This window comes from Populus trichocarpa, chromosome 17 (genome assembly GCF_000002775.5).
Source record: "Populus trichocarpa isolate Nisqually-1 chromosome 17, P.trichocarpa_v4.1, whole genome shotgun sequence".
NCBI classification, from domain to species: Eukaryota; Viridiplantae; Streptophyta; class Magnoliopsida; order Malpighiales; family Salicaceae; genus Populus; species Populus trichocarpa.
The window spans coordinates 5479578-5551666 of record NC_037301.2 but is presented as its reverse complement, the minus strand read 5'-3'; the positions used below and the strand labels follow the sequence as shown (position 1 = coordinate 5551666).

Sequence of the window (72089 nt, the reverse complement as noted above, 5' to 3'; positions counted from 1 at the left end):
CTTTTCTTTATAAAAGGAAGCATTTATTCTCATAAGTTAAGGTATAAGGGATACTTAAAACTAATATGTAGGTGATTGCCGTAAGACATATACACTGAACTAACCTGCATGAAAATTCTATATGTAGATATCACATATGTCTATGGAAAGGCTCACGTGATGGTTGTGTAAGTGATCATTAGACTTAAAATCACTAAGTTATCTTATATAGAGAATGTTATGTTTTGATCCTGTTATATATTATCTTAATCGAGGTAATGAAATGACATATATCAGGTATAACATGAACTATATGAAAGTATTTGAGTGATCAAGAAAGGATTCATCACCCTAGGTGAATTAGGTAAAAATCTTCCAACTATTCTCAAATAGTATTAAATGAGAAATCCTTGGCTAAGGTGGAATGAGATTTTAAAAGGGTTTCAAATCTTATTCAAACGATCAATAACTATTATGTAGAGAGGAAATATGATTTAACATTGTAGACATACTCCATGCTTTAATGTTAAATCAGAACATATTGATGAAATTATATTAATTAAACTAAGAAACCGATCAATGAAATGTTAAGTCAAATCACTAATGACTTTTCTAATATTTAGGGGATCATGACACGTTGCTAGACAATACACCTGATCTTTAAATATAAATTAATCAATTGTTGAATTAATAATAAATTAAATTATTTAATTTATTTAATTCTATTTAATTAGAATTAGAATTTATATTTGGGCCAACATATTAGGAACCTAATGGGTTACACACATGAAGAACCATTAGTCAAAAATTAAACCGGAATGATTTAATTAAGTATGACTTGATTAAAATATATTTTAGAAATTAAGAACTAGATTATAATTAATACATGGATTATATTTCTAGATCGAGAAAAATCAAGGATTTAATTGATTTAATTTTTAAATTTTTTCTAAATTAATATATGAATATTATTCAAGGGGCAAATTTGATATTTTATCAATTTATATGGTTTTTAAATTTTTCTTATAAATAATAAGTTGTGCCTTTTATTTTTTAAGTAAAGAGGGGTTAACTCTTAGACAGAAAAGTTATGCAAACACAATATTATAGCTAGCACTCTAGGCATTGAAATCTCTCTCTTCTAAATAGGAATTTAGAAGATTTCTCACGAGTGGTTCGTGTGGATTATTGTTGGAGGCCAAACAATTGGACGACTTGTGGTTTGCAACAACCCAGCTTTTAATGAATTATTCAAAACCAAAGAAGATCAAATATTCAAGTAATAAATCTTTAAACAATTCTAGATCTATCTAACAAAATCTTAGAGATTTCTGAATAATTTTGTTTCATAGTTTTCACTACGTGTATAATATTTGTATAATATTCAGGAATCCAATATAGAGAGTTCGAAAAACAATGAGGAACAACAATTAGTTTGGGCTGTTGTGATCAGCATTTCTTCGAATATTATTGAGAAGAGATTAATTAATAAATCGTTAATTAAAATGGTTAAATATTTATGATCGATAGACTTGGTAGTTAAGTATCTATGACGATCTAGTCGCCATTTTCATGCATATGTATAATTCAAAAGGTTCCACTTGTGATAGTGGTTGAACGAGGCACTTGACAATTTGGTGGATTATCTTATCCTTGGTGGCTGTTCAAAAACGATATTGAAACTTTATCCTTGTCTCTCTAGTAGCAGCACATGTCCCAGTAAAGCAAACCAAGCCACCTTGCGTACAGGACTGCATACTATACGCTATTTCAAGTCAGCTTAATTCCTCACTCTTTTTTTTATGATTATGTTTTAAATAGGTTGTCCACACTCATCAAGTTCCATTTACGATAAGTTTCCTTTTAAATATACAGAAAGCATTGCCATTGATTATAAATCCATAACAGAAGAACTGTGCATCCATTTACTATTTATTGGGTTAAAATGAAGAATGTTTGAGCGTCCAATAATTTTAAATTAATGCGGGGTGGAACTTATCTCAACATGCAGCGAGTATTATTTTTCATTACTTGAGTTCCAAAGAGCATGTAAGTTTGCAATATGGCTATCGGCATCAGTTTTCTGTTGTTTCTGTAAGCAGCAGCGTTTGATGAAGATTGAAGACCGCCAAAAGGCAAAGAGTAGAGCTGCAGAAAAGCAGAAAAAGAAAAACTTCTTGCATAAAACTTGTTAGTTTGTTCACAACATGCTTGTATCTATTGCTAATTTTGAGATTTATTTCGTCTTTCTACCCGCAATTCTTTTTCGTACAATACGTAATCTGTAATCCAAATCAGAGGGAAAGTGCTGAAAAAGACATACCTCGATCACTCGTAGAGAATATATAGTTTAATTAATTCTAACCGTACAACAATTTGGAATTTCTAATGTACATGTTTACAAGACAATGAAATTAAGAAAAGGAAAATGAACACTTACATACTCATGTTGTCCGAATATGCCTTGTGAATAAACAAAATGAGAAACATAATTGACTCAATAGATAGGTGCAATAATCTTAGCCATTAACACTTCAAACAAAGCCACTTTAAATGTACAAGTTGATCATGGAGATGCAGTATCAAATCTTTACCTTATTCTCGATGACTAAGAATTTATTTTTAAAAATTAAAAGACGGATTTTTCTTTTATCCTATTTTCTTGAAGAGACAATTATGGAATTGTTAGCTAGCTAGGATTTGATTCTGCTGAGCTTTATCCCATCAAGGGAACCCCTTTGAACTCTCCGAAAGTGCTTCTTGCGATTGATGGTACACCACCTTGGGCCAAAAGCTGAAGTACACCTAAGCCTCACCAAAGTAAAGCATTATTCTTGTTTATTCTCCAAAATGGACATTTTATGAGGGATATATGCGGCCTGGTGCCGAGGTGCTTACTGCTAGATCAGGGAATGACTTAATTTGAATTCTAAACAAGGGCAAACAACGTAGAAAGAAAACATGCAGATTTTTCTACCTTATGTGATGATCCACTACATATGCTGCCTAATTGATAAGGGCACTTAGTCTCCCGGAGACAAATTCCCTTAACGTGTGTGTAGGGTAGGAATTCCCAACCCCTATAAAATATATGATAGAACTCCAATCTTTCGGCAGTGGTAAATAAAAATTACGTGTTTTTTTGCTTCTGGAGAGCATAAAGATTAATGAATTCTCCATATCTTGGAAAGCAGTTTAACTAATAATTGGAATATATCTTACCCATAATTTAGTACCCTATGAGTTCTAGATTTAAAGGAGATTATGCTTCCAAGATATTTACCCGAGGGACCATGCACATTCCGGACTTTTCATGTCTAGCTATCTGTAACCCTCCAACACAAGAAAAAAGTAGCCAATGCCACTATTATATATACACCCTCTCTTCCCACTGAAATAATCAGACAATTTGGATTTACTACTAGCTTAAGCTGAAATTCAAGTAACATGGAGTCCAACCGCAAGCGCAGAGGGTTCATGAAGGGCAAGTTGATGCGTTTCTATCGATCATCTTCGAAGTCTTCCTCAAATGTACAGTACAGCAGCAAGGTTAAGCCAAGCCAGACTTCCCCAACAATTGCTTCAGTGGCTTACGTTGTCCACCAGGACTTTACAATTGCCCAGCAAAAGCAGAAGGTCTCATTTACAGTGCCGGCATCAGACAACCGCCACGACAAGTTAAGCCAATTTGATAAGTTCTTTGGGGTTGTTGGTGATGTAAGAATAGATAACAAGGCTACTAGCTACATCTCTTCTGTTCAAGAACGTTTCAAGCTTGAATGAATCAGCTTGGAAGACCAAGCAGTACGTAGGGGTCAACATTATTAGTCATGAATTAATAAAATCTTGATCGATCATATAATTTCATTTGTGAAGATCAGATGAATTAATAAAATAATTATATATACGTCTCTATGGAAAATTATATGGTATTGAATAATAGTAAAAACACGTTTAAACTCTTCATATATATATATATATTCTCTGATCTAATTCAGCCACAAGAATCTAGTTAAAAATTTCTGAACACATCAATTAGTAATTGTTTCCTTATTATTAATTAATTAGGGCCGGGGTGTGTATAAATATATAAACAATCACTCTCAAGTTACAGTACCCAGCAGATCATTTGGAATGCCCATTCACATCTTCTAACGCCAGCAAAAACTTGGACATTTTTGTATGAAATAACTGCATTATTATTATGATATTATAACTTGGACTCCTACTTTTATTTTATTACAATCAAGTAAATGAACTATAATGATTCTCATTTTGATACACCAACGTTTTAGTGTGCCAAACAAGTATATACTTCATTTTTTTTCATTTTCTAATGTGATTTCTTTTAGTAAAAGTATCCTCAAATATAAGATTATTTTTAGTAAATAAAACATTTTAAATTAAAATAAACCATTTAAGGCGTAAACTCATTTCATCAATGGTAAATCATCTACATAAAGACTAATTAAAAACTATTTTATAATTAATTAAAATTAAAAATAAATTATTGATACAATTAAAATATTTATTATCTTAACATGTAACCTCTACTCTTTTTAAATTGACTAGGTTCCTTTATTCAAATATTTTTTCTTAATGTGGTTTCCATTTCATAATATATGGCTTACCATTAATGAAAAAAACTCACATCTTTATAGGATTTATTTTAACTTTCTTAGAACCATTTATTTTAATTTAAATTATTTTTTATTGTAGAGGGTACTTTTACTAAGAAAACCCACATTATTAAATGAATAATTAATTAAAGTACTTGATTGGAGCAATAAAAAACATTGGTGAATGAAAATGAAAAAGATTAATGTTCATATACTTGATTGGAACGATGAAAAACTAATGAGGATTTAGGAAGAAAGAACACATCATCAACAACCTGAAAAATTGACAGAAGGTAACCAAAAATACTTGATTGAAATTTTTTGAAAAATTCAATGTTCAAATAAAAAAAATTAAAGTTCATATATATACTTGATGGATGAAAGTGTAAAGTTGGTGTACTAATAATACAATTATTCCACTTATCTATATACAAGCATGTGTTTAGCTATTGTATTTTCAAGTTTTCTTTCTTTTGTAAGGCAAATCCCATGGAACTTGAAGAGAAGTAGGAGCAATTAATGCATAGACCATATTAATATTAATATTCTTAGAGACATAAAGAGGAGATGCATAAAACGGCAACTCTTTTCTAGATGTGTGATGGAAAAGTGCCCAACAGACCGACTAGTTAATTGAAGTGCAGTGGTTAATTAATTACAAGTGATTTTAATGGTTAAATCTTTGAAATAATAAAAATAATGATGATGTTTCAGACAAATAGAATATCCCTTCCTAGCTTGAAATGGAATTCTTGTCGAATATAATCTCAGTGGCATGCGTCGCTTTCCACCTATGAGCATTCAAAAAAACGAGATAGATGGATAGATGGATAAAAAAAAAAAAAAAATCTTGGAATCCAACATAACTTCACATGAGATGACAATTGATATTAACATTAACAAATATATAAAAATAAGTAGGTTTTTCCTAGCTCCTTCACTATGAAAAAACTCTTTCTATTTCTTTTATTTATTTTTGTATTTATTTTAATTTCATTCTCAAACTTTTTCTTTCTTTTTAATTTAATTCTTTTGTAGCCTAATTTCATAAGATAAATTTTTAAGTTGTAGTGAAAAGATAAAATTAAAAGTGAGAGAACTACAATTAAGAAATTGAGAAAATGTGTTCTTAATCTCAAAATTTTTAGAATTTTTATTTTGGTATTAAATTAAGTTCATTTTATTTATTTTCCAGTCTTTAGGTTTGATAAAGAAAAAAGAAAGTCTTTAGAAAACAACAGAAAAAAAAAAAAGTTGTCAGCTAACCACATTCTGACAACAAAAAATAGTTGATTTTTATGTCAAAATGTTTCACTTGATGAGAGAATTTTGATGATGGTAGTTTTTTTTTCCTACAAATATGATTGTAAAGGTAGATTGAGGTTTGTTTAGAATTTTTTTAATTCAGTTGGTTTTTATTTTTTGAGTGATTTTAGGGGTTTTTAAAAATTGGTAGATGGTTTATGGTAGTTTTCATTGTATTTTTTAAGTGAACATAGATAGAAAATGGGTTTTTAGGCTAAACCTTCCTCCTCTCAATTTTCAAGCCATCATAGTAGTGGCTGAATTTTAGACAGCAGCATAGTAGGCAAGTTTTCACCTATTTTATAAAAAAAGGACTTGTCTACTCTTATGAACGATGAAAAAAAAAACACCTAGGTTTAAGCCTGGGCTTCCAAGCCTTGGTGCACCTAGACTTTTTCTAAAGGACATGTACATGAAGTTGGCCAATTAGTGCCTCGACTCTTCTTTTTTAATTATACTTTAACAAAAAAGTAATTAATACCTTCTTTTTTATGTATTTTTTCTTTTCATCAATATTTTTATTTAAATTTTACTTAACATCATCTCTCTCTGATCTTTTAATTTTTCTTGTTCACCTTTTTAAAATAGTAGTTATTTTTTTAATTATTTTGTATTTTTAGAATATTTCAAAGAGATATTTTTTATGTCATTATTTAGGAGCTTGTTCAAACCATATAATAACTTGACAAACTTATAAATTTTTTTTCCTTCTCTCTAACAACAAACCCATATGATTGTTTTATATAGACCTTTTCATTAAGGTCACCATTTATAAAAATTATTTTTACATCCATATAATATATTTCAAACTTGTTAATTGTTGTGGTGGATATTAACATCTATATAAAAATTATTCTTGATATAGGTGAGTATGTATCAAAATAGTCAATACATGTTTTTTATTTTAATCCTTTGACAACAAGTCTTGCTTTGCATTTGTTAATCATTCTATCAACCTTCATCTTCCTCTTGAAGATCCATTATGGCTAAATGATTTACTTCTAGGTGAAAATACATTTGTTCTCAAGTAATCAATCTCATTATTGTTTGCCTCTTTCCTGTAGGATGTTTTAAGGCATAGCATTGCTTCAAAGTAGTTTTGAGGATTACTTTGTAAAACAAGTAAGCTAGAAAATCAAGATAAAACTTTTTTTTTTCTCTTTTACTCCTTTATAACACCCTGAGCCTTTTTCATGCAATTTCTTCTTTTAAAGTAATCATATACGTGAAAAATAGATAAATTCCTTTATATATATAATGGATAGAGTCTCACTTATACAGAGGTCCCCCGATTAACACCCAGACACGAGATTTACTCTACACATACACATCAAACATGTAAAGGGTTTTCCATTTACATCAAAGGATTTATATAGTTTTTAACGAAATTTTGGTATAATATTTTCTATACGAGGATCTACCTAAAATTTTGTCATTCAATTAATACTTGCACAACATAACTGCAATCCAAACCACATTCAGCTTATACAATCAATGCTCACGAGTAGCATTAGGAATGCCACCCAACACATGTCATCAATCACAATTATTTACCACATTAATACACATGGTGTGTTTATATTATTTTATATGATATATCACTACACCATTAACCAGTTTTACCGACGGACTAATTCCATCGGTGCCATCAATGAAATCCGTCGGTGAAATAATTACCGACGGCCTCACCGACGGAACACGTCCGTCGGTATACCAGTCGTCAGTAACTCCCATTTCCGTCGCTAAGTCTGTCGCAAATAAAAAAAAACACCCACCGACGAAACACCGACGGTCTTACAGACGGATACGCGCGCGCCAAAAAAAAAAAGTTTCCCGCGGGAACATTACCGACGGAATAAATCCGTCTGCAATTTCAACGGTAAGTACCGACAGACTTACCGATGTATATTCCGTCGGTAATTATGGCATGGCTGGTAATTGTTTGGCAACTCTCTGTGAAATACCGACGGATATTATCCGTCGGTATATCCGTCGGTATGTATTTAAAATATATATAAAAAAATAATTTATTAATAGTAAAAAACCTTAATAAACAAATAAAAATGGATTAAACATTAAAAATATAAAAGTAATGTTAAATAATATTCATTACAAATTTAATGTGTTTAAAAAACAAAATTAAACTAGAATAGCGGCGGAGCTGGAGGAGGAGGAGGAGGAGGAGGAGGAGGCTGGTTGTTCCTGGGACCATACGGCCAAAAAGAAGCTGCACAAGTATCGTCACCCATCTTTGATCTCATCTCCATGACTATTTGACGGAGCTCATCATAATTCGTCGAGAGTTGTTGATATTGTTGTTTCAACGCAATGAACTCCTCAGACTGGGTGTTCGATACTGATGGAGAGCTTCCAACAGTTGAGATACTACGAGCCGAACGCAAGTTTTCAGCCGTAGTGTTGGAGAGCCCGTAGACCCGATTTTTATCGGGTCCACCAGACGATCCCGCCTCCATCCACAAATTTGGATCGAAATCTGGATGGGTAGATGGATTGTCCTCATATCTCTCCCTCAACCGGCTATTATAGGTCTCCTGAAAATTCTATCGGTAAAAAAATCATCAAATGCAATTCAAGATGCAATTCAAGAAAATAATAACTTACAAAATAAAATGAATGAACGAACATACCACGAAGTGCTGAGCACGATTGTCCACTAACTGCAGCACCCCCTTTTGGCGGTCTTGACTCCGCACATGCGTCTCTACAAACAGCTCCATTGGACTCAGTTCACGTCCAAGAGACGCAGCCTGTAAGGAAAAAATAGGTTGAAAGTTAAATATATTATAAGGAACGACAAATTAATTAACGATATATTTCATTAAAATTAATCTTACCATCTGCTTTGCATGTGCGCTGAATGGGACAGATCCGCCAGTGTGCGTGGTCACCGAACCATGAATTTGCCGGTTCCGGTTGTCGGCGCCGGACTGTGAGCGTCGTGAGAACCGCTCTGAGGTCACGTGCTCAATATATGCCGTCCATATTTCCCCCGAGATGAATGGCGGTTTGAATTCCTGTCAAACCGCCACCTCATTCCATCCTTCAAGGCCGTTATCCCTCGCATGTCTTTTTGATTTTTTTTGGGTGTCATACCAAAAATCACGCAACCTACTTCCATAGTAACAAATTAGAATTTAAAAACATAAAATTATAAAACAAAAATAAATATTATTTTTGATGTTACTAGTTGCCGCGTGATTCTCCCATACCCTCCTCACAACATTGTTGTCCGCCCTATCCCACTCAAATTTGTTCTGTGTATATAAATAATTCATATAAAATAAAAATAGTACAAGATATAAAATTATAAAAATCATTTATTAAAAATAAGCTGAAAATTAAAAATTAACACCGACCTGAAATCGCTTAAACCATGCATCGATATTAGGTTTCCACTCAGGATGTCTGGAAACCTGGCTCCATTGAAACAATGGAATCTCCATCGACGATTTAAACGCCAATGTTATAGTCCTTGTAGCCTCAATGTTTGTGAACCTGAAATTAAATAAAAGTAGTAATATTAATTAGTTGTTCATAAATTATGTTATAAGTATATAAAAAAAAACTAAAACCTAAACAAACTTACATTGAGAGGTCATCCTTCCATTGTGCCTGGTACTTGCGGGTGAATTGACCCCGCTGTGAAGGCACACCGCTTCTGTGCTGTGAAACCGCGCTAGAAGAGGCAGCATCACAAGTTGGCGTAGATTCCTCGCCGTGATCAGCACCTAAGGATACGTCCTCCTCGCCGTGATCAGCACCTAAGGATACGTCCTCCTCGCTGCAACCGTCTTCTGACGACGTGCTGTAGATTTCATTCTACGCATCTACACAAATTTATACGAATAATTACATAATTAACTTCGATTATTTTAAAAAAAATTCAACAGAGTCTCCCCTATACTGGGGGGTCCCAAGTTATCGACAAAATCATATTACATTTCCAATTTTATTTCACATCCCGATCCAATCATCCTGGATCTCAACCCAACTCATCATCATCAACACAACATTTTATTCAATAACATCATATAATGATATTCAAGTAAAAAAATCAATTTCAACTATGAACATTCATTGTTAAATTGGTACTTAGAGTTACAAACATTAGATTAAAGTCATATATTCAAATTTATAGATTAATATTACATTTCAAGTTTTAGGAGACAAGACTCTTAATTTATAAATAATTACATGGTCAAAAGCAAAAGATAACTAAATCAATATCATTCCTAACACGATCGACCCTAATGGACCTCAAAATAGAAATTAACGTGTACACATAAATATAAAAATATAATAACAAGCAATAACAATGACATGGAAACAATAATATCCTAAATTAAGATAAACTAATTAAATGTAATTCTATATATATAAATTAACATTTTTAACATAAATTCAACAATAACAATTATAGCAATACAAACAATAATATCCTAAATTAAGATAAACTAATTAAATGTAATTATATATATATAAATTAATATTTTTAACATAAATTCAACAATAACAATTATATATATAAATTAACATTTTTAACATAAATTCAACAATAACAATTATAGCAATACAAACAATAATATCATAAAATTAATAAATAAAATTAAAAAACTAAAAAACACTACACAAAACAACATAAACACAAAACAAACAATACACAAAACTAAAAAACACTATATCAATTCAAAATAAATTTGAGAATAAAAAATGCTTACCTTAATAGTGTGTTGAATTAAAGATTTTATCTACAAACAATACACAAAACAAAGAACACCAAAAAAAATAATCATAATTAAAATAAAAAAAATACAAAGATAAAGAAAAAAGAATACATACCTTTTAAAACTACCACCAAAACAATAAAATCCCTTCTAAAAGCTAAATATAAACGAGAGAAGAAGAGAAATGGAGAAGAGGAGAAGAGAAACGGAAGTAGAGAAGAAAATGAACCAAGTGGAGGGATGGGGGGGTTATATATAGCAATTTTTCCGACGGTATTACCGATGGAAATTAATTGTTGTCAGTGGCATTAAATTCCATCGAAAATTAATTGAAATGCACACCAAAAAAAGTTTGAAAATCCCCCAAACTTTTCGATCCGTCGGAAACTCCGTCGGTATTCGTGCAGACGGACACGTGTCACACATGCGTGCGCTTCAGGATGTGCGTAAAGCCGTCGGTGATTCCGTCGGTATTGGACGTCGGTAACTCCGTCGGTATTTGTGCAGATGGACACGTGTCAGACATGCATGCGCTTCGTGATATACGTAAATCCGTCGGTGATTCCGCCGGTATTGTACGTCGGTAACTCCGTCGGTAAACCTGTCGGTGAATGTGGCACAATCCCGTAATTTTTTTGCAACTCTCTGTGAAATACCGACGGGTTATAGTCCGTCGGCAAATCCGTCGGTGATTGTGCACAATCCCGTAATTTTTTTGCAACTCTCTATGAAATACCGACGGGTTATAGCCCGTCGGTATACCCGTCGGTGAAACAGTAAATATTTCTTATTTTTTTTATGTAACCCTGTCAAAAAATCTTGAATTGCAATCTTACAGCACACACAACACAATAACAAGGGCTGACCATTAAAGAAGAATAAATATTTCATGTTTCAAATTATTACATTATAAAATAAGGCTTTATAACATGTTTAGTTAGTCGGAATTTTCATATTCGTCCTCTATTGAATTGTTATCATCAGCTTCATCGCACTCTTCAATTTCGTTATCATCTTCTTCAACAACATTCTTTTTTCCACTAGTAGAGCTCAGAACAACATTCAACTCCTCTGCGTCAACATCAACAAGACTATCGTTGAAAACACGAAAATTCAAATTTTCTTCTAAGTCAATCGACGGAGCAACTCGGTATGGTTCAACCAACTCACTAGCTTGAAAGACTTCATCTATCACACTTGTGTCTTCGTTCTCATCCTGAACAACCTCGACACGACCCTTGGGTTTTGTTTTTAAAACGAATAACCAATCAACTCTTGATCGGTCCTTTCTAAAGGAAGGGGTGTATGTGTAATAAACTTGTTGGCATTGCTTTGCGAAAACAAAGACGTCGTTTACGTTGCGGTGTCTAGCTTTTGAGTTGATTTCAACGAGACCATAGTGAGGATCTACTCTGATTCCTCTGTCAGTTGTGTCATACTAATAGCATTTGAATAAAAACACTCTATTTTGCTCGCTATGATATTGCAGTTCGATGACCTCTTCCAATCTACCGTAGTAGTCAACTTCAAACTCACTAGAAGTCGATCCCTTAATACAAACACCGCTGTTGTATGTCTTTCTTCCATGCTCGTATTCTTCAGTATGAAAGACATATCCATTGACAAAATACCCATTATAGCACTTGACTTTTCTTTCAGGGCCCAGACATAGTAAAGACAGTGAAATAACAGCACTACATCCCATTTGATAAACCTAGCTTGTAAATTAAATACAACAATAATCAATAAACGGATATTATGTAACATTGACTACAATTAATTACATTGTAAGAGATAATGAGTTTGTGATAGGACTTACATGTGTTCTAAACCATGTGGTAAATTGTTCATCTTGTAATTGAAAGATCTAGGATTCGGTCAGCTGTGAGTTATTGGACAGTAAGTATCGTCGATGTTGCCTGCAAGGTTGTTCCAAATTATATGAGTGTATGGTATCACAAAACATAAATAGTACACTCTTGACAAAGTTTAAGTCGAACATCTACTTACTTAATAAAAGGTCTCAGCTCATCACAGTTAATTAGGACATAATTGTGTGCTTGTCTGAACTCTATTTCAAACAAATATCTTCCCCTCATGGCATTTTTAGGTGTGGGTCGTCCAGGATTGGAGAATATTGACAAGTTCTCACTTGAATGCACTTCATTACCATCATCATGCCGTGTAACACGGTTTATCCTCGTTCTCAAATGAGGTTCGAAATAGTATGAGATAAATGTTGAGATCTCCTCAACAATATACGCCTCACATATTGACGCCTCAACATGCGCCTTGTTCTTAACCTTTTTTTTAAGATTGAACAAGTACCTGCATATATATATATATATATATATATATATATATATATATATATATATATATATATAAAACATTATCAATTAAAAAAATTAAAATAAAAATAAAAACATTTAATTATAAACGTCATAGCAACTGTAATATCTAACCTCTCGAATGGATACATCCATCTGTACTGGACCGGTCCTCCAACTTTTACCTCAAACGGTAAATGTACGGGTAGATGCTCCATTAAGTCAAAAAATGATGGAGGGAATATCATCTCAAGTTTGCATATTGTCTCGACGATATTCTTTTCAAGCCTTTCAATGTGATAAACATTCAACTTGTTGGAGCATATATCTCTGAAGAAATGACTAATCTCCGTTAGTGCATCCCATATCCCCTTTGGCAACAAATCACGAAAAGCTAATGGGATGAGTGTTTGCATAAACACATGGCAGTCATGACTCTTCATTCCATATAATCTGCATTCCTCCGTATTAACCAGTCTTGATATGTTCGAGGCATGTCCATCGGGGAAACGCGGACTCTTAAGCCATTTGTAGACTAGTAGTTGTGCGTTTTTCTCTAGCACGAAGATTGCTCTTGGTTTTGCGACCCGTGACCTATCCCAAACCAACTCTATATTTTTACGGTTACAGAACAACGCTACATCCAATCTAGCCTTGATGTTGTCCTTTGTCTTCCCCTTCACATCCATGACGGTGTTGAAAATGTTCTCAAACATGTTTTTTTCAATGTGCATGACGTCAAGGTTATGGTGAAGAAGATTGGTCTTCCAATAAGAAAGCTCCCAAAACATACTTCGCTTCACCCAATTATAGGTCAAACCAAAACCAGGAAACTTCTGCTTACCTGATTGGAGACCAAACACAATTTCACCGTACTCTGACACAACATCAAACAATTCTTCACCGGAAAGACGCAGGGGTGCAACATCATTTTCAACTCTGCCAACAAAGAAATCCTTTCTGTTCTTTTTGTACCTGTGGTTATGTGGCAAGAAACGACGGTGATAGTCAAAAAAAGAAGATTTACCCACGTTTGTTAGCGTGAATGCCTTGTTGTTCTCCATACAGTATGGACATGCTAGCTTTCCATGCGTGCTCCAACCAGAAACCATTCCATAAGCTGGGAAATCATTGATAGTCCACATCAAAGCTGCTCTCATAACAAAATTTTGTTTCCTCGAGATGTCATAAGTCAAAACTCCAGAGGACCACAACTGCGTCAACTCATCAATCAACGGATGAAGACAAACATCTATATTCCGCCCCGGACTGCTCGGACCTGGAATGACTATAGATAAAAACATGAACTCCGGCCTCATACACATCCCCAATTTATAAATCGTCAGTATGACCGGCCAACAAGAATAAGGAGCAACAAATGACCCGAATGGGTTGAATCCGTCTGTACACAACCCAAGACGCACGTTCCTTGATTCAGCTGAAAAGTGAGGATGCATACTGTTAAAGTGTTTCCAGGCTTCACCGTCAGAAGGATGAACCATCACTCCATCAATCGCATGGTGTGATTGGTGCCATGTCATGTGCTCAACAGTCCTTGGTGACATGAATAACCTCTGCAGTCTAGGTGTGATTGGGAAGTATCTAAGTTTTTTATATGCCACGAGAGTCTTCCCTCTACCAGTTCTGGGTTTGTAACGGGAATGCCCGCATGTCATGCACTCGGTCATCTCAGCATTTTCAAGGTAGTATAACATGCAGAAGTTAGGGCATATATCAATTTTCTGGTATCCTAAACCGAGGGGTTTCATCATGGACTTGGCAGCATAGAAGTTCTCTTTCAGCCTGTTCCCTTCAGGTAAAATGCTTCTTACCCATTCAATAATCTTGTCATAACCGGCCTCACTCAACCCGTGATCTGACTTGATGGTGAACACTTGTGCTACGGCTGATAATTTATTGTGGTTTGTGCAGCCATCCCATAATGGTTCGTCAGAATCTCTCAACAAATCAAAAAACCTTGCTGCATCTGCATTAGGTTCTTCTTCTATGATTGGACATTCCCTGACATTACCTTCACTCATTCTCATTGCATCCATAACCATATTCCTGTAAGGATTACTGTTCTCATTTCCAACTTCATGCATGTTGCTAGCACTAGAAGTTGACCCAACCACCTGTTCTTCCATGCTCTCATCAGGAACAAATAGTTCTCCGTGAGCATACCAACACAGATAATCTTCCATGAACCCTTTGGTTAGAAGATACATCGTTACAACATCTTGATGCAGAAACTTTAAATTTTTACACTTCCTGCATGGACACCTAATACCGTCATCAGTAAAATTCCTCGAAATAGATGTTGTGAAATTAATAAAACCCTGGACACCGTTACAATAATCCATCCTTCGCAATCTTTGGGGTGAGTCCTGATACATCCATGAACGATCATCCATGACTTCTATTGAACCTCTATAAGACATAACAAAAATATTGGTTTTCCCCGACATTATCGATCCAACAAACTAAAACAACACTTATGTTAAATATTCATTATCAATTATCAACTATCAACGTTCATACATACAAATTTATACATATATAAATTTACAGAAATCACAACTTCGAAATAGAATTGATAACAATTAAACAAGACTCGTTAAACAAGTTATTAATTATTTATTTCATCACAACGACACATTTAATTCGGTGTAATTCAAACAAAATTTCAACAATTTAATTACAAACAAATATAATTTGACAAAATCTAAAACAAACTATAACAACTACAAAATTATACATTTATACTACAAGTTTCTTTGACAAATAACAATTAAACAAGTACAAACGTTAACAAAATACATATACTAAAACAATAAAATTCACAATTAAATATTAAAACTAAAAAGGATAGATTTACTTACAAAAAAATGATAAAATCTACAAGAAACAGATATTGTGACCACGTACAAGATATAAGAAACTTTAGTGCTCGTGTTGAGAATAGTGGAGAGTTGGGATGGGTGTTTGGCTGCAGTTTGGGAGGGGAGGTGCAGTTTGGGAGGGGAGAGGTGGGATGGGAAAGAAGAAGAAGGAGAAACAGAGGAAGAGAGTGTCGGCAGATAGGTGGGCATATAATGGTTTTTTCCGATGGAATCACCGATGGATTACTTCCGTCAGTGATTCCATCGGCGATTCTATCGGTGAAAGTGCCACGTCACTGTATGGCTATCTCAGTTTGAATCCCTCGGTAATTCCGTCGGTAAAATCGTCTAACGTCACCACACCGTTGCATATTTCTAGATAAACTGTATACCCCGTCGGCGAAACCGTTGGTATATACCGACGGAAATATTCCGTCGGTATATACCGACCGTGTCGCCGACGGGTTTATCCCGTCGGTATATACCGACAGATTTTGAGACGGAATTATTTCCGTCGGTAATTATTACAGACAGAAAAATTCCGTTGGTAATTCCGTTGGTTTTCTCTGATTTTCTGGTAGTGTATGCAGTCATGTGTGTGTACAATGAAACCATAATTATTAGTAAACCATCATTGTATTTGCTAATAATTTCAAAATATTAAATATAGCAGTTTAACTACATGTCATAAGATAAAAATTATAAAATTATACATATCACAAAAAGAACTACACAGTCCCAATCATGAGATCACTGTTGCGATGGTAGATACAATGGACCTATATAATAGTATAGAAAATGAATAAATATACCTTACACACATACACTATGTTAAACCTCGGTACATCAAAATTACAATGGTTCCACTTCATTCGAATTATTTCTTTTTAACTACTACTCCATCATTACGATTAGAAAACTTCCCTAACATTGTTTCCATTATTATGGCCAACTCAACACCATATAATTAGTCCTCATCGGCATGGACAACTCACTTTTACACCCTTAGTCTCTGCCAGTACAGTCGACTTTAATTTAACACATTTAGTCTCCACTAGTGCAGTCGACTTTAACATAAATTAATTTGTCTTTGTCGAAACAGTTGTTTTTAATATATTAATAACTAGTCTTCATCCAAACAATTAACTTTAACATGTAATAATTAGTTTTTATCCAAATGGTTAACTATCTTTTAACATATAATAATTAGTATATGTCCAAACAGTTGACTATCTATTAACATATAAATAATTAGTCTTTATCCAAACAATTGACTATTATATAACATAATTTTTTTTCTTTTTTAATTCATTTTGAAAACTCATTTCACATGTATAAAGAAATGCTAACAAGAACATATATTTAAATAAAATAGTGAGGTGATAAACACCTACCTGACTCTTTAGTATTACGAGCTCCTCTAGCTACTGATCCAACTTTAGATGTCCCTCCTAATTTTCAAGAAAGCATCACCGTATTGATACCCAATTCATTACAACCTATTATTCATATTTATCAATACACATCATTATTCTTTTCGTACTACTAGTTTTTATTTCAAATACAATTTCATATTTTCAATTTTAATTTTGCACACAATTGGCTTTCTTTACTAACAACATGCATTTGATATATATATATATATATATATATATATATATATATATATATATATATATATTTCCTATTTTATCAAATTTTCAATCATGACACAACATATATAACCATTTAAATTATAACATCCAATCAATTTATAACTTCACCACATCATTTAAAATCCTAAACATTCACACAATTTATCAATTCTCATACTATCTTTTCACATTTCCAAGCATAATCCAATATCTAAACATTTTATCTCACACGAATCACAACCATGATTAAAACACAATCTCATCATTATAGCAATCAAGTTCAAGCATAATATCATTATTTAAAATACAACACCTATACAACTTAGTCAACTTTACCACAATTTAACTCACATAACAAATATCGACTAACTTACTTAACATAAATTACCATCAAGATTAAACACACTATCATCCCCATACCAATCAAATTTAAGTATAACAACATTAGCGAACACATAAAAACTTATACAATCCTATCATAATTTGTATTTTCATTTTTTCTATATTTAACGAACACAACAAACATCAACCAATTTATTTCACATTACAATATTCCAAACAAATCTTAACATCCCCCCAACATCATTTAAAACATTAAAATCAATACAATTTAGTTTAATTTATACATTTTCACCATTTCCACATATAAAAACAATAAATAAATTTTCTCGCAATCCACATAACATCATTTAAAATCAATTTAAAACAGTCCCAACATCATTAAAATACCAAAACAAACATAATTTAATCAAATTTTTAAGTTCCCCCAAATATCAAAGCATGGTCGGCCACTTTAATATTTCAATATATATAATTGGTTTTTAATTTCTTCAATTAATTCCTTAATCATATATATATATATATATATATATATATATATATAAATATATCATCTAGAGCATAATTAACCAATAATCAAACAATTTCATATTATCATACAAAATTTTACAAAACCTTAATTTCTTAATTTAGGGATTTTCAATCCAAAGAAAAAAAAGAATGAGAAAAGTGTACTTAATTCTAAAAAAACACCTTGCAAATACCAATTAACCAAATTTGATAGGTCTCTTGCAACCTTTCCAATAACTTATATTCTCCCTTCCAATTTTGCAACTTCTTCTCTCTTAATTTGAACCTCTAAGCTCTCTCTCTCTAAGTTTTTTTTTCTAATTTGATTTTGTTTTGTTTAATAAAAATCACCTAAATCGCAATCTCTATGGCACACAAATTGAAAGAAGGAGAAGAAGAAGAAGAATTTTTCTTGGATGTCGTTGGCCTCATACAAAAAAAGAGAGGGATTTTTCCTTTTATTTATAAAAATATCACTTATCCATTGTCTTTTTGTTATTTTTGTCAAATCCTTAACTGTCGACAGTTTATGAAAGTTTTTTTTTCTTATCATTTAGGTGCATAGGAATTTGGTGATAGCTAGAGGAGGCATTCGATAAGCTTATATGTTCAAAACCTGCGGTGGAGTCAACCAATTAGTCAATCTTAGAGAGATGATAGCTATTTTTTGGGTAAGCTTTATTTAAATCTGTGAAGTTCACACACTTCTGCCATTTGCCATTGTTTTTCTTGACCATTACCACATTTGTTGGCCAGACAAGGTATATTACTTTCCTGATAAAGCCAACAACCAAAAGCTTATCCACCTCTTGTGTTATTATCTTCTATCTTTCACCTCTAATATTTCTCTTCTTCTAGCGGATCGGGTGAAAAGTTTGGATATTTGGATGTGGAGGAGTTCTGTTAGTGATTGTTATTGTGAAACCCTGAAAAAAAAAAAGATGATTAAAATAAATGGTAAAATGTTAAAAATAAAAAAAAATAAAAATATTTCTCATATTGAATAGTTTCACGCTTTTGAGCAAAGGGCTCAATCCGACCGTTAGATCAAATTGAAATTTTAGGCGAAATATTATAACATATAATTTTACATTTGATTAAAATTTTAGGGCAATCTAAGTTCGGGAAGATATTTTAAAAATTGCTAATAGTCAGATAGTAAATAACATAAAATTCACCAATGGCAGTTTTGTAAATATTTGATGAGCTGGCAAAGTCCAGCAATTTATTCTCCCTTATTTTGACACCAGAAACAGAGGTAACAGAGGGATGAAAACAGAGGTAACAGAAGGATGAAACAGAGGGAGAGAAAAGGAGGGAAAAATGCATGAAACAAAAAAAAAATTACCTTGAGAGAGAGTAGAAATTGTGTAGAATCAAAGATTTAAAAAGTGTAAATCACCAATTCACTTCCTCAAGCAAGGATTTAAGAAGAAAACTAAGTGAGGGAGAAGGGTGAGAAAGGGGTCGTAAGTCATGGCAAAGAAGAAAAATTGAAGGGGAGGAAAAACATCACCAGGTTAGCTTTCGATGTTCATTTTAGTGTTGGGTAATGAGTTCTAAGTTGTTCAAACAAGTTTGGGTGGAAAGAAATAGATTAATGCATTGTTCTTAGATTTCTTGAATTAGGGTTCTTAGGAGAGAATTTAGGGAAAAATATGAAATTGTTGAAATTGATACATTGTGATAGGTGGGTTGATAATGATGCAAAATAATGAAGGATGGAAGATAAAAAAAAAAATGGGTGTTATGAAAATGAAAAACAACAATGCTGGTTACATTTGAAATAAAAGAGGAGGAGCATGAAATGTAATAAAGTTTGTATAATTGTGTGAATTACATTGGTGAAGCCATTTGATTTACTGATTTCAGGACAACATATTATTGCAGAGGCTTTGATTCAGGATTTTGAAAATGTGTTTTTATTTTGCATTCATTATTGGGAGGTACTGTCATGGTGGTGGTAATCTTATCAAATCATTTCATATCATTGCAGCTTGCAACAAAGTTCCGTAATAGTGGACAAACATGTGTTTGTGCAAACAGAATAATTGTGCAAGAGGGTATCCAACTATAGAATTACAACCCTGATTTTACCTCTTAATTCTAATTTTATATGTAATGCTGAAATATGTAACGTGACAATGAAATTATGTACGTGTTACAATTCTGGATATGAATATTGTAACAAGCATACCTTCCTTATATTTATAGGAGGAGCATTCGTGGCTGGAACCATAGCGGAGCGAGCTCGAACACCTGGAGCTACATGTAGGTGTTTCGCTCTTTAACTATGTAAATTTATTGTAGTTGTTCTTTTGTTTTTCTTATATGTGATTGGGTTGTCTTTGTTATTTACATTTGATAATTATTAGAACTGAATTGTGTCATGATTGTAAGAGAATGATGAGAGCACATGGTTAAGAATGAAGAGAATTATTCGATGAATGAAATTAATTAATATAAAAGAGATATGAATATTGATTTTGACTTAGTTTTCCAAAGTGGTGGAAAGCTAAGGTGAATAGTATTCGACTTAGCCATTTCCAAAGGCATGGCTAAGGTGATATGAAAAAATGACTTAGTCATCTGTAAGAACGGAAACTAAGGTGTGGTTATAAAACTTAGTCATTCATGTGTAAAATGGCTAAGGTGGTAATGAATTTGATCAGGAATTGAGGAAGACCTAGATTAATTGTGTGATAACTTGGACTTCCATTAAGATGGGACCAAGGTGGCAAAAAAAAAAAAAAAAAAACTAGTAAGCTTTACAAGCAAACTATGGAGCTTGGTAATGGAGAAGTCATCTCAAGTAATTAAAGTTGAAGAATATGTCTACAGAAAATGTATTAGAAATTATGGTGTTAAAAGGAAAAAAAAAGTGTAAACTATATATATGTGTGTGTGTGTAAATAAATTAAATTAGTATTACTTAATAAATTATGTTGTATTTGTTGCAGGTCCTTCTCATACCGCAGGACAACCTTGATTTTCTTCTTTTGTGGATAGTTACTTACTAGGTATATTTTGGGTATGTGGATTATGTAATTTTCTAGTTCACTAGGATTTAAAGTTATCTTTTGGACTTGTAATTAGTGTCAAGTCATATACCACTTGTTAGTTAATTAAATCTCTTTTGTGTAGGCATTAAAGAATTTTCAGTATGCATGTAGATAACTTTATAATATGCTTGTTTTAATGATATCATGTGTGAATAGAAAAGATATATGACACACTGGTAAAATGGAAAATGGTGAAGATATAAGTTAAAGTGGATAATGTGATGAGAAATTAGATTTCTGTTGAAGAAGTCTAGAATGGTTGGATCATAAATATGCAGGATAAATTGTGTTTTAGGTTGATGTCGACACTTGGGAAGGTCAATTTACAGAGGAGACTCTGTCAAATTTTTGGTAGCCAATTAATAATAATAATAAGCTTAAAATTTTTGTCAGGATAGTTAAGGATCAAGGATCATGATATATATATGCATAAAAAAAAAATTCCTAATTTTTCAACAAATTTGACATAAATAAAATAGAGGGTGTTACATTTATTGCGTTAGTGTTAGGGTGGAACTCATTTTTATGATTGCTTGTTCATTTTCTCCAAGAGGAATATCCCTCAATTCTCTAGCAGCATCGGTTCTAACCCTTTTTTTTTTCAAAGACACCCTTCAAGCAGGTAAAGACATATTGTTTTAAAGTCATTTGATTTCGTTGTACTATGACCACTCCCTTTTGAGTTGGAAAATTCAGTGTCAAGTACCTGGGGTGATGACAACATTAATTTGATGTAGAAAAGGTCTACCCATAATAGCATTGTAAGTCAATGCCATGAAGGTTTGCTGAAGGGAGACACACTTAGGAGGTGTGCCAATAGTAACTAGGGTTTCCAGGGCGCCCTTTACCAGTACACCCGAGCCTATATCCTAATGAGGGAAGTCTTTCTTAGAGCTAGTCTTGAGGGGGTATCCATATATGTGCCATCACTTTACGAGAAAGAATGTTGATCGCATTGTTATCATCCACCAATATTTGATGGACTCAATGGCTGAAAGGATTGTGGAGATGACTAGGGCATCCTTATATAGGAAAGTTACTCCCTTTCCATCTTCTAAGGTAAAGACGATGAGCTCATGCTACTAGTTCAGAAGATGAGTAATTGTAAGGACCTGTTTCCCATACTTTCTCTTTCTTGTGTTGAAATCACCCATAACTGAGGTACCACCAAAGATCATGTTGATTTTGGGTAGTGCCTATATAAATTGGCTAGGCTCTTCTGAAAATAGCCTTTATCTATCAATCTTTTGATTTCTTTTTTCAACATACAACACTTTTTAGTTTTATATCCTTTATCTCGATAGAACATACAATACTTTTTGAAAGTGCGAGTACTAGATGGTGATCTCATGGGTGAAAAGTATAGAACAATTTTATATCCTCAATGGCAGTGAAGATTTCTATTAGGATAACATTCAATGGAGTCGTGTGCATTTCAAGGTAGGTCGTGCGTCCCTTGACTAGCCTTTTCTTACTTTTTATAAGGTTGTTGTCCCTCATAAAAAAATGATCTTGCTTGGAAAACCTCTCTGTAAAATTCTCTTTAAAGAAACGAGAAGGCTCATGAAGCAATACACTCGCATCTTCCACCCGTATATGGTTCTCCATGACCTATTTCACTTTTAACAAGCTTCTGTTTGGTAGAGTGTACAATATTTTCTATAAATCTCTCCTTTTTACTCCACTTATTAAAGCCTCAAAAGCCACATGCTCGATTAATTCCTTAATATGGAGCATTTCCTCATTAAACCTTTTTATGTGTGTTTTATTTGGACTTGTCATCTGCTTGAGTGACCCCGAAAAGTTCTGTGAAACTTTTTTTTTATTACGATGCTTGTGTTGACTTGTGCTGTTAGCTTGGTCCAAAGCTTTCCAAAACTTGTAATAAAGCATGGCTCCAAGTTATTATACCATGCATGTACTAACCCTCTGGAAATTGTAGGGAGGATCTTGCATATGACATAGCTATCCTGGATAACCAATTCCAAACTGCTCTATACGTTTTGCATATGCTTCATTGGGTTAGCAAGACTCTCACAGTTGTCTAAAGTCATCTTGGTAGAAATATAATCCTTAGACATATGAGTACACAACACTCATCTTGACAATGAGAATCTCAAATTAAGTGAAGGGTATAGACACCCTTATACATATACTCTTTTGTAGGTTGTTTCTCACTCCTATATTTATCAGGTTTTGAGAGCTTGAGGTTTCTAGCATAAAACAACGGGACTGATGGCCAAATAGGGATCTAGAATACTTGATATGAGCATGAGCATTTTATGATGTGAGCACTCTCTAGAAGGGCTTGGTGACTATTAAGGTTGAAAACCCCTCAACATTTCATTCTACCCAAACTCCTCTAGGTAGTGTAATTGTCTATGAGCACTGGGTGCAACTTATGGTTATAGAGCTGTAAAGAATGGTGTTGTTATAGGTGTTATAGCTTTCTAAGGTGGCAAAGTCTGATTTGGCCCTTGAGCTGCCAATATAACCCGGGTAATAATTTACACTTGGTTGATGAGCTATTGAATGTTTGGTTGGGAAGAAATCTTTGGTGTGGCAAGGAGGTCTATCACGTGTCCTTTTATATGCGTATTTTGATTATCTACCATTGATGGTGATTAGGGATATCAATAATGTAATATCTCACATCGGCAGTTGAGGACTTGGAGGAAGGCCTTATATGAGCATGCTCACCTTGACTAGTAAGACGCGTTTTAGGGCCATGCGTGGCTGCCAAGAACAAATCCGTGAGGCCCGTGGGCCAAAGTGGACAATATCTTGCTAGTGGGGTAGGGTGTTACATTTGGTATCAGAGCCCGGCTCACTAGCTGTCTGATGGTGCTGATGGGGTCTTCGGGCTCCTTAAAAGGGGTGAATTGTAATATCCTACATCGGCGGGTGAAGACTTGGGGGAAGGCTTTATATGAGCATGCTCACCTGACTAGTAAAATGCATTTTGAGGCCATGCGTGGCTGCTAAGAACAAATCCGTGAGGCCTGTGGGCTAAAGTGGACAATATCTTGCTAGTGGGGTGGGGTGTTACAAATAAACTAGTTTTAGAAGAACAATTAATGCCCTTTTTTTATCAGATTTTCCATAGACAACGTCAATTGATGATGTTCCAAAATCTAATATGCTTAGGAATGAGGGTTTTTTTAGTGTTTGGACAATAGGTAATCACACGTTCACATCAATATTCCTTTCTTCAAAGTTCACGAAGTTGATGGTTTGTGATAGAATATCTAACACCTGCAAAACAATCCTTTTTGGTGTTTTTTTGGAGACCCTCCGATGATAAAGTCAATGACTTTTAAATTTTAAAAATGAGCTTTAAATTTTAAGAACAAGAGTGTTTGTTCTTTTTTGTGTATGATAAATGCTTTAAGAATAAAAGTATGAATTCTTAGAAAATAGAAAAATATGAACCCTTTACCTGAGTGGTTTAAGAGGTATATATAGTCTCTTAACCTTGTTATGTTGCTTGAATGGAGAGGTTGAAGTATCATTTTCTCCTGATAGCATTAATGGGGGGTAGATATCCCTTACACAATATTAATAAGAGATAGATATCCCTTACATAATATTAATGTTAATAGAAATATTGTAGGTCCTCAAGAGACTTTTATATTATTAGGGATGTGGGGAGATTGTTATTCTTGACTTTTAACATTTTATGTTAAGAGCCATAGGAATAAACAAACAAAGCCTCGTGACCCAACATGGGGCCTATAATGATTGTCAGTTCCATCTGCATTCAAACCCGGAATGATCTCAAGCCCAAGGGTGATGGGTGTGGCAGCTTACCAAACTCACATATACTTAGACACAACGCGTAGCTGAGACCAAGGATGTTGGTTTTGACATCTTACTTGATCCACATGTATTTGGGCTTAATGCGTAACTAAACCCAAAAACATTGGGTTTGGCAGCTTGCTAGACCAACATATACTTGGACTCAACGCGTAACTGAGCCCAAGAAAGTTGGGTCTGGTAGCTTACTAGACCCACCTGTATTTGGGCTCAGCGCATAGCTGGGCCCCAAGGATGTAGGATCTAGAAGCAAGCTATACCTATGTGATGTGAACCACTTGATCACATTGTCAAATAACCCCCAATGAAGTAAATAACAACATGAAAAAAATAAAAATCAGGTTTGATAAAACCATAATCCAGAGATAGCCCTGTACTTAAAAACTAAAGGTATTGGATAAAGATTTAGACTTAGAGATAACCTTGTATTTAAGAACCCCAGGTGTCATAACCCATTTCTAGGTTATTCTCCAAATTTAATTTTTTCTTTTCTTTCAAAATAAAATAACAAAAAATAAAATAAAATAAAAGCTGGCAACATGGAGAAAGCAGGCTGATGAGGATTCCAAACATATAGGAAAATCAAGCTGTAATTTTGGAGGACATTTGAGGCCTAATTATACCCTATTATATCCAAGACTGAAGAAACAATGCAAATTTAAAGTCAAATTAAATGATTATTGAACGAATCTTGATAAAAATAAGTCCAAGGACATAATTAATTTTTTAATAGGCCAATTTGATATAATCATGGGCCAAATTGAAGGTTTAATTATGTTTAGGAATTAATTTGGGTCCAATTGAAAGATTTAATTAGGTATAAGGACTTAATTATACTTTAAATGGGTCAAATTAATTTTATTAAGGGCTTAATTGGTGGAAAATTAAGTTTGGGAGCTCAATTAGAGCTTAATTGAGAAAATTAGAATTTTAAGAAACCAAAATTAATTTTTACCAAGTTAATTGATAGAAATCAAGAGCAATGACCAATCTGCAAAAGGCGTCGAATTATGAGGACCCAATCAATTGAAATTAGGGATGAAATTAAAGAAATTGAAAGTTTAATTATCAATTGAGGGTCAAATTGCATAAATCTAAAACCAATGACCAAAGAGAAAAAGGCGTGCAAATCTGGGGCTGAAATTGAAGTTTTCCTAGGGACATAATTGCATAAAATTAAATGTGTGAAGCCAATCCAGGTGTATTTAAGACAAATCAGAAATTGAAGGGCTAAAGTGAACTTTACTAAAACGGTGTCGTTTTGGTGACTATTCATCTTTTTCCTCATTTTTTTTTCTGTGAAATGACAGCTTAGGAAGACTACTTTGCAGGTGCATTTAATGCCTCAAACCTTCATCAAAATTGACAAATCTTGCATGGAAATGATCACCTGACATTTCTCTACAGCCTAGTATGGTATGTTCATGCTTATTGACAATACAGCGGTCACGGTGCCGGCCTAAAGAGGCCAACTCAGGCAACTTTTAATTGTCAAATTTGACAATTCATTATGCTTATTTTGAGCCAACGGATGGGATCTTTCCTAGCTAAATCAAAAGCCGAACTTTTTCCTTAGTGAAAACAAGATTACCCTTTTCCATACCCTATAAATAGGGATAAATTCAAAGGCCGGAATTTCCCCCAACTCAAACAAGATTATCCTTTTCCCCGGCCCAGCCCAGACTAAAAAAGAACGAAACATCTGCGGGCCCTTTTGGGCCGAGAACAACCCCACCCTTTCAGGCTGAGATCAGCCCAGTTAGCTAGGCTTATATATATATATATATATATATATATATATATATATATATATATATATATATATATAAAAAAGTTTCAAAAAAAATTCAAAAGTCCTATAAAAAAAATTGTGATTTTCTTGCATGTTTTTTTTTACAAATTTTGCATAATATTGGGTTGTATATTTACACTGTAAGATACATATCCGATATTAGAATATCATGTTTTCTCTAAAATATTTCTAAAAAAAATCTCAAAACTTTTAAATTAATTTCTCTTTTTAAAAGACAAAAAAAAAAGAAAAAAATGTTTGGTTTTCATGCTTACGACAAAATGCTAAAACATTTCCAGGCATATTTTCATAAAAAGATAAAAAAAAAAAAAAGCATCTTTCTCATGTTTTAAAAATCCAAAAAAATATGAATATCATAACTAGCTTATGATTATCCATTGAGATTTGGTCAAAATATCAAAAACTCTTCATTAATCATTTTAATCATTTTTTAGGGATTTTGATGTAGACTTTAATATCTGAAAGTATAAAACTGTACAGTAAAGTACACTCTCAGGTACTAAAGATACAAGTATAAAATAAATGGGATGCTAAAATTTAAACTTTAGAACGGTTAGAACTTTACCTGATAAGATAGAGACTTTCTCACGAAGAGAAATCTACCTTGAACGTTAGACGAGATCAACGAATAGAAACTCAACCTAAAAAAACAATCAAACAACAATGTAGTTTATCTTAGGTAGGGTGCATTGGGAATGATGCATCTTTCCCTTGCACAACCAGTCTCTTACCCAGACCCTCGCAGACCATAGGGTTCCTAGTAACCATAATATTAGGTGGTGACTCCTGAACACTAATCATAATTTTATGATTAAATTAAAAAACATTTCCTTCCCTACAACAATACCTCTCAAGAGGCACAGAAAGCTCGTCGTCGCACTCGCGACACCATGTATGCAAATGACGTCACGAAGCTAGTTATTCTTCGATAAATCAGTGTCTGATCTTTGTCCGTGTAAAGAAAAGTTATTTTGCCACAAACAAAAAAAAATTCATATTTATTCTTTAACTTGCTACTGAAATTTATAGCTAAAAAAACATAATATAATCTCCTTCAACTAACTCTAATGCACCCCTTTTGTGTTGCAAACTAATTGACCACAACTAGTAATCAACTAACATAAGTCAAATGATGAAATAAACCCCTAAACAATGTTTAATGGGCCAGGACAAATTCAAATTAAAAATAATTATTAAACATTAAATAAATAAGATAGTATAATAAAAACAAAGTCTTCATGCTAAAATTTCTCCATGTAACCCAAATCTCCAATATTCATATATTCTTGGCAGATTTCAGTCCTGACTTTAAACACATTGTTATCTCTTGTTTGGATGAGTTACTAAGCCTACCATATATGGTTGAAAGCTTGAGATGTCCAATTTGTAGCCTAATTTGAATCGAAGTACAATTTCACCTATAACTCTAGATATGTCTCAAACTGTACATGAAGGTCTAGTTTGACATATTTGACAAGATTCATCTAGTAACTTCGACCCTCCAAAATAATATGTTTCTAAGATTTGCTTGACCCGAAACTCTACTGCAATATAGTTCTATGTGTCTAGTATCTCTGTATAATCTTAGCTTAATACAATGTATAGTTTGAGAGATATGCTCGATCTCGCAAAACAGGTTGACAGATATTTTAAGATTAAATTTGGACCCGACCTGATTCGTATCACCATGTATCTTAGATAAGTTGGATTATTACCCTGCTAACCCTTTTTAGACATGGTCTTTAAGAAAAAGTAATATATATAAGATACGTTGGTCTATCACTTTCTAGTAGTGTTTTTTTCAAGATTATAATTATTATTTGAAACCAAACCTTTTTATATTAAAAAGTAAGAAAAAGAGAACATTTTTTTTATATATAAAATTATCAAAATATCATTTTTTTTAGTAACTAACATCTCTTTAAATACTAACATAACTCTTTGTAAAGAAAACCTTATTTTAAGAAAAATAAATCTTAATCATCCAAACTATCACTATAAATATTACGTGAATATAGTATTAAAAAAACTCTCATATATGAATCTGCTACAGCTTTAGCTCATGCATCAGTTAGATAAAATCATTCAGTGTAGCGTAAAAAAATATTGATTTTTTTTTATATATATAAATTTTCTAGGTGTTGCGCAATCATAATAATTATGTATAATTTTAATAAAAAAAATTTACAACTTCAGTGAAGAAAAATGTAATACTTATATATAAAAAAAACATTTTTAATTGACTATGAACTAATAGATTATTGAATATATTGCGTTGTAAATATTTATTTTTGTAGAAAATAATTTGTTGCTCGAATTTTGTGCCACAAAGATAACACGAAATCCAAGCAAATGGACTGCTGTTATATTTGTGGCATCAAATTCGTACCTGAAGCGCAATTCTTTTATTTTATTATGTTAGTAAAGTAACATTAAATAACCAAGTCCCGTGATGTATGGTCTTAACTACGATAATATATTAAAATAATTTATTTTTATTTATTTTTAAATTTTAATATCAACACATTAAATTATATAAAAATATTTTTTTAAGTAAAATATATCTAAGAACAAAAACTAATAAACTTCAAAACACTATAGTTTTGATGATGAGTTGTAAAACCATGAATAAGAGAAATACTGTAAGAAAACTCTAGCAATGGATGTGTAGTTAACTCCTCATCTGACTATAAAGTACAAAGGAAGTGTTTGAGATCCATCTCTATAGGATCCACAGGTTAACGGCCCAATTTGATGCCCACTCATCAACGGAATGATCACTATTCCGGCGATTTTCACACCGGAAAAAAAAAATACTCCTGAGCTTATCCATTGATCTCGATTTCACCAATAACGAAACTTCTCTCCGATGAAACCATTGATAGAAATAATTTTTTTAAAAAAAGAAACACCAATAAAATCCCCTTCTAGATTTCATTGTCTTGCAACAATAAAAGTAATTAAAAATAAACAAGAATTTATAAATAAATACATTTTATGTTATAATATCTAAATTAAAATATTATTAATGAAAAAATAATAATTATAATAAGAAATTCATCACTTAAAGATCAAATCAAATTACTTATAACTTTTCTAATATTTAAGGGATTATGACATGTTGCTTATACATTGTATTTGATCTTCAAATAATAATCAATGAATTATTGAATTAATAATAAATTAATTTATTTAATTTTATTTTATTTAGAATTGTGATTTATATTTGGATCAACTTATTAGAAAAACTGATGAATCACACACATCATTGTCATATAATTGCTTTACCTCTTCGATTACCCGTCTGACACAACTAGATTAGTGTAAAGCCCATAGACATGAAAAAGTATTTTGGCACCAGTAGCAATGATCTGTTCGATGCAACAACAAAGAGTGAGGCAATAGATTTGGATTAGTCCCTGTCTTATGGGAATCCCAAATTATGGTCCGTCCGTTTGAGAGAGGGTTTTTCTGTTCATCAAGCGTATGAGTCTTTTTGGATCCCTTTTCAGGGGTAGCTTATACTTTAAATCTAGTTAATTAAACTATGATGATTAATCAAGTATAATTTGATTGTAAATAAGTTTTAAAAATTAAAAACTGAAATGTAATTTATATAATTTTATATAATGAATTACAATTTTAGATCTAGAAAAATCGAGTGGGGACTTGATTAAATAAATTTATAAAATTATCCTGAAATAATATCTAGTCTTCAATTAATCATTATAGTTTAAAAAATTTCTCACCAGTTATTCATGTAGATTATTATTAAAGACTTAAATGACTTATAATTTATAACAACCTAGCTTTTGAGCAATTATTTAAAATATATATATATATGTTCTTCAATTAATCATAATAGAAACTCTAAATAAGTCTGAATTTGACCAAGAAAATCTTAAAACTCTAAAAAAAAAAAAAAGTTACCTTTCCGCTGCGTAGTGTTTTGGACAACCTAACAATCTCATGTGCCGTGACAGTGCAATTTAGACCTTGCCAACTTGTTTAGAATTAGTTAGAGGGTGCCTGTGCGATGAATGATCAGTAACTCAACTAAAATAGTTGTCTCGGGTTCGGACCTCTCTGTTTTTAACTGAAAAAAATATAAAAAATGTCTGCACGTTTAAATGAGCGGCGCACGTGTATCTCTGTTCCATTTAAGAGATCTTAAGTTCCAACCTCTACTCTGTAACAGAAAAAACAATTATGTGGCACGTGCATGTGTGTCGTCCCAGAGTACCTCTGAATTCTACTGCATCAAGATCACAACCAGTCGAGGGATACCAGCTTGTGAGCTCCTCCTGGGACTTAAAGTTGAACATTGATAACTTGAAACAGACCCGATCCCATTAATTAAACATTCTTCAACAAAGTACATAACATTTTTCTAATAAATCACTGATCTAAAAACTATATAAACCGTTAACAAAAAAGAAAACACATGAAAAGAGTAGGAGATCAAGATAGGAGACTTTTTTTCTGCAGACTACAGCTAAGAGAGATGCATATGTTTTCCTGAAAGAAATCAAGTTATTGAAGGTCATCGGCATCACGAGGAGGATGAGGATCGGAGCTGTTGTGGTGAATGGCAAAGATGTTATCCAGTGTAAATATGGACACCAACTGCGATGAGAAAAATGGTTATGAGGCCAAAGAAGATAACGGTATGAACAAATATAGAGAGCCCACTGGTTTTCCTGTTGCAGAATTCTATCACTCGGCTATTCCCTGGTAGCTGGAAAAGCAGTCCCGGTGTCAACAGAACAAACAGAACCAAAGCTACTACCACTGGTCCCCAATCTCCCATTTCCCAGTCTTCTGAACTTCCTTTCCTTCTCTTAGCCCTCTATTGCTTACTCAGTAGGAGTGATGAGGATGGAGGAGTGATGCCGGAGATATGTGAGAAGTTATGGAATCCAGAGATAACAAGGTGAATGGGACTATAAAGACAGGATGGGAAAGAGTTACCTGAAGAAAGACAAAAGGGAAATAGCTTGGGACAAATGGAAATCTGAAGGAAGAAGACAAAGTCAATATCTGGAAGAGGGCATTGGATTTGACGTTGCTTTTTTAGCTGTATCCCCATCGACGGCAGAGGATGTGGCCCTTCTATTTCCTCCGGACGGCTGTGAGAAATATTTAGATCTTTGGTTTGGGTATTTCATTCTGTAGGTGTGTGATTTCCTCGTAAACATAAAACGCTGCTTAGTTTGAGCTTGTTTCTCAGTGTGTTTGCGGGTGTTTTTCAAATAATTTTTCGTGTCAAAATATATGTCAATGATGTTTTTTCATTTTTTAAAAATTATTTTTGACATCAGCACATCAAAACGATCCAAAATATATAAACTATATTAAATTTTAACAAAAAAAATTTTTAATTTTTTAAAAACGCAAATTAAACCGCGTTCTCGAGCATTCTTTTATTCGGGTCTATTAAAGAAAGGATTTTCGTGATATGTGTTTGCCGTCTCATTTGGTTTTCAGTGAACAGTTTCTTCCAGTTGAGTACATGTTAAGGTCAAATAGTGGATCTTGAATATAACAGGAACTAACCAGGAATATAAATGGGAATACCTCAGGTTTAATCTAAATTCAGTCAGGTATGGATATCTTTTAGGTATTTTTGTTTTATGAAAAATGATTTTCTGAAAATAATTTTTCTAATTTTTTTATGTTTGTTTATTATTATAAAAATTAGTTAATAAAACAAAAAAATTTGGTCAAAATAAAAATTTGATTTGGTTTTTAAGAAATTTTTTTTATTTTAAACAAAAAATACATGCTAGAAATTGTAAAAAATTATAAAATATATTATTATTTGTTAATTATATTAATCTCCATCCTCAATATTCTGATTATTATATATTTTATTTTGAATTTTTTTTTCAATTATATCATTTAGAACTTGATTTAATTTGATTTTTATACCAACTTTGATCCTTAATTTTTTTATTGTTATTTGTTTTTATTTTATTTTTTTTAATTGATATTTTTTATATATCATATTTGGTCTATATTTTTTTAATTACTATTTATTTTATTTGAGATAATTTATGATTTTTTATAATTTTATGATTTTTTATTTTTTTATCTGTCAAATTTGATCTATATCCTTTTAATTGCTATTTGTTTTATTTAAAACATTTTATGAAATTGAGTTTTTTTTTCAATTTCTTTATCCAAATTTTTTTTATCTATTAGATTTAGTTCTATTTTTTTAATTAATTTTAAAAAAATAAAAAATTAATAAGTTATTTTTCAGCTTATTTTTTTATGTGATTATTAAATATAAAAAATAATAATTCATTTTATAAGAATTCATTTTTTATCTAAATGAAACTATTTTTTAGCGGGCATTAGAAACATGGAATTGGTTGCATTTCATCTGGAAAAGGCCCTTGTTCGATTAGAATAATGCACAGTATGCTACACCATGTTCAAAAGCTTGTGTTCAACGGATCGATTTCAGGCCTAGGCATTCTCATCAACTTCTAACACGTTAATCTGAGGAGCTTGCCCTGTTTTCTTAAACCGATCTACTAGTGGGGATGATGCTATGATAGACTTTCTTGGAGGACAAATTGAGAGAAAGTCTAAAGAGCATTCCGAATCTCATTAGCAACTCAATGTTAAGGGTTGAGGAGTTCTGGTAGTTGCAAGAGGCTTCTTTGTTGTTTGGATGCTTGTTTTTTTGCTGGTTTTCTCTTGATCAGTTCTGGTTGTTGCCTTTCTCCCTGTCTGCCCTTCTGTCCTGCTTTCTTTTGGTGGTGACTATTCAAGGTGTTAGCAGGTCATCCGATTTTGTGGCTTGCCTTTTCGATATCATTTTGTTTTGTGATGGGGTTCTTAGTCTGTCATGAATGCTCGGTTTTTCTTCTTCCGTTTTGGCTATAGGTCTTGCGATTCTGTAGGTGTGCTGTTCCCTTGTGTTTTGTGCGTTGGTTGCTAGTCATCTTATGTTTTTTCTGCTTCTGATATTATGTAGCAAGCTGTATCTCTTTTCATCAATTTGGTTTTCAAATTGATGTCTTAATAACATGGTCTACTGGCTTAAAAAAAAAAAAAAAAATTGGATTATCATCATTTTTTTGCTGAAATGCGTAGATATTGATAGGTATTTTTGTCTGTAACTGAAAGGATAGACCAATTATATATGTACTTCAGAGCCTATTCACACTTGTTCCTTCTGTCTCTGCCTACCCGAAGTGTCAAAGACAAAGCCATAACACCAACGGCTGGAGTCATGCAAAGGAAGCTTCAGAATAGCGATCAAGGAGACTGCTGCATGTCTTGCATAAGAAAGATAAACGAGACAACCAAGCATTTCAAGACCTTTACACATGCACCTGCCTGTCTGATTGTATATTTTATGTTTGTTTTCCAAGGCTTATCTTCATCAATCTGTAAAGCAGGCAAAAAGAAGCCTATAAGGGAGCAATTATTAGGTGGCGGTGAAAGAAAACTTGTTTCTTTTCGACTTCATAAAGAAAACCCACTACAAAAGCATACCTTTCCTCCCTTCATAACCCAACTCTCTTCTTTCTCAATAAGTTTCGCATCCCCACCTCCTTCGTCACCAAGAAAATTAGACTTATTCGTCCTCCTCCATATTTAAACCCACATCATTATCTTTTGTGACCAAACCAGCTTCAAGCAATACTCTGAAGTTTTAAACCTCAATCCACGTTGAGAGAGATGAAAGCCGATTGGGGACCGGTTGTTGTTGCAGTGGTTTTGTTCATTGTCCTGTCACCAGGGCTATTGTTCCAGCTACCAGCAAGAACAAGAGTAGTAGAATTTGGGAACATGTACACAAGTGGGATTTCCATTCTAGTTCATGCTGTTATATACTTTTGCATAATCACGATCCTGATCATCGCAATAGGTGTTCACATACATGCCAACTGATTAGAAAATTCCCTTCTTTAAGTGGGAATGAGTAATCAATCAGAAACAGCCTAGGCGAAGGCCACTTTTATAGTTCTATATACTATTGTTTTCTTCCATTTCCTTCTTATACATGAGTTTCTTCTTTCTTTTCTTCTGTATTAGCATTACTGTTTCCTAATCTTCTTTGCCTCGTGTTCAGTATAGTTTTAAATGCGAAACCTTGAGGTTTTTTTAGCATGGTTGACATGATGCTTGATACTAGTAATGTTCCTCTTTGTCCTATTGATTATTTATGTCTCAATATATCATAGAATAAAGTGATGGGTTCTGTTAATGAATAATACATATTCTAGCTGGGCACCAAATACAACAGCACCATCTAGCATTTCCCTTTTCTTTTTTTCTTTAACAAGAACCCTCGAGCATTTAAACTGTTGCCATAGTCTTTATTGAGCCTTAAGATGCTAATTATGAGCCTTTAAACTTGAAATCTCCGCAACAACAAAACGATAGAGGATTTCTATGTACTGACTAAGATGAATCTTTCACCTTCCATACCTACTACTTAACAGCGGGTCCCACTAATGTGGAAATGACAGCACTGGTCCGCCAATCCAGTACTAAAACATCAGTGCTCCATTTCTCTGATTCAAATTAGCAGCCAAGGTTCTATTAAATCATGATCCACAACTATAAATGACCATCTTTCTTTTCCCACCAAGAAAGAAAGAAAAACAAAATAAAAACGAGAGGGAAAAAATGGGCACAAGCATAAAGAGATCTCCACCATCCAGCAACAACTTTGTCAAACAAGCTTACCAGTACAATATGAGTAATCAGCCAGTATAGATGTGAACATGAACAGCCAAGATGAGAACAGCATAGACAGCGAAAAAGATGAGAGTATGCACAGCTACAGCCATGCCATTCGTCTTCAAACTCCCAAACTCCACTTGTTTGCTGTTACCTGGTAACTGAAACAAAAGACCTGGTGTAAGCAACACAAACAGCACCACCCCTATCAACACTGGCCCCCAGTCTGCCATTTTATGTAGCTCCAAAGGATAAAGAAAAAAAATACAATTATGGGGATTTTCGGTTCTTTTGTAGTTTTTAAGAGAGGAGGTAACTAGGTTAAAAGCTTATCTTGAAGGCGAGGCTATGGCGACAAGGATGGAAGTGAAGAGTTTTTTCTCTCTCTCTATCAAGCTTTCAGTTTGACACTTGGGGTATGGGAACTTGAAGGGAACATTGTGGTCTTTGGTTATAAACCGACGTGCTTCCAAGCCTTTGTTAAATGAGAATCTTGTTGTTTATTAGATGAGAAAAAATAATAATATAATTGATTAAAGAAATAAATATAAAATAAGTTTATTTTAATATAATCTAAAGATAAAATCTTATATTACAAAATGACATCTCTCCTCTCTCTCATTATTTTTGTTTTTTCTTATCTCAATATGAGAATCAAATGCTAGAATTTACAAACTTATCAAGCCCTAAATAACGAGCACAGCTTAGTTAAATAACAAGAAAAACAGTGTGGGTCTTTGGGTTGGTGCACGTCAAACAAGAACGAACGACTGTCTCCTCCTTTATATATATATATATATATATATATATATATATATATATAAAAGATTGGTGGATATTTTTTAGGAGGTAAGGAATCTTCAAAAGAAAAGACCAAGCCCATACCTGTTTATAACTTAAATATAGATAATCAATGGCAATGGAGATTGTATTTTTTTTATTTGGATATCTTTATATATTTTTAAATGGTAAGATTAGTTCAGTTTGTGGATATTCTTTCTAATAAATATATTTTTTAGAGATCAAATTTGTATTCTTATTTTTGTAGGAATATAACATTGAAGATTGTTAATCTCAAAAAAATCTTAAAAGGTTGAATAAAAGCCATCAAAATAGCGATAAAGTAAACAATTTTTGAGGTAATATGCATTAGAAGATAATGAAATGAATTATGTGTGTTTTTTTAACTTTATTATTTTATTTTTAATAGTAATATATTAAAATTATTAAAAAAAACATAAATTTAATGATTTTTAATATCAAACATTCTTTTAAAAACAGCCGAAAGGTTGAAATAATGACCACCTCGGTCGAAGCAAGAGAATGGACCTACACACGCTTTGATTATTCCTCAAGGTAAGCTTCTTTTAGAAAAGCTTGTAACCTAGTGGAATTCTAGTACTGTAATGAACGGTGATGGTGCGGGTAACCATACTGCCACTTGGTCCTGCCATTGATTACAATCAGCCTTGACATCAATAGAAAATGATGCTCTCCCTTATCCAGCAACTAGTTCAAAAAAGCTTACAAAGTGGGTGATTGAAAGGATAATCCATGCCCTAAGTTCATGGGAATCCTATTCCCTAAAGCAAGGACCCCATTGCCCCTCTCGAGGAGCTGCAAGGAGCATGTACATTATTATAGCAACCAAAGCCTTTAACCTTTGCTTAATTCCCCTAGCTCCTCCTACTCTTAAGAGTTGAGGCACCAAGAGCTCAAAAGAAGGAAGGTTGGGAGATTTCTTGACGCTTAGGATGAACGACTGGGCTGCTTCTCTCATAGCTGCTGCTTTGTTTGCGTTCCTGTCACCAGGTTTGGTCTTTCAAATGCCAGGGAAGGAACGACCCCTTGATTTCATGAATATGAAGACGAGTCTAGCTGCCATATTTGTTCATTTGGTTATCTACGGTCTGCTTCTTGTTCTGTTTCTCGTTATTCTTCACGTCCACCTTTATGTCTAGTCTGCCGGCGGTGTTTTAGTTCTCTTTCTGCTCTACTAGGATTATAAAATCAGGTTGCTCTTCTCTTTTTAATTAGCATCATGTCGTGCACCATATGAAATCTGAATTTTGCCAAGGGGTACAGAATCTCTGTGGTTTCTTTTGTTCTTATGCCTGTAGCCATCTCTGCCAGCTCTTTGAATTGAAAAAAAAAGAGAGATTACTTGTGTGCAGGATGGTGTTCAGCATCATGATTATTCTGTAGGAAAGCAAGAGCAGCTTAATTACTGCAAAATTACTATAGTCAAGTCAAGATTACCTTTTCATTAGAAAATGGTGATTGTAGATCTCGACAAAATGGAAGTGGCCAAGAGGGAATTAATTTGACATTTTGAAGCACTTTTTGACTAAGAAAACATGATGCTGAAAACGCACTCTCTGGTTCTCTGCAACCATACCAGTTTGATCTCCATTTAACAGAATCATCAGCTTGATCCTAGAACTGGTAGGTAGGTTATGTGGGGTTTTCTGAATTAGACACAGCACAAATGATATAAAAAAAAAAATTCCAAGAGTCATAAGAATACTATCAGACAATTTAGAGTAGTGAAGGTTTAAGTTAAAATTATCTGAAAATCTGATTTTTTTTTGCTTCAATAGAATTTTTTAAAATTATGTTGTCGCAAATTACAAATCATCAAACTGCTCTATCACGAACCATCAATAAAAAATATCTTAAAACTCTAAAGAGAGAGATTGTTATGCCTTTGAATACTAGCTCTTTTATTGTATTTTCAATTGTACCGTATGTTCTGTAATATTTGTACAACTCTCTCACACACTGTATGCTTTGTAACATACTTCTCTACTTGATCACACCAGTTCTTACTTAAAAAAAATAAGGCATAATATTCTATTTATAAGAAAATCGTAATAATTCTATAAATTAAAAAAAATCAATTTTTCTCTTGAATAATATTACATATATTATTTCAAGATAATTTTAGAAATTTATTCATTTAAGTCCCTACTTGATTTTTCTAAGTCTAGAATTGTAGTCCATTGTATTAATTACATTTTAATCTTCAATTTCTAAAACTTATTTACAATTATGTCACACTTGATTAATCATCTCAATTTAATTAATGAACAATGGTTTTTAATATCTGTAACTCATTAGATTCCTAATAAGTTGGTTCAAATATAAATTATAATCATGATGAAAATAGAATTAAATAAATTAAATAATTTAATTAATATCAATTCAATAATTGATTGATTTATATTTCAAGACCAAGTGCATCATCTAGTATTGTGTTAAGATCCCTTAAATATTAGCAAAGTCATATGTGGTTTGACTTAACCTTTTAGTGATCAATTTCTTTATGTAATCATTATACATTCATCATAAATGTTTTGATTTAGACATTATAATATGAAGTATGTTTATATCAACACTATAGTCATTGATTATTTTAATAAGATTTAAAACTCTTTTTAAATTTAGTTCACCTTGCGCAAGGATTTCACAATTAATATTTATTCGATAACAGTGGAACACTTTTCCTAATTCACATAGAATGATTAATCATCTATTGATCACTTAAATACCTTCATATAGTTCATGATATACTTAATATACATTTACTTGTTTATCACCCTTGATCAGAACAACATGTAGTCAGAATTAAAGCATAATATTATTTGTATAGGATAACTTAGTGATCTCAAGTTTAAGAATCACTTACACAATTGTCATATGAGCATTTTCATAGACACATGTGATCTTTCCGTATACAATTCATGCGGGTCAGTTCAATGTACATGTTATCTAACAAACATCTACATGTTAGTTCTAGCTATTCCACACACCTCAACTTATGAAAACAATTGTTTCCTATCATAAAAAAAAAAATGAGTTAATTTGTTGGAGAGATGACATTGAAAAATATAAAAAAATCAAAGTATTGTTGAATAAATATTGTTTTATGAATGTGTTACAGTGATTTAGTGTTTTTTTTTTTTTTTTTTATGAATGTGTTACAGTGATTTAGTGTTTTGTTAAATATAAACAACACGTGGCATGAAAAAAAATTGGTATGTTCCTATATCGTTTCTAGCCAGGTGATCCTTCAGTCTCTCTCCTTCAGTGTCTCTATCCAATAATCGTGTTTGTGCAAAGATTGCAAATCCTCCAACCCTTTCAATCCACTCTCATTCAAGTTACCCCTAGTCATCTTCATGGTGGCGGAACCAGGAGGGCTGGCAGGGGCTCCGGCTCCGGCTCCGGCTCCTGTAAGGAGTTTTTTTTTCAACTCCTTCAACAATTTATATTTTTAGCCATAAATCTAGAAAATTTTATATTTTAGTTTTCTCTGAGATTTTTTCCCTGATTTAACCCTGACTAAAATTCCTACCCCCTTGCATCTTCAACCTAATTTTCTGCTTCTCTTTCAAGTTTATGAAATCACTATTCACTAGCAACACTTAAAGAGTGACAGGTAACGCTGAACTTGGTGCCTATTGCGAGTATATCCAGGCTCGTCTGTAATTGATTCAGTTAGGAATTCCAACTTGCAATCACAAAGCACACATAGAACTCCATTACATCTTTTCAATGGATTAAGTACAAATATTTGCCACACGAATCAAGTTAAAAGAACATCTACTTAAAACAAAAACCCAAAAAAAAAGAGCAGATTTATTACAACATGTTATAGGCGTCACATCTCTGTGTCAAAAGCAGATCCGCAATCGAGGGCTATGAACCAACATACATGTGGACACCAACAGCAAGCAAGAAGATGCAAATGAGAGCGAAGTAGAGGATGGAGTGAACCAGTATGGAAACTCCGCTAGTCTTGAAGTTGCCAAATTCTATGAATCGGTGATGACCCGGCATCTGAATCAGCAAACCTGGTGTTAAGAGTATAAATAGCACCACCGCCACAAATACCGGCCCCCAATCCGACATCTTCTCCCTTGCTTTCCTTGCCGTGCGAGTCTCTCAATTCGCACTCTGTGAGACGATGGCAATAATCATGGTGAAAATGGTATTATAAAGGCGAGGTATTGCTTTGAGGAGAAGGCACGAGCTGTATTGATGACTAGGAAAAGCGAAGGTTAGAGAATCAAGCTATTCAGATTCACATGTTCTTACCTCATCAAATGCACTACAACTACAAAAATTAGACCTCCACCTAAATCCTCAAATTAAAGCATAAGATTTGTTAGGTCTCAACATTATACACTGAAAAGATAAGCAGACACAAACGCCTTATGTTTGAAATATTAGAAAAAAACTTGTATCAAGAAATAAATAATATTATCTCTAAATAAAAAAGAAAACATGATATTGTAAAGTGCATCTACGACACAAACACCTAATGTTTGAAAATAACTTCTAATCCTACCACAGCGTAGCACAGGTGCATTGAATAGTAAAATACCAAATGTGATTCATGTAGGAAGGGTACTCTCTAGAGGCATCATGATCAAGCTTGGGATTAATAATTTCAAGTTGTAGAACAACCCTCTTCAACTGATGCCGTAATTCATAACTTCATATCTCCATATGCCCACTCGCATTGCCAAATTGACAATGAATCGACCAGGCTGAAAATTATGTAGAGGAAGGGATGTCGTCTCTTGGATGTTATCTGACCATTTCCTGCCGGAAAGAGCAATTATAACTGGGTTTAGTTTCCGTTCCGGCCCAAATGGTGGATATAGTAGCGACTAAGGCACACGGCACAATTTGCAAAACTAGTTAATTGTCTCCAGATCCAAACCAGGCAATAGCCTCAATGGCCCAATCCATATTATTGTGTGCCCGATGACATTCCCTAACATTCAAAATTTCAAAATCAATCAAGGAAAATCATTGGAGAAAACTTGGTTAAACTAGTAGTATTACCTAAGTGTGTGTAGGCCAGGTCCTTTAAAAGTTTTTTTTTATTTTATTTGAGTTTTTACACTCCAAACAAAATTTACTGAATTCACTAAAAAGTTTTTAGTTTTGATATAATTTTTAAATATTATTATGATTTTTTGTTTAAATTTTAATAAATTTATTTTTAATTATTATGTATTTAATCTAAAAATAATAATACTAATAATAAATTGTTTATGGAAATTCGATTTAAAATGGTTGTTTAAAATGCTTGTATTTTGTTAATTTCGTTACTAAAAATTCTGCCGAGATATAAATTTTTTTTATGTTAGAAAAATTTGAGATTCCTATAATAATATAACTTGATGATCATTCTATTTTATATTTGCCAGATCTTTCATGTGTTTATATTTTTTTTTGTTTTAGTTTAATGTGGGTGTCCGGGCCAGTTTACGCGCACCTCGACTAATCCTACAGGCCCTGAAGTTAACGATCATGTAAGTCTCCAGTGATTATTATATAAGTAACTACAGAACTCGAATCTGAGACCACTGAGAGAACATGTATTTACATATATTGAGAGGAATAAGATGGGATGAAGAGTGCTTTTCATTACAGCAGAGATCATTGGCTGATGATAACTTGATGATCCTTATCTGCCACAAAATGATATTTTATCCTTTTGTGCAAGGCTATTAACATGTTTGACATGTTTATGGAGAACCGACAAATCATTCGGCACGAGGACAAGACAGATCTAACTTTACAATGAGTCTCATATCAACTAGCATAATTTGATAAAAAAAAAAAAATTAAGATACAGCAAACAAAATAAAATTATTTAGAAAATAATATATTTTAACTCAATTGTTGTTGAAAAATACAATTTTATTTAGCAACTGCTAATAATAATAATAATAATAATAATAATAATAATAATAATAATAATAATAGCAGTTGTGATATTTTATCATCAATTTTATTTATTAATTATAATCCTAGATTAATGTGTGTGTGTTTTTAAAATTGTTTTTATTTATATGTATTTTTTATATTATTAATGGATAATTTTAAATTTTAAATAATATATTCACATGTTTATCTGTTAATTAACGATTTTAAATCATGCTTATATAAAATAAGTATAAAAATATATAATATGTAAGACAACTTTAAAATCAACATGATAATTAGCTAAAACAATATTGCATTGTAATAATAATAAAAATAACTCTTAACTAAAAGATAACAAATATAATTATACATAATATAATAATACATTTGAGCTTATCTATGTCTTATGCGACTACGAGTGAATTGACTTCCACCTGTCTGTGTGGTTTCATCTTTTAAGACAACATCATCTAAGCTCAATGTTTTTCCTAACAAGTCAAGTGTAGTATGATATATCTTTCAAAATTTTTATTTTTAATTTCAATTGAATCCTTCAATAGTCTAATTAGATAAAATCAAGTTTGGAATTATGGTAAGTATATTAAATTAAAAGTTAGAGGACTAAAATATAAAAAGATAAGAAAAGAATTCTTGATAATTTTTATTTTGGTCCTAAAGCTTTTTCTTTTTTTTTAGTATCTGAGCAAGAAAGAAAAAAAGAGAAACTTACTGGGAAAAAAAGGAGAGTAGAGAAAAAGTTATCAGTTGTCACAATCACAATAACCAAAACGACTAAACTTAGTGTTAAATGGTTTCATTTGACAAAATAAGTTCAATGATAATGATTTTTAGCATTCATATTGCATGCAAAAGTATATTGAGCTCGAGAGAGATTTATTTTATTTTGTGTTTTTGAACTGATTTAGGAGTTTACTGAGTTAAGAGATTGATTTATTGAGGTTCTAGGGTGTTTTTCGGTAAAAATGGATAGACAAATAGATTTTTAGGTATGGATGACAATTTAATCTAAACCCAATGGATACCAACCTGAATAAGTAGATTTTTTGGATAGTTACCTTACCCGATGAGCAATGAATAAGATATAAATATTGTCAAACTCAACCTGAAACCCAACTCGAACTTAACCCAATATACTTATTTGTATTATATAGATATATATGTACAATATTTATATCTTTTTTGAATCCAAAACACACACACAAACACTTCCAATATATATTAGTTGAATAATAAATAATGGTTGGATAATGGATACCCATATGAATATTCAAAACCTGATAAATAAGGTATGAATATTTAAATTTTATACCCCATGGATAATGTGTAGGTTATGGATATAAAAAAAAAACTTGACTCGTGGGTATCATTGTCATCTTTATTCAAAATATTTTATTTTCAAATTATATTGGATTGAAATGGAAGAATTTATTATATGAATAGTATTTGATTAATACCGTTTTAATCTTAATCAAATAAATATTTTAATAATTCATTTGTTTATATTTTTATTTGGTTTAAGTTGTGGGTTCGACAGAATAACTCGAGGTGATATAATTTGATCAAATATATTATCGTCTTGATAATTGAAAAATATTTAATTTCAAATAAATTAAATTTTAGGTTTATAATCGAAATTTTCCCTGTAAATTAAAAAACATTACCAATGCTGCATGTTTTTCTTTACTTAAAAAAAAATCACTCGGAATGAAGCACCAAGTAAGAAGTCTATAACATTTTTGAGAGAATAAACAATATAGAAAAATAATAATTTAATAATACCCACGCCTTAGAATTCTTTCACGTTGTTTTGGGAACTTTATCCGGACGGCGCGCCGTCCGTGTTCATGGGGTAACTCTTCTTAAATATAGAAAAATCAGAGTGTCAATTTCAGGCAATGGATTCAGTTTGCTACCACGTGGCATAGATTCAAGGCAGAACAATCCACAGTTATTACAGGGGAAGCCAAAAATAAGGAACAACCAGCCAATGGTGAAAGGTAAAAAAAAAATAGAAAAGAGAGACGAGGCTATCTTTGTCCTTCCCATGTATTTTTTTATTACCGTTCGTCCGTTCCCCGTCTATTCCGTCTTGCAATGAAGCAAACACGGTTGCGTTTCAACAAATATCCTTGTATAATAGGTTTTGTCATCTAAATTTTACCAAGTGTTACACTTTCACCTCTACCGTTTAAAACATCTCATTTTTAGGCTTAGATTTTTTACATTGTTCCAATCTCAATCCAAGTGTTCTAATCATAGTTTAAACCCGACCCGGCCCGACATGTCGACCCGAGACCTGGCTAACCCGGGACTGAAACCGGGCCGGGTTGAAGAAAAAACATGGAAAAAAAAATTTGGTGTGACCCGACGGGTTGACCTGGTAAGACCCAGTAAAAAACCCGGTTGCAACCTGTTGACTTTTGTTTTTTTACTAAAACGACGTTGTTTTGATTTTTAAAAAAATTGACCCGGGCAACCCGGTCAAAACCCGGAATCCGGGCCTTGGATCAGGCCGGGTCTAAAAACTATGGTTCTAATAGAAAATAAGTAACCATTTTCTATTTTTTTAATTATAAAATATTTTTTCATAAAAATTAGATTTTTGTCTAAATATCTAAAGAAAAAAAATGAAGAAAACCATTGATGCAAGTGATAAATAATTTTGATTGCATAATAAAGAATTATTTATAAAACTTAGAAAAAATAGGAGTTCATTCGTGTATATTTTCAGGTATCTCTTTCTTATCTCTCTCTCTCTCTCTTTTTTATTTATCACATATATAGCTTTTGAAAATTAGCAAAGCTTATTTGGTAAATTTAGTCAAAAGCACAATCATATGTGTTGGTCATAGATGATTTTTTTGATAATAAAAAGTAGATTTTATTTGAATAAAAAGTAAAATTCAATCAAAATCTCACCACTTCCATTTTCTTATATTTCTTTATGGAAGCCTCTCTAATTATTCTTTTATTTTTTTGCAATGGGAAATCTTTATTTCTTAGAATGTTCTAAATCAAGAAGACCCATATTGGGACATTCTAAGATGTAGAGGTCAAAGAAGAACTTGTGCTAAATTAGAAGGACTAAAAGTATTGCTTAAAGTTCGTAGTTTATACATAGAAAAAAAAAAACCAGACAGGGCAGGGCAGCTCTCCATGGTCGGTGACCCCCCAAAAACAGCACATATATCATCGTTATCTATCATTTTCTTTCTTTTTGTACTATAAAATAACCTCAAAAGTACCCTTCTTTTATTAAACAAAAAAAGCTAAAGTCTTGTTAATTTGCAACCCATCCGTTCAATTAATTTCAGCTCCTTTCATTTAGCTAGAAACCACAAAATCGAGAAACAGACTTTTGTTGTTGTTGTTTTAGTGATGATAGGCAAGTTGGCAGATAGATTTTCTGGATTCATCAATAATAGATGGCTAGTTTTTGTGGCTGCAATGTGGATACAATCATGTGCAGGAATTGGTTATTTATTTGGTAGCATATCACCTGTTATAAAGAGCTCATTGAACTACAATCAAAGGCAGCTTGCAAGTTTAGGTGTTGCTAAAGATCTTGGTGGTAGTGTTGGTTTCTTGGCCGGTAGTTTATCAGAAATCTTGCCTTTATGGGGTGCTTTGTTAGTTGGTGCTTTGCAGAATCTTGTTGGATACGGTTGGGTTTGGCTTGTGGTAACAGGCAGAGCTCCTGTTTTGCCATTATGGGCTGTGAGTATCTATTGATCTTTTCACTTTTATTGTGGTTTATCATCTGATTTGGCCTTAAAGTTGATGATTTGGTTGGTCCATTTGTGTTAAATTAGGAACTTTTTTATACTTAATTTAGCTGGAAATGGATCTCCTGCGTTCAATTTCTTCTTCTTCTGTTCGTGCACATAATTTTGACTCGTATGGTGGATTGTTGTGGGTGGGGATTTTGCACGTTTAATCTCTATTGGTTTTTACTTTATCTCTGTTGTTATTGGAAATCCTGTTATCAAAGGAACTGCAAGCCCTTCTTTTCTCCCTGTTGCTTTTAACTTTTTATGTTTCATATGTTCAAATTGGTCTCGCAGAGATTTATGATATTTGATAAAGTTCTGCAACATTGGATCCTTCCTTCCTCTCCCTTCTTTTTGGTTTTGTGTTTTTCTTTTTTGTAATGGCTCATGCATGATAGTGGTCTATAAGATATTAAAGGGTTTAGAATTAAAGTTGAAAATGTTTTTCACTTTTGGTCTTTTTTTACCTTGGTTGTCTGATAAATTTCTGTGATTCTTTCAATAGATCTATCGATCTTTGAATGGACAAAATGACATGTTCTAAGGGAGGATGTTTTGTTTTTTTTACAATTTATGGTGTGATTTTAATGGATTTGGGGGCATATTCTTTTATGCTCTCAACTATCATCTGGAATTTTGATTCGTGGGACCAAATTATGCAAAATGCATATAACCTATAGACCTGGAAACTTGTGCGCGCTGCCAAAATATAAATTTATTGAATCTGTTTAACAGGAAGTATCATGGCATTTGTTGGCGATTAGATGTTGCCAAACAAAACGCAAGTGGTGGTTCAATCAATCATGCTTAGAGGCTGCTAAACTTTTGAAACCAACAGATTACTATCTTTTTTTTTTATTCCCCCTCTCCCAGTCTGAAAGTATCTTTCTTGGGTCTTCTATTTTATGAAATCAATTGCTTTCTTGGAAAACATATATAAACGTGATCTCTATACCTTTTGGAAAAATGTCTTACAGAAATCACAGATTTACTGTAGAATTTGAAGTTGAACTGGCTTCTCCATGTTTTGGACCAGCTTAATGATCATCGCATTAATATGTTAACAGAATATGTGTTTCTGTCATATCTCATTTCTTAGGAAAGGATGGTATGATGATGAGAATTGACATAGAAAGAGGACATGACTGATGATCTAGGAGGAGCTATTTAACATAGAAATCCAAGACAAAATGAAAATGTCATATTGGAAAGAAAAAACGTGAATGCTTTAAATAACACTGAACTTAGTGATTTTGGTTTTGACTGGATTCGCTACGCTTCTAATAGGTGTTTTCGTATTGTATGTGGTTTGAGATAGGAATATATTCTTTGGAATCAGGCTGATACATTCTTGCTGCCACAATCGCTTCTGCTATTCCTGTCTGCCAAAGTAACTTTTGCCTAATGAGTTCTTTCATCTTCTCATGTGCATGCTCTTTTGTCCAAGGATTTATTGAAACTTTACAGTACCTTGCGGGGTTAAGTGGTGCAATTTTGACCCAAATATATATAATCTAATTTGTATCCCTATGTAGATGTGCATTCTTATATTTATAGGGAACAATGGCGAAACCTACATCAACACAGCTGCTCTAGTTTCTTGTGTGCAAAACTTTCCAAAGAGCCGTGGTCCTGTTGTGGGAATACTAAAAGGCTTTGCAGGATTAAATGGTGCAATTTTGACCCAAATATATACAATGATGTTGAAGTTTGCTTCAAGATGCTGCGGTCAAAGATCCTGTTTTTAGTTTATATTTTCTTGCAATAATAATAGCTTGTCCTAGTCATTAGGAATTTGTTATTCTGTTAGTTTGTTAACAGATCATGGCTTTATTTTAGCTTTTTCAGTTGTAATTTGCTTCTATAAATATGTACGAGATTGCTGTCAACAATTAAGCAATTCTGTTTTAATTCATTCTTAATAAAAGAGTGCAGTATGAATATTGTTTTCTCTTCTATTCTCTTGTTTATTTAAACACACTTCAAACACCTCAAACTCCAGCAACTACAAGAAACACTTTTGTCAAATTTCTTGCTAATAAAACAGTAGAAAATAGCCACTGTTCAGATTAATATCTGGAAATCTTATTTACTGTTTCACTTTTTTTAATTCAAACACTTTTAATTGGTATCAGAGCTATCTTTCTGAAGGGACCTGTAATGGAGGTTGAAACAAGTTTTTCTCACATGTCTTCTCCTATTTTTGATAGAGAAAACTATAAACTGTGGGCAGTGAAGATGGAAACCTATCTGGATGCTATGGATCTGTGGGAAGCTGTTGAGGAAGATTATGAAGTGCATCCTCTGCCTAATAATCCAACAGTGGCTCAGATCAAAAACCACAAAGAGAGAAAAACAAGGAAATCAAAAGCAAAAGCATGTCTATTTGCTGCTGTTTCCACAACCATTTTCACCAGAATTATGTCACTTCAATCAGCAAAGGATGTTTGGGATTACTTGAAGAAGGAATACGCAAGAGATGAAAGAATTCGTGGCATGCAAAGTCTCAACTTGATAAGAGAATTTGAACTGCAGAGGATGAAAGATGAAGGATTCTGAGTCCATAAAAGAGTACTCAGATAAATTGCTTGGAATCGTTAACAAGGTAAGGCTGCTAGGTACAAGTTTCTCTGACTCCAGAATTGTAGAGAAAATCCTAGTAACTGTACCTGAGAAATATGAAGCATCCATAACCACCTTGGAGAATACCAAGGATCTATGCAAGATCACCTTGGCAGAATTATTGAATGCCTTACAAGCTCAAGAGCAACGGAGGCTTATGAGGCAAGATCAGATTGCTGAAGGAGCTTTACCAGCTAAGCATCAGGACCACGACAAGGACAAAAGGAAATTCATCAAGAAATTTTAGGCTTCAATCAATGAAGCCACTGCCAGCATCAGAAATCAAGGCAAAGGAAGAAACTCAAATAGAGGCTATCCACCTTGTAAGTATAGTGGTAGAACAGGTCATCCACCATTCAAATGCTGGAAAAGGCCTGATGCAAAATGTAACAAGTGCAATCAGCTTGGACATGAGGCTGTTATATGCAAGAACAAATTTCAGATGAGGGAAGCAGATGCTCAAATTGCTGAGAAAGATGATGAAGATCAGATTTTTGTGGCAACCTGTTTTTCAACCAAGAGCTCCTCAGAATGTTGGCTGATCGACAGTGGTTGTACAAACCACATGACATATGACAAAACCCTTTTCAAAGACTTGCAGTCCACTGAAATCACAAAGGTTCGAATAGGAAATGGTGACTATATTTTAGCAAAGGGAAAAGGAACCATTTCAATTACAACAAACTCAGGTACAAAATCTATTTCAGATGTTCTTTACGTACCTGATATTGATCAAAATTTGCTGAGTGTGGGTCAGCTAATAGAAAAGGGATTCAAAGTTACATTTGAAGATCATTGCTGCCTCATATATGATGCTGCTGGCCAGAAAATTTTACAAGTCAAAATGAAAGGGAAAAGCTTTTCATTTTTTCCAACTGAGGAGGAGCATACAGCCTATTCCACAAATACAAGCATCACTGAAACTTGGCACAAGAGACTTGGGCATTGTCATCTCCAGCGAATGCTGACAATAAAGAAGAATGAAGTGATAAGAGGATTGCCTGCTCTTGCTGATCAAATGCCGAATTGTCATGCTTGCCAATTTGGCAAACAAAGGAGGCTGCCTTTTCCTAAATCTTCCTAGAAGGCATCTCAAAAGCTGCAACTCATTCACACAGATGTAGCAGGACCTCAAAGAACACCATCACTGAAAGGTAGTCTCTACTACATTGTGTTCATTGATGATTTTTCAAGGATGTGCTGGATTTTTTTCTTGAAGTTCAAGTCAGAGGTTGCTGGAATCTTCTGGAAATTCAAGAAGATGGTGGAAAATCAGAGTGGCTGCAAGATTCAAAGCATAAGATCAAATAATGGGAAGGAGTATACTTCAGCAACATTTATTCTATTATGTGGAGAAGCTGGAATTGAACATCAGCTCACAGCTCCTTACACTCCAGAGCAAAATGGGGTCAGTGAAAGGAGAAATAGATATGTAATGGAGATGGCTAGGTGTATGTTGCATGACAAGGAGTTGCCTAAAGAATTCTGGGTAGAGGCAGCAAATACAACAGTCTTTCTTCAAAATCGACTTCCAGCCAAGTTTTTGAATGAAAGAACACCATTTGAAGTCTGGTATGGATATAAACCTTAACTTAACTTTCTTAAAGTATTTGGCAGTGTGTGTTTTGTCCACATTCCTCAGGTCAAGTGTGACAAGCTTGATAAGAAAGCACTTCCAGGCATATTTGTGGGATACAACTTAGTCTCCAAAGCATACAAAGTGTATCATCCACAAACAAAAAAGATATCAATTACAAGGGATGTACACTTCAATGAAGATGAGCAATGGGACTGGAAGAACCTTCAACAGAGCACTCCTTCTGAAGATCAAATAGCTCCTCAGTAGCAGAATGAACTAGAAGATGATCCTTCAGTTAGAGGCACAAGGCTGCTGTCAGACATCTATCAAAGATACAACATTGCATTTTATGAACCTGCTGGATATGAAGAGGCACTCAAAGACAGCAAATGGAAGAAGGCCATGGAGGAGGAGCTGTCAATGATTCAGAGAAACAATACCTGGACATTAGTTGACAGACCTGAAGGCGGAAAAGTTATAGGAGTGAAGTGGATATATCGAACGAAGCTGAATGCAGATAACTCCATCAACAAACACAAGGCCATGCTTGTTGTTAAAGGGTATGCTCAGATTTTTGGTGTTGATTATTCTGACACGTTTGCACCTGTTGCTAGACTGGACACAATCAGATTGCTGCTAACAATCTCAGCACAGAAGGGCTGGAAAGTGTTTCAGTTAGATGTAAAATCAGCCTTCTTAAATGAAGTTTTACAAGAAGAAATATATGTGGAGCAGCCTGATGGATTTGTGATTCAAGGAGCAGAGGATAAGGTCTACCTTTTGCAAAAGGCTCTCTATGGGTTGAAGCAAGCTCCTAGAGCTTGGTACAACCAGATTGATGAGCATTTGCTAAATTTAGGCTTTGTAAAAAGCTTATCTGAGGCCACTCTGTATGTCAAACTGAAAGACAATGATGTTCTTATAGTGTCCCTTTATGTTGATGACCTTTTGGTGATAGGAAGTAATGAATCGCTGGTTGAAGAATTCAAACAAGAAATGATGAATGTGTTTGAAATGACCGATCTTGGTCTTATGACTTATTTTCTTGGAATGGAGGTCAAGCAAAGTCAAAATGAAGTCTTCATCTGCCAGAAGAAATATGCAAAGGAAATATTGAAGAAATTTCAGATGGAAGAGTGCAAAGCAACCAGCACACCAATGAACCAAAAGGAAAAGCTAAGCAAGAATGATGGGGCAGATAAAGTTGATGAAGGATACTTTAGAAGCATGATTGGATGCTTAATGTATCTTACAACAACAAGGCCTGATATTTTGTTTGTTGTAAGTCTCTTATCTCGTTTTATGCATGATGCTAGTGAATTACATTTAAGAGCAACAAAGTGAATATTGAGGTATGTTAAAGGGACTGTCAGCTACGGGGTCAAATTTGAGAAGTGTCAAAGCTTCAAGTTGTATGGATTTTCAGATAGTGACTGGGCTGGTTCCCTTGATGATATGAGAAGCACTTCAGGATATTGTTTTAATCTTGGTTCTGGAGTTTTCTCTTGGTGTTCAAAGAAGCAGGAGATTGTAGCACAATCCACGGCTGAAGCAGAATTCATTGCAGCCACAGCAGCAGTAAACCAGGCTTTATGGCTTAAAAAAATCTTAAGTGATTTGTCAATGGAGGAAAGAGAACCAACAGAGATTTCAGTAGACAATCAAGCTGCTATTGCAATCTCTCATAATCCAGTATTTCATGGGAAGACTAAGCACTTCAACATCAAGCTTTATTTTTTACGGGAGGTGCAGAAAAATGGTGATATTAAGTTAATTTATTGCAAGTCTGAAGATCAACTTGGTGACTTATTTACCAAACCACTTCCAGTAAGTAGGTTTGAGTATCTAAGGAAAATGTTAGGAGTTTGCACTTCTTAAAGCAAGGAGGAGTGTTGAAGTTTGCTTCAAGATGCTGCGGTCAAAGATCCTGTTTTTAGTTTATATTTTCCTGCAATAATAATAGCTTGTCCTAGTCATTAGGAATTTGTTAATCTGTTAGTTTGTTAACAGATCATGGCTTTATTTTAGCTTTTTCAGTTGTAATTTGCTTCTATAAATATGTACGAGATTGCTGTCAACAATTAAGCAATTCTGTTTTAATTTATTCTTAATAAAAGAGTGCAGTATCAATATTGTTTTCTCTTCTATTCTCTTGTTTATTCAAACACACTTCAAACACCTCAAACTCCAGCAACTACAAGAAACACTTTTGTCAGATTTCTTGCTAATGAAACAATAGAAAACAGCCACTGTTCAGATTAATATCTGGAAATCTTATTTATTGTTTCACTTTTTTTAATTCAAACACTTTCAAATGATACATTCCCCTGATCATGCATCTCTCATTTTTATGGTTGCAGTTGGGCCTGCAATGGTAGTCATTGCTTTAATGTTCATTGTCAGACCTGTTGGAGGTAACAGACAAGTTCGACCATCAGATGGAACAAGTTTTACATTTGTATATAATGTCTGTGTTGTATATATTGAAGAGAAAACAAAGCTTTGCTGTTGTAGTTGCAGCAGAACATACTTCTTTATTGATTTTCAATACGATTATTTATACAATAAGAAAAAACAGAATTGCAAGATATTCTCCTAGGATATCTGATTTTCTGTTACATGGAATAAAAATAGCCATTAGACTAGCAACAAGAAACAAACTCTAATACTGTAAACAAACTTAGATTCTGCTGAGATTTTATTTTGCTTCTAGAGTCATTCTTGGTCAACAATTCTCCTCCTTGACTCTGAAGCTGCAAACTCCTAACTTCTGTCTCAAATACTCAAACTTGAGCTTAGGAAGTGCTTTTGTTAAAATGTCTGCATGTTGTTCCTCTGTTTTGCAATAGAGCAGCTTTACTTCTCCTTCTTGTTGAACTTCTCTTAGAAAGAAAAATTTAATCTTGAAATGTTTTGTTCTGCCATGAAATACTGGATTATTTGAGATCAATATTGCAGCTTGGTTGTCCACAAACAGTTGTGTGCTTTCATTTTGCTTCAGATTCAAATCTGCCAATAGTTTCCTGATCCAAACTGTTTGGTTTGCAGAGGCAGTGGCAACAATGTATTCAGCTTCTGCTGTAGATTGAGCAACAATTTCTTGTTTCATTGAGCTCCATGAAAAAAAACCTGAACCAAAGCTAAAGCAATAACCAGAGGTGCTTCTCATGTCATCAATGTTTCCTGCCCAGTCACTGTCAGAGTAGCCATGAAGATTGAATTTTCCAACTTGACTGAATTTGATCCCATAATCAGCTGTGCCTTTTATGTATCTGAGGATTCTCTTTGCTGCTTTAAAATGAATTTCACTTGCACAATGCATAAATCTAGATAATAGACTTACAGCATGCATGATGTCTGGTCTGGTTGCTGTCAAATACATTAGACAACCTATTAGGCTTCTGTATAGCTTTTCATCCACTTTTCCAGCTCCATCTTCCTTGCAGAACCTCTCCTTTTGATTCATTGGTGTTGTAGTTGGCTTGCATTGTTCCATATTGAACTTCTTGAGAATTTCCTTTGCATATTTGTGCTGACACAGAAATATTTTATTTTGTTTTTGAAATATTTGCATGCCAAGAAAGAATGTCATCCCTCAAAGGTCTGTCATTTCAAAAACAGACTTCATCTCTTCTTTGAACTTGTCAATTTGCTCTCTACAGCTTCCTGTTATTAGCAAATCGTCAACATAAAGAGATACAACAAGTATCTGTCCTTCAGCTCCTTTTACATAAAGAGTAGATTCACTTAGACTTCTTGTAAAGCCTAAGTTTTGCAAGTAAGCATCAATCCTGCTGTACCAGCTTCTTGGAGCCTGCTTTAAGCCGTATAAGGCTTTTTTTAGTTGATATACCTGATTCTCTTGTCCTGCAACAGAAAAACCTTCAGGTTGTTCAACAAAGATTTCTTCCTCCAAGTAACCATTCAAAAAAGTTGACTTTACATCCATTTGATGTAAAGTCCAGCCTTTTTATGCAGCAAGTGCCAACAGCATCCTTATTGTATCCATCCTTGCAACTGGAGCGAATGTTTCAGAAAAATCCACCCCAAACATCTGAGCATATCCCTTGACAACCAGCCTTGCCTTGTATTTATTCACAGAACCATCAGAATTCAATTTGGTTCTAAAAATCCATTTGACTCCTATGGCTTTTTGTGTTGAGGTCTGTCCACTAATTCCCACATTTGATTCTTTTCAATCATCTTTAGCTCCTCCTTCATTGCATCTAACCATTTCTGATCAGTTGCAGCTTCTTCATAATTTGCAGGTTCTATTGCAGCAACATTGCATCTTTGATAGATGTCAGCAAGAGTTCTGGTTCCTCTCACAGGTACATCATCTATTTCATTCTTCTGATTTTGATCTTCAATCTGCTTTTCATCTTTCCAATCCCAGCTGTCAGATTCAAAAAACTGAACATCCCTGCTGATGATTATTTTGTTTCTTTGAGGTATGTAGATTCTGTAGGCTTTTGCAACAGCACTGTAGCCTACAAAAATCCCAGCTTCAGCCTTCTTGTCCAGCTTGTCTCTCTTATTTTGAGGAATATAAGAGAAACATACACAACCAAATATCTTCAGATTAATTAGCTTTGGTTTGTAGCCAAACCAGGCTTCAAACGGAGTCCCTGTCTGCAGGGCTTTTGTTGGCAATCTATTCAACAAGAATACTGATGTATTAGCTGCCTCAACCCAGAATTTCTTAGGCAGTCCTTTATCATGTAGCAAACATCTCGTCATCTCCATCACTGTTCTGTTTTTTCTTTCCACAACACCATTTTGTTGTGGAGAATATGGTGATGTTAGTTGGTGTTCAATGCCTGCATCTTCACAAAATCTGTTAAATTTTTCAGAAGTGTATTCAGTTCCATTATCGGATCTGATTACCTGAATTTTGCAGTTGCTTTGAGTTTCAATCCATGCTTTGAACTTTCCAAATATGTTGGCAACTTCAGCTTTGAATTTCATAAAGTAAATCCAACACATTCTGGAATAATCATCAATAAAGGCAACATAGTACTTACTGCCATTTAGATATGATGTGTTCATTGGTCCTCCAACATCTGTGTGAATTAGTTGCAACTTTTGTGTAGCTCTCCAGGCTTTGCTTTGTTGAAATGGAAGTCTTGACAGCTTTCCATATTGACAGGCAGCACATGTTGGAAGATCTTTTTCTAATTTGGGCAAGCCTTTCACCATGTTGTTCTTTTCCATGCAAAATAATTCTTCATAACGATAATGCCCCATTCTCTTGTGCCAAAGCAATGAATTATTGACTTCCTTGTGTACAACAACCTGCTCTTCTTTAAAATCCAACACAAAACTTTTTCCTTTCATTTGAATAGTGAACACTTCTATGCCCTCAGCATCTTCAATCACACAACTTTTATCTTCAAACAGCACTTTATAACCTTTGTCCAGCAACTGGGAAACACTTAACAAGTTTTGATTAATTTTAGGAACATACAGCGCATCTGAAATTAATTTAAAACCTGAGTGTGTTTCAATGGCTAATGTTCCTTTGCCTTCTACTTTCAAGTGAGTTCCATTTACAATCTTGACTTTGGAAGTAATATTTCTATCAAGCTCTGTGAAGAGCTTTCCATCATGAGTCATATGATTTGTACAGCCGCTGTCGATGAGCCAATTTTCTATGAATTTATTTATGGCTAAACATGATACCACAAACAAATGCTCCTCCTGATGTTGATCATCGACAACTTTGGCTTCAATTTGTTGTTTTTAAGTCTTGCATATCTTTTCCATGTGCCCTAACTGACCACACTTAACAACGTGCATTAGGACTCCACCAGCATTTATTCTGAGGATGATTGTTTTTTTTGCAGTGAGGGCAGGGAGGAAAGCTTTGAATGTTGCTGGTTTTATTGTTTCTGGTGTTGAATGCAGAGCCTCCAAACTTGTTGTTCTGTTTTTTTCTGTTCTTACCATCATGGTTGTTTTGAGATTTGACAAAGAATGCACCCTCTACAGTTCTTTCTTGCCTCATCAGCCTCCTTTGCTCTTGTGCTTGTAGTGCATTCAACAACTCTGCCAAGGTAATGCTTGACAGATCTTTAGAATTTTCTAAAGATGAGATTGTTGTCTCAAACTTCTCTGGAATTGTTACTAGAATTTTTTGAACAATTCTAGAATCAGAAAAATCAGTGCCAAGAAGTCTTACATTGTTAACAATGTTGAGAAGTTTGTTAGAATATTCCTTGATTGTTTCTGATTCTTTCATCTTTTGTAACTCAAACTCTCGGATTAAGTTTAGCACCTGCATCCCTTTGATTCTCTCATTTCCTTCGTATTCACCTTTCAGAAAATCCCAGATTTCCTTTGTTGTTTTGAGAGTCATTATTCTGTAAAAAATGGTGGGTGAGACTGCTGCAAACAGAGTTGCTTTTGCTTTCGATGTTCTCTGCTTCTTCTCTCTGTGATTTTTGATTTGTGCAACTGTTGGATTGTCTGACAAAGTTGGCACTTCATATACTTGTTCAACTGCTTTCCATAGATCATTAGCATCAAGATAGGCTTCCATTCTAACAGCCCATACTTGATAATTGATCCCATCAAATACTGGAGGTGCAATTGCAGTAAATGGCATTTCTGAGTTCATATTGGTTGTGTTGTGTTTAGATGAAAAGTATTTGAAGGTTGTGTTTAGGCTCTCTCAATCTCACAGGTGTTTGAAGGTTGTGTTTAGGATCTCTCAATCTCACAAGTCCCTCAAGAAAATCAGCTCTTATACTAATTTGTTGTATATATTGAAGAGAAAACAAAGCTTTGCTGTTGTAGTTGCAGCAGAACATACTTCTTTATTGATTTTCAATACAATTTTTATACAATAAGAAAAAATAGAATTGCAAAATATTCTCCTAGGATATCTGATTTTCTATTACATGGAATAAAAATAGCCATTAGACTAGCAACAAGAAACAAACTCTAATACTGTAAATAAACTTAGATTCTGCTGAGATTTTATTTTGCTTATAAAGTCATTCTTGGTCAACAGTCTGCCTTCTACTAGCTGTATACTTGATGGGGGTTATGCTTCTTGAAGATCTAGTTGATTTGAGTCGCATCGTGGTTGTAATTTTTACAATAGTTTTGTTTGTCCTCCTTTTGATTCCTGTTGTGATTCCTGTGTCATTGAGTTTTTTTCTTGATCCAAGAGGTCCAGCAGAAGAGCCCCTTCTACCCGAGCCACCGAAACAAGAACCTGGCAAATCTGGGCAGGAGACCCCTGAGTTAATATTCAGCGAGGTTGAAGATGAAAAACCCAAGGAAGTAGATTTGTTACCAGCATCAGAGAGACAAAAACGGATTGCACAACTGCAAGCAAAACTGTTCCAAGCAGCTGCAGAAGGAGCAGTGAGGGTTAAGAGGAGGAGAGGTCCACACAGGGGTGAGGATTTCACCTTGATGCAAGCATTGATCAAGGCAGACTTTTGGCTTATCTTTTTCTCACTTCTATTGGGATCTGGTTCTGGACTGACAGTGATTGATAACCTTGGTCAGATGAGTCAGTCTCTAGGGTATGATAATACACATATATTTGTGTCTATGATGAGCATTTGGAACTTCCTTGGCCGTGTTGGTGGGGGTTACTTCTCTGAGATTATTGTCAGGTAAAAACTAATTTCGTATTCTCCTAAATGCTGGATGGATTTTAATGCAGATTTTGATCTTGACTCATTCTTATCCCTTGTCTAACTACTATCACCAGGGACTATGCTTATCCAAGGCCAGTGGCAATGGCCATTGCTCAACTTGTTATGGCAGTTGGGCATGTCTTCTTTGCGTTTGGATGGCCCGGGGCGATGTATATTGGTACCCTGTTGATTGGACTCGGCTATGGAGCTCATTGGGCAATTGTGCCAGCTGCTGCCTCCGAGTTGTTTGGTTTGAAAAAATTCGGGGCTTTGTACAATTTCCTCACTCTGGCAAATCCGGCAGGTTCACTTGTCTTTTCTGGTCTAATTGCAAGCAGCATATATGACCGTGAAGCTGAAAGGCAAGCTCATGGAAACAATTACCACATTCACAATGGAGGGTCATTTTTTTCAGGCATGTTGGTTCTGAATGAACCTTCAAAGTGTGAAGGTTCCATATGCTACTTCCTTACTTCTATGATCATGTCAGGATTTTGCGTTGTTGCTGTTGTCTTGAGCATGATTCTTGTGCATCGGACTAAGATTGTCTACGCAAACCTCTATGGAAAATCACGCAGTTGACTTCCATTTTATGATAGTGTTTGTGTATTCAGACCAAAGGTTTTGATGGATTTATTCGTGTTTGTGGCAACACGTTGCCAGAGAGCTGGCAGAGTCGAGCATACTACAGGAAACTCTCAAGTAAAAGTACTATAACATTTCTAATGGATTTTATGTTATTTTCTCTGATTTACCAATTGACCCATGAACTCTTGTAGTTCAACTAGATCTGGATAAAACATTCCGCTTGTACAGTCAAATCCTTGAAGCTATACCAGTGTTAATGTGCCTGTTACGACTGTTGTTTCAACTCTTAATCTCTGAAAGCACAAGGCACATTAGATCACACAAACTATAGTATCTAAATACTATAGTCGCGCGTCATATATCACTACACTTAGAATATCAAGGACGTGACAACCTTCTTGTTGAATTGAAAATGTTGGCAAAGCTTACACACACACAGACACACACACACACACACACACACACACACACACACGTGATTTCAAGGACAAGACAACCTTGTTGTTGAAAATTGTAAGGGAATTAGAAATGAAAACGTTGGCAAAGGTTATACACGCACGGCGTGATTTTTTACAATGTCAAATGTTCTACGTGATCCTCGAATTCTAAAATAATTGTTTTATATTAAAAAACTTCCACTTAAAAACGATGTATTATATTCAACTCCATGTATAATTTCCTTGTATGCATTAAATTCGATATATATGATACCTTTGCCACATCACCAAAGAACTAGTCTTTGGTTGATGCATCTCGTGTGTCAAGTTCTTCTATTGATATGGTTGCTGGTTTGTCATCTTCTAAATTTAACGTGCCAAGTCCCTTAAATCTAGCATGCCAAATCTCTTTATGCTCACCTAGTCAAACATCTAGCTTGCTTGCTAGGTAACACTGATATTTTATTGTAATAGTAAGATTCTTGAGTATTTCAAATAAATTTACGCAATAAAAATAATAAATTTAATCTTTTTAGAGTTTTAAGGATTCTATTAGACATATCTAGGGGTGAGCATTTCCAGTTCGGTCCGGTTTTGGGCCAAAATAATTAACCAAACCGAAATTATTTTTTTCAAGTTTTTGAACCGAACCGAACCGAAAACCGGTTCGAACTGACCATATTTGGTTCGGTTCGGTTTTTTTCCCTTCCAAACCAATTTAAATCGAAATTATTTCAATTGAGCTTTTATTCTGAGTTTTTTCACTGACCATATTTTTTTAGGAATTCTATCTTCGTCTTGTTCTTAATTTTACAGATCTGTGCTTATTTTCTGAGAAATCTTGGCTTTCTCAACATGGTTTTTTCTTAAAATGGTTGGGCATGTATGACAAAACAAAAGGAAAGAACAGAGTGCCAAACTTGATTTTGAAAAAAAAAATAGTTTATATCGATCCTCATCTGCTCATCATCCATCGAGTGCCAAACTTGATTTTGAATTGTTGTCCTCACAATACCAACATCAAGGAGAGCACAAAAAAGCCTTTTACTGGTTCAACATAAAAATCTTCTTTCGCTACATGTGCATGAAAAATTATACAACAATTACAGGATTATGTAAGAAATAGAAAGAAGAAGGATAAAAAAATTAAAAGCAAAAATAAAGAGGGGTATGTCTTTTATAGGAGGAATAAAACAATTAAAAGTAAAATTGCAAAAGTAAAGAGGGTGGCGTGCCATTTAAATAGGAGGAGCATGGAGCAGAGCTTAACAAATAAAGGAGCATGAAAGAGAATAAAAAAGTAAAGATGCAGGGAGCAAAGGAAGAGAAGAGATGCAGAGAGCAAGGGAGGAGGCGACTAGTTTTGTTTTTAGAGGAAAGCTAATTTAGGTTTAGGGTTAGGAAAACATCCTATTTATACCCGTTTCTTTGTTTAAGTGTTGGCTTGGTTGAACCGGTTCGGTTTAATCGGTTTTAGACTTTAGAAATCGAAACCGAACCGAACCGGAATTTTTTTGTAATTTTTTAATTGGTTAATTCGGTTTTTTTTCAGTTCGGTTTTTTTGGTTATTTTTTTTTCGGTTTTTTCGGTTTAATTGGTTGTTTGTTTTTTTTTTTTGGATTCAAGGAAACCCCACCCCACAGAAAGTGCACTTTGTGGGCTCAGGTGAGCAAGTAAAACCCCGGCTGTCCCAGGCTTTTACAAGAGGTGCACGCCCTGACTCGAACTCGAGACCTGCTGTGCAGATCTCAAGCCCTTTGCCATCACGCCACGTCCGATTGTTTTGCTCACCCTTAGACATATCTAGAGTTGTTTAGAGTTTATACAAATAAAACCTGAAGATCAAATTTTTTTTTTTACTTTGAATAATTGCTTTAAGGTTGAGTTGTCGCACACCACAAGCCGTCAAAATGTCTGGCCTCTAAACGTAATCCATATAAATCATCGGTGATAAATCTTCTAAATTCTTTTAAAAGAGAGGGATTTTTATGTATTTGAATGCTGACTTTTTTCTTTTATGTTTTTCAAGAGTTCTATAACTTATGTAGTTTGTGTACTATTTACTACACAAAAAATAAAAGGCATAACATTCTATTTATAGAGAAATCTAAAAACTCTATAAATATCAAAACATCAATTTGCCCCTTGAATAATATAACATATATTATTTCAGAATAATTTTATAAATTTATTCAATCAAGTCCCTTCTTAATTTTTCTAGGTCTAGAGTTGTAATTTTATATATAAATTACATTCTAGTCCTCAATTTCTAAAACGTATTTACAATAAATTCACACTTGATTAATCATTCCATTTTAATATATGACCAATATTTCTTACGCGTGTGACCCATTAGGTTCTCTAATAAGTTGGTTCAAATATAAAACCCAATCCTAAATAAAATAGGATTAAATAAATTAATTTATTATCAATTAAACGATTGATTGATTTATATTTGAAGTTCAAGTACAATGTCTAGTAACTTGTCACAATCCTATAAGTTTATTTTTAAAAAATTATTTTTGACATCAACACATAAAAAAAGGATATAAAAACACATAAAAAATTTAAATTTTTGCAAAAGCACTTTTGAACCGCAAAAACAAATAGGCCTTAACTTTTCAGTGACTAATTTCTCAGTGCAATTATTATCATTATTAATAGTCTGGTTAGACATTATAGTATGAAGTGTGTCTATTTTGTCAAATCATGTTTATTTTCAATACCATATTTATTGATTATTTGAATAAGATTTGAAACTCTTTTTAAATTTCATTTTACAATCAATACTATTTTAGAACAAATGAAATATTTTTTCTAATTCACCTAGGGTGATAAATTCTCTATTGATTATTCAAATATCTTTATATAGTTCTTGTTATATCTAATATCTATTCGTTTGTTACCCTTGATTATGAAAACATTTAGTAGGATCAAAACATAACATTATATATATATATATATAAGATAACTTAGTAATCTCAAGTTTAAGGATAACTTACACAATTGTCATGTGAGCCTTTCTATAGACACATGCGGTCTCTCCATATAGAATTGTCATGTGGGCTAGTTTAGTGTAATTTCATCTGACAAGCATCTACATATTAGTTTCAGCTATCTCTCATACATTTCATAAATGAAAAAACATAATATGTATCGGTTTTAACAACTCTAATTAATGTTTAATCTTAATAGAGTATTAACCAAGAACATTTAGGAACAATGTTTTGATGCAATAAAAATCTCATAATTATAACAACTTTATAATTTCCTTATAAAATAGTTTTATGTCATTAGTACTTTATCTTTACTCTAGATTCATTAATCAAATATTAGATTCATTAATAAAGTATTTGATGAGTATTAAAGATAAACAAGTCTTTTTTAATTATTAAATATGTTTACTCACAAAATGATGCCATATAAATCCAATTAATTGACTACATGGTATATACATTAATAGTTACCTCATCTTTAAATGTTAAGGACCAATTATGTTAAAGGTCGGTGGCGAAAATTAGATCTAGAAAATAACATTGAATGCTTGCATGAACAAAATGAATGTCACATATAAACAACTAATTGGCTACATGACATTTACACTAATAGTCACCTCATATTTAAATGTTAAGGACTAATCATGTTAAAGGTTAGTGGCTAAAATTGAACCCGGGAAATAACCTTGGACTGTAGATCACGCGTAGAGGTAAAAGACCCTAGAAACTATCACTTTATGCCTGAATATTAGTACAATAAGCAAGGGCTATTTTCCTTGGACCCATCAATGTATAACTAATAAGTAGCCTAACCTAAAATCTTAAACTTAGAGGTGATGAAATTATTTCTTCTTTTCTCATTTTACCATGAAATTGCCTTTTCTTTTGGTCTTAAAAAGAGGTTATCCTTTTCATTATGATTTAAAGGACAAGTAGGTCTTCTTGCATTTTAAAAACATAGTGAAATGACTAAATTACATTTGGAAGCACATTTTTATTTAGTTGGCAACCAAGGGATTTTTTTTTATTTTTCCTTTTCTGTTTAGTAATAATTAAGTTGGATAAGGGAAAATTTGATATTTTAATAAATATAAAATATATTTTAAAAATCAAAATTGGTTGGCGCCATAATGTTAGAGACTACTACGATCTTCAAACGACACATGAGATGCCTTCAAAAGACCAAAAGATAACTTTCATAGCGGTTTTCAAAGCCTCTCGCTGGTTATTTTCTAGTGGTATGACGTGTATTAGTGATGACGTATTGGTTGGGCTCTGACAAGCTTTTTTTCTTCTCTTTTTTTTGTCTCTCCCCTTTCATTGGAAATCGCACTACCATACCAAAACTAAGAGTTGTCCTGTTATTTCGTTTTTGTATCAAATTTGGTCATTCTTCTTTTAATTGCTATATATATATATATATATATATATATATATATATATATATATATATATATATATATATATTGTTTTGGATCTTTTTTTTATTAATTTTTGTATTCAATTTCATCCCTTAACATTTAGTTTCATTTATTTTTTATATCTGATTTATAAGAATGATATTTATTCTTTTTTATTGAATCTTTTTTAATTTTAACCCTAAGCATTTTATTTTATTTTATTTTTATGTCAAATTTGATCATCTTTCTTTTTCTCGCTATTTGTTTTTTTTTTAATCTTTTTTGGTTTATTTTTTCTTCAATTTCACCCCTCAATATTTTATTGATTAGAGATTTGGTTTTATGGTTTTTTCAGGTTTTCCTTCTATATGGTTGGTCCCAACCTCATAACCTAGGTCATTAGTTTAAAGATTAGCTCGGGTTGACTTTGGTGTTCAAGTTGACTTCGATCTTTTATTTAGGTCCTCTATTGAAATCAATTTTTTTAAAAAAAATTATCCTTCAACATTGGATTAGGTGAGGACTAGGCTTCATGATTGTTTTTACTTTCCATTTTATGGAGTTATCTTGAGTCCTCTCATATCCTGGGTTCTTGTTTTAGCTGGTTAACCCGAGTTGACTAAAAAAAATTTTTCTTGTTTTTTTAGAATTTGTTTTTCAATTTCACCATTCAATATTGTGTTGTCTAAGATTGGAGCTTTGTTGTTTAATTTAATTTGATTTGTATGAGGTTATCCCGGTCTCATGATTATATCATGTGTTTGATAGGCTAACTTAGGTGAATTCAAGTCAATTTTTTTGTTTTTTTATTTGATTTTTTTCTTTCAATTTCATCATTCAACAGTTTATTTGCTAGAAATTGAGCTTTGAATTATTTTTTTCTTCTTACTTTCTGTCATAACCCAATTTTTGACCCTTTTATTTTAATTATTATTATTTTATTTACTGAAAAGGATATAAAAATGATGATGAAAAAAATAATAATAATGAAAAACAAGTAAAATGAAATAAATAAAGAATGAGTTAAAATTTGGGTTAAAGGCAACATGATTGGAAGTTTTGGGGTTTAATTAAACTTTGGAATTAATCTAATTAATCCAATCAAGGATTTAATTGGAGAATTGATAAGTTTTGAGACTTAATTGAGCTTGGAATTAATTTGATTAATCCAATTAAGGGTTTAATTGGAGAATTGATAAGTTTTGAGACTTAATTAAGCTTGGAAATAATTTAATTAATCCAATCAGGGGCTTAATTGGAGAATTGATAAGTTTTAGACTTAATTGAACTTTGGATTTAATTAAATTAATGAAATCAGGGACTTAATTGAAGAAATATTAACGTTCGGGGTCCAAATTGCGAAATTAAAATCCAAGAACTATATTGAAAAAGGCGCGCAAATGCAGGGGGCCAATTACAGTTCAAACCAGGGGCTTAATTACAAGACGTTCAAAACCGTATGGATCAAAACGTAAAATGGCCGAACAACGTAGTTTTGAAGACACTGTTCATCTTCTTCTCCTTTAAGCCAGTGACCGTTTTCTATAGTAAAGGAGGCCGAACGTTGCAGCAGTAATCATCATCCGTTGGCTTCAATTATGGGCGTCTTAATGGTAGTCGACCCTCAGCCTACCGCCCGTTACCACCCGTCGAGCCCTATATAAACCGAGCAGCACCAAGAGCAGGGTTGGTTAGAGAGTGAGTTAGAGAGAGAGAGGAAACAAACCCGAAATAAGACAGACACATATAAACCAGAGGGATTCCTAAGTTTTTTGGTTAAACCTCATACCAGAAGTGAGCCTTTCCCTCACCAATACCGGCCTAAAACAACAAAAAACAAAACTGACCGAGAGAGAGCATAGGTTCGTTCTGAAAACAGAGCAAAAGAAACGAAGAAAAATAAACCAAAACAGAGACGCAGGAAAGGAATACAACGTGAAAAGCAGAAGGAGTAAGAAGAAATTCGAAGGCAGAAGTGTCGTCCTCAGCAATCACGCGCAAATTCCCTGCAAACGAACCGGGTAAGTCTCCTGCTCTGTTTCCCCCGCTTTGCCTTATTTCATTTTCGCCGTCCGTGTTTAATTCAATAACAGGGCCATGCACGCGTGATTTAGATCATGCGTGCCTAGTGTGGCCCAGCCGGGTCTGGCCCAGCCCATGTGGGCTGAGCTGGACCCAGCCCCAAAAACATAAAAAAATAGAAAAATAAAAAAAATAAAAAAAAAATAAAAAATAGAAAAATATGTGTATGCATGAATAAAAATAATATAAATTTACTGATTTATTCACCAACGCCAGAGTCGGGAATAAAATACTGGATTAAATTTATATTATTTTTATTCATTATATTTTATTTTATTTAGCAAGAAAAATAAAAATATATGTGCATGTATAAAAAATAAAATTTTATTTTATTGGTTTATTCACTGACGCTAGAGTCAGGAATAAAAACACTGATTTAATTGTTTTTTTTTGTTTATTTGTTTTTTATTTAACTACATAAGAAATAGAAAAATATGTGAAAGCGTAATAAAATGAATTTAGTTTATTTGTTTATTCACTAGCGTTAGAGTCAGGAATAAAAAAATATTAATCTAAATTTATTTTATAGCTACGTAATAATTACCAACGCCAGAGTTGGAATTATCCGTAGTTGAATATTCACTGACGCCAGAGTCAGGAATATTGTGAATAAATCATCAGAACGTAAACCAATAAAAAATTTAGCAATTTAAGACAAAATCAGCAATGCAGTCTGCCTCAGGCAGAACGTTTAAGGGGTGATATTATCTTTCCTTTTACGTAACCAGTCCCGTACCATAGAATCTCTGTTGACCAGTTAGGGTTCCTAGTGACCATAATACTAGGTGGTGACTCCTTAGACAAGATATTTTCCCCTAAAAGAACCAGATGCCAGAAATCTGTTCTTTTTCCATAATTCAAGAGAATTATTTGAGGGCCGCCGCGATGTCGGCTGCGACAGAATGGCGACTCCACTGGGAACCTTAGGATTAAGCTTTGTCTTTTGTCTTATAATTGCTATTTTATTTGTTGTGTTTATTTGTTTATTTTTCCTGCATTTATTGCTTTAGCATGCATCCTTGTTTATGTTGCCATGCATCACTTTGAGAGCACACACTTTACATCCTAGGATAAAGTGGGGGAGTAACGATACCCCAATAGCTTTAGCTTGGGTAAGACTCGTGAAACCATCCAACTCTCGCTTGATTGTTTACTTGGAAGTGGTTGATATGCCAAACTGATATTACTCAGGGCCTCTATTTTCACACTACTTGTAAGCCTCATATCGACCTTTCATGGACGATCACTAAGCATGCGAGAGACCCTTTGAAACTAGATCATGACCAACCCCTTGATGCACTCAACAATTAGGATCTTCCCACTAGGTTGTCACCCCGTGAAGGGTAATTTTGCATTTCATACGCATATTTTTAATCAACATTTTTGCATAATTGCATGATTTGCATTTAGCAGGTTGAAATATAGGTTCCCCATTGAAACCCGCCTATAACACTCGTTCGAGAAAAAGACAAATGGAAAACGAAGAAAGAGCCTAGTTGGAAGCCCAACATCAAAAAGAGGTGGATAATCTTAAAGAAGAAGTCGCAAGGCTTATTAGTCTACTCGAGCAGGCCTTGAGAGATAAATCCGGAAAAGCAATACTTATAGCTCAGCCTGAAGATATGCATATAACTCATTTCGATCCACAGAATCTGGGGGCAAATAGGGTGTCATCTGAATTTCAACAAGCTATGCATTTCCAGCCAGCATACCCCTCAAGAATTTCGTCTACCATTGATTCTACCAAGAAAGAATCTCAAAAGGGCAAGATGGTAAAAGAAGAAGGTTTGGAAAAATAGACTACCCTAGAAGAGAGGATAAGGGCAGTTGAGGGAAACCATTTGTGTGACCTAGTGAAAGCTGTCAATATGTGTTTGGTACCTAACATAGTCATTCCTAAGAAGTTTAGGGTGCCAGAATTCATTAAATATACAGGAACCCAATGCCCTGTAACTCATCTCAAGGCATACTGCAACAAAATGGCTGAGGTGGTTGATGATGAGAAATTGTTGATTCATTTCTTCCAAGACAGTTTAAGTGGCGCTGCCCTCACTTGGTATATGCGATTAAATAATACCAAGGTTAAAAAGTGGAAGAATTTAGTTGATGCCTTCATGAGGCAATATAAGTTCAATATAGACGTGGGCCCTGATCGGTTAAGCTTGCAAGCTATGGAGAAGAACAACAAGGAGTCCATAAGAGAATACGCCCGAAGATGGAGTGAGGTAGCTGCACAAGTTAATCCTCCCATGTTGGAAAAAGAGATGATCAGTTTATTTTCCAACACCTTTAAAGCTCCGTACTTTGAATACTTGGTTAGAAGCTCTGCACAACATTTTACTGACTTAGTTGTTATAGCTGAGAGGATTGAACAAGCCATTGGGTTAGGTAAAATTGTTGATCCAACTGAAAAGAACGGTTTCACTGAAAAAGGAAAGGACACTGAAGGTGGTTGTCAAGGCACTTATCGTTCCTATAGCTGATTTCTTCATACCGACTCCTAGAAATCAATTATCTTGAAGAAAAAGCTACGGTGATATTAGGCCAAGAATGGTCTGCATATTGCTTCAACTAACTGCTGAAAAGACACCCTTGTCAAGAAGAATGAGTGATTGAAAGATTCCAAAAATTCCAATCAATGATCACTAAATGTTTAGCCCCTTTATATGTTATCATGCCAGTATTCATGTTGGTATAAGATCTTTGTTGTTGAACTTATTTTCCTAAGCTTCAATGAAATAATGAGTTTGTCATTCAATCGTGTTCACGACCAAGCATTATTCATCTAAATAAGAGAGTTTTTTTATAAGAACTCACAAATACCCTTACAACCTCGCATGATCTCATAGACGCAATTCATCTCTTTTACCAAAATCAGTTTCCCTATTGGAGTTTTGAAAAAAATTGATCTTGCATTTTGATTCCGAAAATAATTTTATGTTTATTCAAAAACCATATTTTTAACATTCTACTTGTAGAATGACAAGTGAATCAAGCAACTCCATCATTGAGGTGATTAAATTATAAAAAAATGATGAATAAACACCCTTACCCCATGACTCTTGAACCATGTGTTTTTAAATGTATGAATAATGGTATGTAGTGAACTCGTTGCTCCTGACCCATGAAATGCATCTTTGCAAAGACCAAACCATCACACTGGATGAGGTCAAAGTTTATTGATCATAGCTGTTTGTGCTTGAAATGAGGAAAGGCCATCTTTGTTATCCCTTTCACTTTCTGAAATAAGTACATCCCTAACGATCCATTTTTGAGCCTGAATAATTTTTCTTTCATGAAAACAAATCCCGACTAGGATCACACCCCACACTGGGGGGCAAGAGAAATTTTCAATAAGAAAAGAGAAAATGCCGTGAGAAAGCCAAAAAGGCATAAAAGCTCAAGAAACTCAAATGCTAGGGGGCATGCCCAAATCACTAGAAAAAGTGACATCCAAGATAAAGTGAGTATGCCCTAGCAAAGCAATAAAAAAAAAAAGAAGCAGCGAATCAAAGAAGAGCGACAAAAAGAAAATATAAATAACGTTAAGAGTCAAATTGTTGATAGTGATCCTCAGTCTTTGAAACCCTGAAACACTCTTTGAGCCTTATGAATCCTTTTCTTTCATAGCCAAAAAAACCACAGCCTACGTTACGTGCCTGTAAAAGTCCTTTCTAATCAAGCAAGCAAGCAACCTAGAACAATAAGCAATGCTCTCAAAATGCAAAGAATACTTTTTCATAAGATTCCTGACATCAAGAATAAACTACTCATTATTATTCATGCTGATAAAAATGAATGTTCAAAAAGAGACAAGTTTTTCTCATACAAAACCTCGAGCTTTTTCTCGAGCCCTCCACTTTGAAAACCTATAAAAACAAAAGGTCATCTCATGACGTATTTTCACCGAAGACCTCATTGCCAAACACAAGAGGAAATAATCTCTTTTCCAAGAAAGAAAATAACCAAGGAGTTGCAAGATTTCAAAAGTAAATTGTTTTAGACTCACATCAAAATAATTTTTGTTTTCAAAAATGCAAGATCAAGATATCAAGATTCATTCTAGACCCATACTCCTTCACCAAATTGAAAAGGAGAGAAATGAGAGAATGACTTCTTAAAAGCATTATTTGTCTAAGTAGCTGACAGAGCACACTTAGGGGTCATGACCAATGCAAGGGGGCAACATTGTGTTTAGAAGAAAAAAATTCTAGAAAAAGAGATGGTAATTTCCTTCAACCAGACAAGGGGGCATTTTGGTTTACAAAAGACAGTTTGATCCTTTCAGCAAGTGACATCGAATGTTTCTAGCAGTGAAACGAGGAGTAATGAGTGGTCCTCTCAAATTATTTGACGAGTCAGAAAATCTTTAGCGAGCAAGTAGGTCACGATGGACACCACAAAGGTTGAGTTGTGCAAACAAATCTGGAAATAGACTTACATGGGCCAACTCGAGTGGGCTAGAAGTCAAACGACAAAGATGACTCAAATCAGAGATAGCAAGTCCTTATCAGTCAAGCAACAAGAAGACTAAGAAGAAATGGGGCCTATATTTCAAATCAGGTAAAGATGCATGCATATCATCTAAACTTTGAGATATTGGACAATGAGTTTTGCAAATTTCATAAGAGAAAATTCTAGCGGAATCCATCAAGTGGAAGGCCAACTTGAAATGGCCAAAGATTGAAATTGCTTTTGAAAATTTTTCATTTTTGAGAATTTTTCAACCTGGGCAGGCCGCCCATGAGAATTAGGCCAACTGGAAAATGTCTGTGTTTTTCCACTTTCTTTGATTGCGCCTTCGAGCCTTCGATCATCATTTTTAGGGCGCCTTCGAGCCCTCATCTCCTTTAAAGTGCGCCTTTGAGCCCTTGACCATCCAAGGTAGTGCGTTTCCTAACCCTACCTCTCTTTTAAGTGCGCCTTCGGGCCCTCACCTCTTTCGAACGCGCTTTTGAGCCCTCACTTCCTGTCGAGCGCGCCTTTGAGCCCTCGTTTCCCTTCGAGCGCACCTATGAGCCCTCACATTTTCTCAAGCACGCCTGTGAGCCCTCGCTTCCTTTCGAGCGCACCTTCGAGCCCTCATTTTCCTTTCTCTTTTTACTTGGGTAGGTCACCCATCACAATGAGACCATTTCTTTTTTACTTGGGTAGGTCACCCATTACAATGAGACCCGTTTCTTTGTATTTGTCAAAAAAAAAATCTTTGTCTTATTCTTCATCAGGCAGGTCGCCTGGAACAATTAGACCACTCCCGAAACCCTTTTCGCGTTTTATTCTTCCTATCGGGCAGGTCGCCTGGAACAATTAGACCACTCGCGAAACCCTTTTCGCGTTTTATTCTTCATCGGGCAGGTCGCCTGGAACAATTAGACCACTCGCGAAACCCTTTTCGCGTTTTATTCTTCCTATCAGGCAGGTCGCCTGGAACAATTAGACCACTCGCGAAACCCTTTTCGCGTTTTATTCTTCATCGGGCGGGTCGCCTGGAACAATTAGACCACTCGCGAAACCCTTTTCGCGTTTTATTCTTCTCATCGGGCAGGTCGCCTGGAACAATTACACCACTCGCGAAAACCTTTTCGCGTTTTATTCTTCATCGGGTAGGTCGCCTGGAACAATTAGACCACTCGCGAAACCCTTTTCGTGTTTTATTCTTCCTATCGGGCAGGTCGCCTGGAACAATTAGACCACTCGTGAAAACCTTTTCGCGTTTTATTCTTCTCATCGGGCAGGTCGCCTGGAACAATTAGACCACTCGCGAAACCCTTTTCACGTTTTATTCTTCCTATCGGGCAGGTCGCCTGGAACAATTAGACCACTCGCGAAACCCTTTTCGCGTTTTATTCTTCATCGGGCGGGTCGCCTGGAACAATTAGACCACTCGCGAAACCCTTTTCGCGTTTTATTCTTCTCATCGGGCAGGTCGCCTAGAACAATTACACCACTCGCGAAAACCTTTTTGCGTTTTATTCTTCATCAGGTAGGTCGCCTGGAACAATTAGACCACTCGCGAAACCCTTTTCGTGTTTTATTCTTCCTATCGGGCAGGTCGCCTGGAACAATTAGACCACTCGTGAAACCCTTTTCGTGTTTTATTCTTCTCATCGGGTAGGTCGCCTGGAACAATTAGACCACTCGCGAAACCCTTTTCGCATTTTATTCTTCATCGGGCAGGTCGCCTGGAACAATTAGACCACTCGCGAAACCCTTTTCGCATTTTATTCTTCAACAGGCAGGTCGCCTGGAACAATTAGACCACTCGCGAAATTCTTCGTATTTTTTTTTATCATCGGGCAGGTTGCCCAAAACAATTTGATCCATTAAAAAAAACAAAAAACAAAAAAACAAAATAAAATAAAAAAAACAACAAACAAAAAACAAAAAAAATAGGTCTTCTTCCAAATGACTTGTTTCTTGATTTCTACATCTCTCTGTAAAGGTCGTGTGTCAATCTATTGTTTTCAAAGTT

The 72089-nt window shown here is 33.9% G+C and overlaps 6 protein-coding genes across 6 annotated transcripts; 3 read left to right on the top strand and 3 right to left on the bottom strand.

Annotated features, from left to right (window-relative positions):
- Nucleotides 1-31161: 31161 nt before the first annotated feature.
- Nucleotides 31162-32240, bottom strand: LOC18107216 (uncharacterized). The gene has a single exon (XM_024592293.2). The coding sequence runs from the start codon at nt 31842-31844 to the stop codon at nt 31635-31637; it is 210 nt and encodes a 69-aa protein (XP_024448061.1). The 5' UTR covers nt 31845-32240; the 3' UTR covers nt 31162-31634.
- Nucleotides 32241-34549: 2309 nt separating this feature from the next.
- On the top strand, nt 34550-35161 carry LOC18107215 (uncharacterized). Its single transcript, XM_006373150.3, has one exon. The coding sequence runs from the start codon at nt 34733-34735 to the stop codon at nt 34943-34945; it is 213 nt and encodes a 70-aa protein (XP_006373212.1). The 5' UTR covers nt 34550-34732; the 3' UTR covers nt 34946-35161.
- A 186-nt stretch (nt 35162-35347) lies between these two features.
- Nucleotides 35348-36243, bottom strand: LOC112325568 (uncharacterized). The gene has a single exon (XM_052448699.1). It carries the CDS (start codon nt 35971-35973, stop codon nt 35764-35766), a length of 210 nt encoding a protein of 69 aa, XP_052304659.1. The 5' UTR covers nt 35974-36243; the 3' UTR covers nt 35348-35763.
- A 973-nt stretch (nt 36244-37216) lies between these two features.
- LOC18107213 (uncharacterized) lies at nt 37217-37913 on the top strand. Its single transcript, XM_006373148.3, has one exon. It carries the CDS (start codon nt 37495-37497, stop codon nt 37699-37701), a length of 207 nt encoding a protein of 68 aa, XP_006373210.1. The 5' UTR covers nt 37217-37494; the 3' UTR covers nt 37702-37913.
- A 2341-nt stretch (nt 37914-40254) lies between these two features.
- LOC18107212 (uncharacterized) lies at nt 40255-40850 on the bottom strand. The gene has a single exon (XM_006373147.3). The coding sequence runs from the start codon at nt 40652-40654 to the stop codon at nt 40442-40444; it is 213 nt and encodes a 70-aa protein (XP_006373209.1). The 5' UTR covers nt 40655-40850; the 3' UTR covers nt 40255-40441.
- Nucleotides 40851-45633: 4783 nt separating this feature from the next.
- Nucleotides 45634-58969, top strand: LOC18107210 (protein NUCLEAR FUSION DEFECTIVE 4-like). The gene is made up of 5 exons (XM_052448256.1): nt 45634-46204; nt 47793-47953; nt 52772-52929; nt 57474-58089; nt 58188-58969. The coding sequence occupies exons 1-5, from the start codon at nt 45866-45868 to the stop codon at nt 58693-58695; spliced, it is 1782 nt and encodes a 593-aa protein (XP_052304216.1). The 5' UTR covers nt 45634-45865; the 3' UTR covers nt 58696-58969.
- Nucleotides 58970-72089: the final 13120 nt, after the last annotated feature.

Coding starts and splice junctions, on each gene's coding strand:
- LOC18107216 (XM_024592293.2), bottom strand. CDS start 31,844: ATGGGAGATTGGGGACCAGTGGTAGTAGCTTTGGTTCTGTTTGTTCTG.
- LOC18107215 (XM_006373150.3), top strand. CDS start 34,733: ATGAAAGCCGATTGGGGACCGGTTGTTGTTGCAGTGGTTTTGTTCATT.
- LOC112325568 (XM_052448699.1), bottom strand. CDS start 35,973: ATGGCAGACTGGGGGCCAGTGTTGATAGGGGTGGTGCTGTTTGTGTTG.
- LOC18107213 (XM_006373148.3), top strand. CDS start 37,495: ATGAACGACTGGGCTGCTTCTCTCATAGCTGCTGCTTTGTTTGCGTTC.
- LOC18107212 (XM_006373147.3), bottom strand. CDS start 40,654: ATGTCGGATTGGGGGCCGGTATTTGTGGCGGTGGTGCTATTTATACTC.
- LOC18107210 (XM_052448256.1), top strand. CDS start 45,866: ATGATAGGCAAGTTGGCAGATAGATTTTCTGGATTCATCAATAATAGA. Junction 47,954..52,771: donor ATTTTGACCCAAATATATAC/AATGATGTTGAA, acceptor CAAACACTTTCA/AATGATACATTCCCCTGATC. Junction 52,930..57,473: donor TACATTTGTATATAATGTCT/GTGTTGTATATA, acceptor CTTGGTCAACAG/TCTGCCTTCTACTAGCTGTA.